The 56,039-nt window shown below is 40.8% G+C and overlaps 5 long non-coding RNA genes across 5 annotated transcripts; all 5 read left to right on the top strand.

Annotated features, from left to right (window-relative positions):
- Nucleotides 1-12,021: 12,021 nt before the first annotated feature.
- LOC306838491 lies at nt 12,022-12,518 on the top strand. The gene is made up of 3 exons (XR_013781092.1): nt 12,022-12,111; nt 12,203-12,231; nt 12,327-12,518. It is a non-coding gene; the product is annotated as an uncharacterized lncRNA (long non-coding RNA).
- Nucleotides 12,519-24,689: 12,171 nt separating this feature from the next.
- Nucleotides 24,690-25,208, top strand: LOC306841922. Its single transcript, XR_013781629.1, has 3 exons — nt 24,690-24,781; nt 24,873-24,901; nt 24,997-25,208. It is a non-coding gene; the product is annotated as an uncharacterized lncRNA (long non-coding RNA).
- Nucleotides 25,209-29,330: 4,122 nt separating this feature from the next.
- Nucleotides 29,331-30,059, top strand: LOC306830003. Its single transcript, XR_013779921.1, has 3 exons — nt 29,331-29,523; nt 29,615-29,643; nt 29,739-30,059. It is a non-coding gene; the product is annotated as an uncharacterized lncRNA (long non-coding RNA).
- Nucleotides 30,060-40,604: 10,545 nt separating this feature from the next.
- LOC306838484 lies at nt 40,605-41,024 on the top strand. The gene is made up of 3 exons (XR_013781091.1): nt 40,605-40,693; nt 40,785-40,813; nt 40,909-41,024. It is a non-coding gene; the product is annotated as an uncharacterized lncRNA (long non-coding RNA).
- Nucleotides 41,025-44,869: 3,845 nt separating this feature from the next.
- On the top strand, nt 44,870-46,260 carry LOC306831719. The gene is made up of 3 exons (XR_013780114.1): nt 44,870-45,024; nt 45,717-45,782; nt 45,991-46,260. It is a non-coding gene; the product is annotated as an uncharacterized lncRNA (long non-coding RNA).
- Nucleotides 46,261-56,039: the final 9,779 nt, after the last annotated feature.

The following is a 56,039-nucleotide window of genomic DNA, read 5'->3' as shown; positions in this document are numbered from 1 at the left end:
GCAAATGTTGAAAAATGTCATTAAAGTCTGATCGCCTTCGGCGTCCAATCAACAAGTGATTTTTGATAAGGGTGTGTGTCTGTCAGTAAAAAGTGTCTTGTATGGATGCTCCCTTGTTTCCTCCACTGAAGCTCCTGAGAGTCGTTTCCTCCATCCTCAATTCTTGGAGCCACAAAAGAGCCTTCAACATGGTGGCACAAAACGACTTCCAGTTCAAGAGGAGGATCAAGGTGGACAGGAAATAAAAAATATATTTAAATAAAAAATAAGAAACATGAGAAGAAGCCTATGAGACTATGAGATATTCATAGAAATGAACACTTAAAGCAGGCTATGAGTCCAAATGTTCAGTGTCTTTATTACATCATATTAAAATGTCATCTGCATATAAAGAACATTTTCTGTCCTTCCTTTATTTTTGGGGTATCCGTCATTCTTGAGTTGTTTCTCCCTCTGGTGGGTTAAAAAGCTCTTTTCTATCCAGAGAACTAGAATGAGTCCAAATACAGAGAAATGCACCAAAGATGAACTGAGTCGAATATGTCAGGAACCTGTCAGAGGTTTAGTGGACACATTTCAAAGAGGAGTGAGAGTGATTGTGCAGGAGAGGCTTAAACACTGCTGTGATTGGACATTAAAGGCAGCTGTCTATATTTAGGTTTGCATAGTAAACTGAAGAGGTGGCAGCCAGAGGAAAGGTGAGAGAGAAACCTGCAGTCATGAGGAGTCGGACACACTGGATGAAACTGTTTCTGAGCTGGATTATGTTTAGGTTAGGAGTGTTGTTGTGAAACAGGCGTCAGTCAGGACGCTCTTTGATGATCAAATGTTTGCTGCAGCTCGTCTCACTCACGGAAAACCAACGACCTCACCAACTAACTTCCCCTTCACTTCTCAGAAAAGAATTAGGTGTCAACACATCTCCCACCACTAAAATGACACCTGAGCTCTGTTTTCACGACGGACATTCAGACGCCCCCTCTTTGTTGTTCTCTTCTTGCTGTTAGACGTAGTGATGAAACTTGACTGTGTTCTCATGAACACTATCTAAAGAGGAACGTTTCTCTTCTCGGACATTTATCTCAACACACAATCTTCACATATTTAACTCAACAGTTGTGAGCATGAGAGCAGGAGGACAGAGACAGAAAGACAAATTATTCTCAAACTGATTGTAAATTCAGTCAACATTTTCTTTACTTTATTCTTTGACATTTTCTTACCAGTAGCTCCAGATAAAAGAGACACATTCAGAGTTTTGGTTGGAGAGGACGCCGTGTCGCCTCGTGAAAATGTGAAAAAAAGGTTGAAAAGCAGTGTGAATATACGAGTTGGATCTTTGATTCAGGAAACACTGTGGTAGAGTTAGAAACCTCAGAGTGGAGTCAGACGTTTTCATTAAACCTGAGTACACCATCTGAATGTTTGTCTGAAACCACACTCCATCACATTAGACTTCCTCTCCTCAGAGCAGCCTCGACCATCAATGTGTGAACGTGTGGGTTTGACCTGCGGTGTGAAAAAGCTTTCATTAGAAATGTACAAGCTCAAGTCCATTTACTTTTAATGTTTCAGACAGACTTTTCTCCCCTTCATTCGACCGCCTCAGAAATAAACACAAGAGACTTTTTTATCCTCTTCAAACCCTGATGACAGTTTAACAGGATTTTACAACTTTGATGCATTCATAGAAATGAACACTTAAAGCAGGCTTTGAGTCCAAATGAGGAAGTGACATCATCCTATGAAAGGGAAGTAGATGCAGCGTCTCTGTAAATAAGCACTACTGAAGAAAGTCAGACAGTTAGGAGCGTGACAACGGGAGGACAGAGACGCAGAATCAGGATGAACCAGCTCAAATGGATTCAAACTTCGTTACTTCTCACAGCGCTGCTTCAGTCTGCTGGTAAGAACATTTATATCACATATTGAACCTTTTTTTTAACATGATGGGTTTAATGAACTCTGAGAAACCACAGAGGAAGAATTAGTCTCAAACTGATTGTCAATATAATCAAGTTTTTCTTGATTGACTTTATTCTTTGTCATTTTGTCAAAAGCAGCAGCTCAATATAAAGGAGTCACATTCAGAGTTGGAGAGGACGCCACGCTGCCTTGTGAAGCTGTGATACAAGATCAACAGAAGTGTGAATATACGACTTGGATCACTTTTGATTCAAGATACACAGCAGTAGAGCTGGTTAAAGACGGTCAGGTTAGAAACTCGCCTGACGTTCGATCAGACAGACTGAGAGTTACAGAGGACTGTTCTCTGGTTATAAAGAAGATCACAAAGAAGGATGATGGACTTTATAAGTGTCAACAATACAAAGGAGAAGGTGGACCAAAGATAGGCGAGGACTCTTTAGTTCGTCTATTTGTTACACAGAGTAAGTATTTCAATCATGATCTTTTCTAATTCAAAGAATAAACTGAAACATTAGAATAATTATAAAGACTCTGATGAAGTTCATTTGTCTCTTGTTGTGTTTCTCTGATAATTTCTCCATCCTCACTTTGGACTGAAAATATTTAAACTTTTTCTGGGTTATGAAGTTTAATTTTTATATTAAAACACAAGTTTTGTGTTGAACAGTTTGTTGAGTTGTGTTTATCTCAACTTCAGGTGAGGTCACAAGACCACCACCAAGACCACCAACAAGACCACCACCAAGACCACCAACAAGACCACCACCAAGACCACCAACAAGACCACCAACAACAACTCCTGCAGGAGGTAGAGTCTCCTGATGTCTTCTCCTCTCTCTGTTTGATTCTGATTCAGGACAGAAGTCTGCAGCCAACATGCTTGTTGGACGCATTGATCCATATCTGATCCCTTCAGTCCCACAGTAACTGAACCACCACAGTGACAGCAGTGTCTCCGTGTAGACTCAGTGATGGAAAAGAACGACACCTCTGTGTCTTTGAATGTCTCGTTTCACTTTAACAAACTCCCAGACGGCTCAGACGACGAGTCAAAAGTAAAATCCACCAAATGACCTCAAACATTTCACATTACTACCGTCCTCTTTAACTCTTCATTTATGTTTTCATCCTTAAGAAATGTGACTAATCCTGATAACCTGAATGTAACAGTTTTACAGCACGCGATGCTAAATATAGTTCAATCAGGAGAGACAAGTGATATTAAGAATGAATTTATTACAGTGAAAAAGTGATTGACAGAAGGAGATTTGACAGAATGTTTTGGCGCTTGGACTCTATGGGGTGGAAGATGCGATTTAGTGATGAAGTCCTACTCGTCATTAGGATGGATCCCCCCCATGGAGTCCAGACCCTGGTGGTGGAGGACTGAGGATTTGATGAGACCGAGTTGGAGAAGAATTGATAGGAGTTGACTCTGCTTCTGAAGATGGCGGTGATGGGGAGGTGGAGGGGCGCACGAAGCCAGCTTGAAAGAACTAGGGAAGAAAAAGGATCATATTTAAAAGGAAAGCTGAACGATGATAGGCCGAAAACAAAGGAGGAACGCTGCACCATTGGTTAGATGAGGTCCGGTGACAGAACAGCTGATTAACCCACAGACGGCCCAAACTGACAGCTCGAGAATGACAGGGGAAATGAGATAGCGTGAAAAGGGTGACTGAGAAACCTGATTGTGGATCACTTAAAGTCTTCCTTACTGAACTTTCGCTAAGCTTCATTTGTGTCATGTTAAATTCTATGAATTCATCATGGCCTCTCAAGAACTCGAATTTATTGTCAGTGGAAGATTTGTATGTTTTTTGAAAACTCCATTGTTACCAAAGTGACATATGTGATAAACCTCTGGTTCCTGTTCTTCAGGTTGTGCAGGTTCTTCTGGTCTGGACTTGGTCATGTTGGCTCTGCGTGTGGCTGAACTCCTCCTGATCACTGTGATCACTGTTCTTCTCTTCAGAGCTCGAGGTGAGAAACACTCACACCAACTTTTATTCACAGCGATCACCACCAACCTTAAAGTCAGAGCTGAAATGTTTCTGTGTGCTTTATTTTTCAGGGAACCAGAGACCACCTGATGACAACACTGTGAGCTGGAAATAAAGCCTCATATGAACCGTCTTCATGTCGAAAACAAACATTTCTGACCTCCATTTTAACTCTATGTTTTCACAGGTGTATGAAGTTGTAGGTGAAGGCTCAGTGTACTATGAAAACGATGGAGAACCTTCTGCTTCTGTCAGACTCCGCTGATCAACAACTTCCACACAAACATCCACTCAGCACAGACATTAATCCACCACTTTCACACATTGCTATATCGAACTCTTGAGCTTAAAAACATGGATCCACATTTCATTTGAGGTCCTGAGTGAGGATTTGATTTAATGTGCTGAAATATGAAGTTGATATTTGTTACTGCTTCATTAAGCTAAATAATTAAACCGAGGCTTTTCATTGTGCAGTCTGTAATAATCATGTCTTTATTAAATCATATTAAAATGTCATCTGCATATAAAGAAACTTTAATCGTGTCATTCTACTTTGTGCTTTTTGTGACTCCTTTATTAAATCACAGATTCTTAATGAAAGTGAACATTTTCTCTCCTTCCTTTATTATAAACGACCGGCTCGGCCCCAAAAAGTGTGCTATTACTTTGTGGAAACCTCGGGCACACGGTTTGAACACAAATCGAGTTTAAGTGACAAAAATTTGGCCAAAATTTGCCCATTCAAAGTGGATGGCAAAATTCAAATCCTAGAGTGTAACTGCCAAAAATGTCGGCATTTGTTTGACAGTCACGCACCACATACACACACATTGGGCTCTCACTCTAACTCAGGGTTTCTTAACCTTTTTGACCTTGGGGCCCAACATTTTCAGGGCAAGGTAGTCTGAGGCCCAATCGAGTAAATGGTTCTGATTTAACTTTTGCGGTCATTTTTATTTAATAGCTATTTGTGTCACTATGTAGTAATAATGAAGACTGTTCTTAATTTGTATGTTTTTTAATCAATATATAACATATACATGGGCTAATTATGCATAAAACCTTGCACAAGTTAACAAGATCATGTAATTAATTTTGCTCATATAAAACCATGTTTAAGTGCTCGTTTGTCAAAAAAGTAACACAATATAAACTTAGCAATAAAAGCAATAAAGGTGCTCAATGAAGTTAGGTAGATTTGTTGAAATTAAAAAGAGCATTCTGTTTTGTGTAGCGCTGCCCCCGTTGCTGTCATTATTTTTTCGTTTTAAGAACCTCTCCATTACGTTTCCATTCAGATTCAGACCCGGGGGGTGAAAACGCAAGCTTTTGAATTCGACCTCCACAGGGTGGAGTGAAACTGATACGGGGCGCGTATCGCAGCCATGTGAACGAAACGGAGCAAACTCTCTGGCTGCGATGACCTCATCACACCTCCCCCCATACATTTGGACATGCGCAGTAGTCGAGAACAAACATAAACAATGGCGGCGGCTATGTGCTTCAGCAGCTATTCGCGTTGTATAGTCTCTTAAAACAGAACCTTGATATGATACATTGTGTATGTCGCCGCCGAAAGAGCATCAAATACTAACAAACAGTTCAACCTTTACCCAAGCACAGGGCGACCATACGCAGCATTTGGGTAAGACTTGGGAGAACTAGCTGCCAGAGAGGATGTTGTGGAGAAAGTAGTTGTACTGGTGAGTGTCGCGTTGTAAAGTTCCACTGCCCACTACTGGCCGGGCGTGAGAACTACATCGTTTTCACTCAGGCAAGACTGCCGTGTAGACGGTCTGTACTTCCAATCTGGAGTGCGGTCGTTTCGATGCGTTTCTGTCACAGCGTCTCCGTGTAAACGGGGCCTCAGGGTCGTCACCTAGCAGAGTTGAGACTTCTCCGTAGACGTTAAACTAAATATTCTTCTCCTTCTCGCCATGTAGGCCTACTTCTAACTGGCGCATTACTGCCTCTGGTGGTCGGAGAGTATATTGCAGGCCAACGATCACGGCCCTTACGGCCCACAGATGCAAACATATTATCCCCTCACGGCCCTGCAGGTGGCGCTCGCGGCCCTTCAAAGGTTAAGAAACCCTGCTCAAACTGACCTCTTATTCCCAGTTTCCACTCATGTTTTACAATCGCCACTGTGGTCCCAGTCTGAATGTTAGATAAAAATAAAATACATCGAAACGTGCGTCTATTTGTTTTGTAGCTCACAGTCCAAACGGAACGGTGATACCATTTTTAGTTTTTAAGATATTTGAGGTTTTGCGAGCAGTGGGAAGCCCATTCTGATACATTGATGGAATGTTCTGGCAGTTTGGCAGATCAAAGCTGAATGTCAACCAATCAGTGAGCAGCAGGTGTTCACAGTTAGAGTGATGACATTGTTTTAGCTGTTAGCTGACTACAGTTAAACACGCTTACTGCAGTCTCACACTCAAGCACATACACAGACAAACGGCAACCACCCTCACAATTTCTGCAGGAATTCTCTAGCTATAATTATAATCTGATGAAGTTCATTTGTCTCTTGTTGTGTTTCTCTGGTAATATCTCCATCCTCACTTTGGACTCTACTTTTCTTATATCCAAACACTTCAAAGTATCTTTGGAGTAAAACACCATGTCCATTATCACAGATATTTGACCTGCTTTACTTTCTTTGACATTCAGATGTTTTCAAGTGGAAAACGTTGTTTTTATTTTGCAATAACTCAATAAATATTCATTCTTTTTTTTTTTTTTTTAATCTGTGTTTTTTACCTTCAGTTTTTTTAATTTAATTATCATCTTATGAAATGTTTGAAATGTTTTTAGTGTCTGTGTGAAGCACCTTGACTTCTCTGAAGTCTGAAATATGTTTTATAAATAAACTCGTCTAAAATATGAAAATGTTCATTTTAGTTTTCAATTGAATATGAAAAGAGAAGTTCACTTTCAAAAATAAGGAAATTTCTCAGTGACCCCAAACTTTTGAACGGTAGTGTATTTGATCTTTTTACCTGAAAAATGGTCAAATGAATGAAAGGACTCCAGACACGATGCTCCCTCTGTCAGCTTCATGCAGAATGAGGCTGAGAGCTCCCCCTTCAGGCCTCAACAGGTATAACCAGTCTATCACATACATTATCTTTTGATAGACATTACATGTAGATGACAGATTCATAAATCTTGGCAGACATATCTGCACATTTTAAAGGTTTTTGACAAAACATTTTTTTTTAAAGTGGTTTAAATCCTCCAAACTGAATCTGTTTTCAATCATTCACTGTCTTTATTTATTTCTGCATGAATTTATTACACGTAAACTACACTTAGGGAAAACTTTTATTTGGGCTTTTATGTGGAGGATTTTTAAGGATCCACACGTTTATGGAAAATTTGCAAAGAGGAAAAAAAAAAGCACTGCTGATGTGTGTCTTAGGACCAGAGGAAAGAAAGAAGCGAGTGGTGAGTGGTGTAACACCGTCTGTGAAGGCCGAGTCATTTCTGACCATTGAAGGAGTGAATGACACGATTTCATGGAGGGGAAAGGGAGCACACATTATCGGTGTCCTTCTGATTTAAGGGAGATTTTCCTGATTATGTTTGCTGCAGAGTGAGAGCTCGTCTCAGGTGTTTCTATTGTCAGGAGTTCGACATGCAGAGGAGTTTGAAGACGTGGGAGATGAGGAGGAAAAGTTTGTTTTTAGCCCTACTGCTGATGTAGATACTAAAATTCTCACTAAACGACTTCCCCTTCACTTCTCAGAAAAGACTCAGGTATCAACACATCTCAGAGCACTAAAATAATCCGATCTCTGTCGTCTCAAACACGATGAACATTCAGAGCTGTATTCAGGAGAACGAGGAGATGACCAGTAGGAGTTTTTCTGTAATTTCTCCGGTTGCGAGATGAATAAAGGATTGATTGATTGATTGATTGATTTATTGATTGATTTGACCCTCCAAGTTTTGCTCGAGGACATACTAAACCTGACTATTATTGTTAATGAGTGTTGTTATGTTTTGCATCTCTCCGGGTGCAAACAACTTTTCCTGAGGGGGAAAATAAAGATACCTTTGACTTCTTTTTTTCCTATTTTTATATTAGAAATACCATCTAGGAGTGTTGCACTTGCACTTGACATGTACAGTGCCTTTCAAAAGTATTAATCCCCTTTGGCATTTTTTGTGTTTTGTTGCCTCACAACCTGGAATTAAAATGGATTGTTTGAGAGTTTGCATCATTTCATTTACAGAACATGCTTACAACTTTGAAGATGTGATTTTTAAAAAAAAAAATGTTTTTATTGAAAAGCAAACAACACGTCAAAATAACTGAAAACTTCAATGTGCATAATGATTCACCCCCCTGAAGTCAGTTCTTTGTGGAGCCACCTTTTGCAGCAATAACAGCTGCCAGTCGCTTTGGATAAGTCTCTTTAAGCTTGCCACATCGAGTCGCACAGATTGTTGTCCAGTCCTCAAGGCATGAACTGCTCCAGCTCCTTTAAATTGGACGATTCCGGTGACGATCTTCAAGTCTGACCACAGATTCTCAATCGGATGAAGGTCTGGCCTTTTACCAGGCCATTCCAACGCCTTCAAATGTTCCCCTTTAAACCACTCCAGTGTGGCTTTAGCAGTATGCTCAGGGTCACTGTCCTGCTGGAAGGTAAACCTCCATCCTATAGTCTCAAATCACTGGCAGACTGAAACAGGTTTTGCTCCAGAATGTCCCTGTATTTAGCAGCATCCATCTTTCCCTCTATTCTGACCAGTCTCCCAGTCCCTGCTGCTGAAAAACACCCCCCACAGCATGATGCTGCCACCACCATGTTTCACTGTGAGGACGGTGTTCTTGGGGTGATAAGCTTTGCAGACGTAGCGTTTTCCTTGGTGGCCAAAAAGTTGAATTTTAGCCTCATCAGACTCAAAGCACCTTGCTCCATACATTTGGGGAGTCTCCCATGTGCCTTTTGACAAACTCAAAAACGTTCTTCTTTTCATCTTTTTTTTCTGGCCACTCTTCCATAAAGCCCAGCTCTGTGGAGTGTACGTCTTATTGTGATGTTATGGACAGACACTCCAGTCTCTGCTGTGGAACTCTGCAGCTCCTTTAGGGTTACCTTTGATCTCTGTGTTGCCTCTCTGATTAATGCCCTCCATGCTCGGTCTGTGAGCGTTGGTAGGTTTATTGGCAGGTTTGTTTTGGTCCCATGTTCTTTCCATTCGATAATGATGGATTGATTTGATGGGGTTCCGGGGATCATCAAAGACTTGAATATTTTTTTGTAACCCCATCCTGACTTGTACTTTTCAACAAAGTTGTCCCTGACTTGTTTGGAGAGCTCCTTGGTCTTCATGTTGTTGTTTGTTTGTTTTAGTTGTGCCTCTTGCTTAGTGGTGTTGTAGTCTCTGGGTCCTCTCAGAAAAGGTGTTCATATACTGTACTGACAGATCATGTGACACTGAGATTGCACACAGGTGGACTCAATTCCACTAATTATGTGACTCCTGATGGTAATTGGTTGCACCAGAACCTTTGGGGTGATTACTTATGCACTCAGTAATTTGCACTTTTTCATTGAAGAAAATAAAGAAAAAAACATATTTTTCTCATTTTACTTCACCAACTTATACTATTTGGTGCAGATCAATCAAATAAAATTCAGGCTAAAAATATTAAATATACAGGTTGTAATTTAACAAAATATGTAAAAAGCAAAGGGGGATGAACACTTGTGCAATGCACTGTATCTGAACTCACAATCTTCACACATTTGACTTCCTCCGTCCTCTTCATTTATTGTTTCGTAACACGTCTCTGTAAAGACCGCACCACAGATCTGAACTTTAAAGTCCTCACACTCTGATGCGACCTCTGACATCTTTACTGATCGATGCAGCTCGTCTTCACGATCATCACTTTATGATAATTTATACATGGTACATCATGTTTTAATAATTATGAAAAATTTATAAAAATGAACATATAAGACCAGCTTTGAGTCCAAATGAGGAAGTGACATCATCCTATGAAAGGGAAGTAGATGCAGCGTCTCTGTAAAAAAGCACTACTGAAGAAAGTCAGACAGTTCGGAGCGTGACAACGGGAGGACAGAGACGCAGAATCAGGATGAACCAGCTCAAATGGATTCAAACTTCTTTACTTCTCACAGCGCTGCTTCAGTCTGCTGGTAAGAACATTTATATCACATATTGAACCTTTTTTTAACATGATGGATTTAATGAACTCTGAGAAACCACAGATGAAGAATTACTCTCAAACTGATTGTAAATATAATCGACTTTTTCTTGATTGACTTTATTCTTTGTCTTTTTCTCAAATGTAGCAGCTGTAGTTTCGAGCGCCTCATTTAAAGTTGGAGAGGACGTCAAGTTGGGATGTGGTGGCGTGAGACCAGGTCAACAGAAGTGTGAAAATACGACTTGGGTCATCTATAGTTCGGGAGGCGAATTCGAGCTGGTGAAACGTGGTCAGGTTAGACTTAGAGCAGACAGACTGAGTCTCACAGAGGACTGTTCTCTGCTTATAAAGAAGATCACAGAGGAGGATGCTGGTGATTATAGATGTCGACAGGAACCACCCAGACTGAGTCGTTATCCTCCTTCTTCTATTCATGTCAATGTGATTAGAGGTGAGTTTTTACACCACAATGTTCTTCGTTCAGATGTTCTTGTTAAAAAATACACACACAAATATTAATCATTGTACTTAAATCTAAAAAACAAAAATAAGGTTCACAAACACATTTCTGATTTTCGAAGGATTATTTATTGTTTTATATATGTGTGATAAAAATCCACAAACAGATGATTGTTTTTATTTTCCATCAAAAACACATTTGGATCTTGTTACATTGATATAAACTGTTTTGTTTTGTGTGAACCTCGCTGCATATGTTTGCAGGATTTAAGACTCTCCAGCTGTGGATTGCTTCACATGTTTGTCAGCAGGAAGTTGTCTGTAGCCTATCAGAAGTCTCCATTCTATTCAGCCAATCACAGTAGTGCAGATTGAAGGGTGTGATTGGATGTAACCGGAGCAGACAGCTTCTGATTCACATCATCTTTATGCTTTTTTGACGAGTACTGTGATTGGACTACAGATAGATTAATTGTTTATCCTGGTAGGTATGTATCAATAGACATTCACCAACATCCTGATGACAGACTAGTGACCACTGTCACAAGTCAACATGGCCACGTGTCCATCCATGGTGCTTTCAGGCTTTCATTTCTCACAGTGTTTAGACTGTGTGTGTCCATTTTGGACTTTGAACAAATATCCCCAAATCCATCCAATCGATGGCGACAGCAACACTGGACGAACACATTAGACAGGAAGATAGACTAAAGGAGTCACCACCGTTTGCATTCATCAGTTTGAACTTTGTGATTCTGCAAACTCTTACCTAGTGTTATACGAGGAGTGAATGTCTGTTTGTGACAAACTGAACATGTGTGAAGCACTTTGAAATGCCTGGAGTCTAAAAGATGTGATGTTCATCAACTTATCTTGATAAAATTATGAAAGTATTTCTTTTTGATTTGAAGTTTGAATTTGATGTCATTTCACATTTTGTGCTGAACTGTTTGTTATGTTGTGTTTATGTCTTCTTCAGATACAGCTGGAAACGGACCAGGAGGACCGCTGACGCCACCAAGACCACAAAGACCACCCCCAACATGGCCACCACCACCACCACCAACAGCAACATCCAACATCCTAAAAGAAGGAACCTCCGTGACGCTGTCGATGATCCCTGATGCAACAGTTCAACATGGCGGTGAGTCAGCGTTTTTAAATGTCTGAATTTCTAAAATTGGCACAAAGACAAAACATGGAGGCAGTGTACCAATAAGAAACTCTTTGACCACACCTCCCATCATACTGCCTATCAGCCTATTGTTAAAATCTATATAAATGAGTGTTCCCCCCTCCGTTGTTCAAAAATGATCACCAGAAGAAGAGCTCAGAGAGAAATGTTGTGATTTCAATGGAATAAAATCAAAATCTGTGATCTAATTTAAATATGAACTTCGCCCACCTCTGGTTCCTGTTCTTCAGGTTGTTCTGGTCTGGACTTGGTCATGTTGGCTCTGCGTGTGGCTGAACTCCTCCTGATCACTGTGATCACTGTTCTTCTCTTCAGAGCTCGAGGTGAGAAACACTCAGACCAACTTTTATTCACAGCGATCACCACCAACCTTAAAGTCACAGCTGAAATGTTTCTGTGTGCTTTATTTTTCAGGGAACCAGAGACCACCTGATGACAACACTGTGAGCTGGAAATAAAGCCTCATATGAACCGTCTTCATGTCGAAAACAAACATTTCTGACCTCCATTTTAACTCTATGTTTTCATGTTTTCACAGGAGTATGATGATGTAGGTGAAGCCTCAGTGTACTATGAAAATGATGGAGAACCTTCTGCTTCTGTCAGACTCCGCTGATCAACAACTTCCACACAAACATCCACTCAGCACACACATTAATCCACCGCTTTCACGCTTTCAAGTAATCAAAGAATTCAGGTGTGCAGCAGGTGAAGGAGGAGGGACAATCAAAGAGAGAGAGAGAGAGAGAGAGAGAGAGAGAGAGAGAGAGAGAGAGAGAGAGAGAGGAGAGAGAGAGAGAGAGAGAGAGCATCGCCTTTGTAAATCTTCAGTTTTTGTCAAATAGACAGAAACAATGTTTTGTAGATAGCTTCATTTTTATAAAGTTTTCATATTTTTCAGTGCCTTTAAATGTTATTATGACCAAAATATAATCTGTCTGTCAAATTAACTTTCATGTCTTATTGTTGCTTCAATATATTTGATTGGATGTGTATGTTTTACTTAAAGGAGATCTATTATCCTGACTTTCACCATTAATCATGTCAGTCTGGGACACCTGTTGAGCAGCACTGTGAGAGGTGGAGCTCAAAAAACCTCCTTTATGTCAGTAAAAATCCCTCATATCAGCCTCTGTGTGAAACGGTTCATTTCAGCTGCTGTCTCTTTAAGAACTCCCCTCCCCACATGTGCCCCCTTTTCTCTGATTGGTCAGCTTTTTGGAAGCTTTCTGAGGGCAGAACCAATGAGCTGTTTAAAGTGGGCGTGTCCTGAAAAGAGCTGGCAGGATGGGCATGTCCTTCAGCTTTGCTCCTTGTTTGACTTTAAAACATCGACTGAAGTCTCACAACGTCTCGTTCAGAGCAGCAGGAAACCACGTCTGGGGATTACACCAACATCTGAGTATCTTGTGTTTAAAAACACTTTGACCAGGTTTAGTATGGACATCCAACATGGTAACATGATATGTATATATTTAAATATGGATCAGCATTATAGATCTCTTTTAATGTTTTTCAGTCTGTATTAATCACGTCTTTATGAAATCATATTAAAATGTCATCTGCATATAAAGAACATTTTCTCTCCTGCCTTTATTTTTGGGGTATCCATCATTCTTGAGTTGTTTCTCCCTCTGTGGGTTTAAAAGCTCTTTTCTAACCAGAGAACTAGAATGAGTCCAAATACAGAGAAATGCACCAAAGATGAACTGAGTCGAATATGTCAGGAACCTGTCAGAGGTTTAGTGGACACATTTCAAAGAGGAGTGAGAGTGATTGTGCAGGAGAGGCTTAAACACTGCTGTGTTTGGACATTAAAGGCAGCTGTCTATATTTAGGTTTGCATAGTAAACTGAAGAGGTGGCAGCCAGAGGAAAGGTGAGAGAGAAACCTGCAGTCATGAGGAGTCGGACACACTGGATGAAACTGTTTCTGAGCTGGATAATGTTTAGGTTAGGAGTGTTGTCGTGAAAAAGGCGCCAGTCAGGACGCTCTTTAATGTTCAAATGTTTGCTGCAGCTCGTCTCACTCACGGAAAACAAATGACCTCACCAACTAACTTCCCCTTCACTTCTCAGAAAAGATTTAGGTGTCAACACATCTCCCACCACTAAAATGACACCTGAGCTCTGTTGTCACGACGGACATTCAGACGCTCTCTTTGTTGTTCTCTTCTTGCTGTTCCACCATCTGAAGGTTTACCTGAAACCACACTCCATCACATTTGACTTCCTCTCCTCAGAGCAGCCTCGACCATCAATGTGTGAACGTGTGGGTTTGACCTCCGGTGTGAAAAAGCTTTCATTAGAAACGTACAAGCTCAAGTCCATTTACTTTTAATGTTTCAGACAGACTTTTCTACCCTTCATTCGACCACCTCAGAAATAAACACAAGAGACTTTTTTATCCTCTTCAAACCCTGATGACAGTTTAACAGGATTTTACAACTTTGATGCATTCATAGAAATGAACACTTAAAGCAGGCTTTGAGTCCAAATGAGGAAGTGACATCACACTATGAAAGGGAAGTAGATGCAGCGTCTCTGTAAAAAAGCACTACTGAAGAAAGTCAGACAGTTCGGAGCGTGACAACGGGAGGACAGAGACGCAGAATCAGGATGAACCAGCTCAAATGGATTCAAACTTCTTTACTTCTCACAGCGCTGCTTCAGTTTGCTGGTAAGAACATTTATATCACATATTGAACCTTTTTTTAACATGATGGATTTAATGAACTCTGAGAAACCACAGATGAAGAATTACTCTCAAACTGATTTCTTGATTGACTTTATTCTTTTTCATTTTCTCAACAGCAGCAGCTCGATACAAAGGAGTCACATTCAGAGTTGGAGAGGACGCCACGCTGCCTTGTGAAACTGTGATACAAGATCAAGAGAAGTGTGAAAATACGACTTGGAACTTTGTTGATTCAAGAAACACAGCAGTAGAGCTGGTATGGTTTGGTCAGGTTAGAAACTCGCCTGACGTTCGATCAGTCAGACTGAGAGTTACAGAGGACTGTTCTCTGGTTATAAAGAAGATCACAAAGAAGGATGATGGACTTTATAAGTGTCAACAATACAAAGGAGAAGGTGGACCAAAGATAGGCGAGGACTCTGTAGTTCGTCTATTTGTTACACAGAGTAAGTATTTCAATCATGATCTTTTCTAATTCAAACAATAAACTGAAACATTAGAATAATTATAAAGACTCTGATGAAGTTCATTTGTCTCTTGTTGTGTTTCTCTGATAATTTCTCCATCCTCACTTTGGACTGAAAATATTTAAACTTTTTATGGGTTATGAAGTTGAATTTTTATATTAAAACACAAGTTTTGTGTTGAACAGTTTGTTGAGTTGTGTTTATCTCAACTTCAGGTGAGGTCACAAGACCACCAACAAGACCACCACCAAGACCACCAACAAGACCACCACCAACAAGACCACCAACAACAACTCCTGCAGGAGGTAGAGTCTCCTGATGTCTTCTCCTCTCTCTGTTTGATTCTGATTCAGGACAGAAGTCTGCAGCCAACATGCTTGTTGGACGCATTGATCCATATCTGATCCCTTCAGTCCCACAGTAACTGAACCACCACAGTGACAGCAGTGTCTCCGTGTAGACTCAGTGATGGAAAAGAACGACACCTCTGTGTCTTTGAATGTCTCGTTTCACTTTAACAAACTCCCAGACGGCTCAGATGACGAGTCAAAAGTAAAATCCACCAAATGACCTCAAACATTTCACATTACTACCGTCCTCTTTAACTCTTCATTTATGTTTTCATCCTTAAGAAATGTGACTAATCCTGATAACCTGAATGTAACAGTTTTACAGCCCGCGATGCTAAATATAGTTCAATCAGGAGAGACAAGTGATATTAAGAATGAATTTATTACAGTGAAAAAGTGATTGACAGAAGGAGATTTGACAGAATGTTTTGGCGCTTGGACTCTATGGGGTGGAAGATGCGATTTAGTGATGAAGTCCTACTCGTCATTAGGATAGATCCCCCCATGGAGTCCAGACCCTGGTGGTGGAGGACTGAGGATTTGATGAGACCGAGTTGGAGAAGAATTGATAGGAGTTGACTCTGCTTCTGAAGATGGCGGTGATGGGGAGGTGGAGCGGCGCACGAAGCCAGCTTGAAAGAACTAGGGAAGAAAAAGGATCATATTTAAAAGGAAAGCTGAACGATGATAGGCCGAAAACGAAGGAGGAACGCTGCACCATTGGTTAGATGAGGTCCGGTGACAGAACAGCTGATTAACCCACAGATGGCCCAAACTGACAGCTCGAGAATGACAGGGGAAATGAGATAGCGTGAAAAGGGTGACTGAGAAACCTGATTGTGGATCACTTAAAGTCTTCCTTACTGAACTTTCGCTAAGCTTCATTTGTGTCATGTTAAATTCTATGAATTCATCATGGCCTCTCAAGAACTCGAATTTATTGTCAGTGGAAGATTTGTATGTTTTTTGAAAACTCCATTGTTACCAAAGTGACATATGTGATAAACCTCTGGTTCCTGTTCTTCAGGTTGTTCTGGTTCTTCTGGTTTGGACTTGGTCATGTTGGCTCTGCGTGTGGCTGAACTCCTCCTGATCACTGTGATCGCTGTTCTTCTCTTCAGAGCTGGAGGTGAGAAACACTCACACCAACTTTTATTCACAGCGATCACCACCAACCTTAAAGTCAGAGCTGAAATGTTTCTGTGTGCTTTATTTTTCAGGGAACCAGAGACCACCTGATGACAACACTGTGAGCTGGAAATAAAGCCTCATATGAACCGTCTTCATGTCGAAAACAAACATTTCTGACCTCCATTTTAACTCTATGTTTTCGTGTTTTCACAGGTGTATGAAGATGTAGGTGAAGGCTCAGTGTACTATGAAAACGATGGAGAACCTTCTGCTTCTGTCAGACAATCAACAACTTCCACACAAACATTCACTCAGCACAGACATTAATCCACCACTTTCACACATTGCTATATCGAACTCTTGAGCTTAAAAACATGGATCCACATTTCATTTGAGGTCCTGAGTGAGGATTTGATTTAATGTGCTGAAATATGAAGTTGATATTTGTTACTGCTTCATTAAGCTAAATAATTAAACCGAGGCTTTTCATTGTTCAGTCTGTAATAATCATGTCTTTATTAAATCATATTAAAATGTCATCTGCATATAAAGAAACTTTAATCGTGTCATTCTACTTTGTGCTTTTTGTGACTCCTTTATTAAATCACAGATTCTTAATGAAAGTGAACATTTTCTCTCCTTCCTTTATTATAAACGACCGGCTCGGCCCCAAAAAGTGTGCTATTACTTTGTGGAAACCTCGGGCACACGGTTTGAACACAAATCGAGTTTAAGTGACAAAAATTTGGCCAAAATTTGCCCATTCAAAGTGGATGGCAAAATTCAAATCCTAGAGTGTAACTGCCAAAAATTTCAGTTTTGCAAACATATTTGTAAATCGCCCTCCAAAAGTCATTGTTCCTCGCATATACAATCAAAATACATAAGAAGAAAGCTCTGAGTGTCCTCTCACTCATAAAGCCAAAAAATAAAAAAATAAAATGTTTCAGTCTCCCAGGGGAGGCATTTGTTTGACAGTCACGCACCACATACACACACATTGGGCTCTCACTCTAACTCAGGGTTTCTAAACCTTTTTGACCTTGGGGCCCAACATTTTCAGGGCAAGGTAGTCTGAGGCCCAATCGAGTAAATGGTTCTGATTTAACTTTTGCGGTCATTTTTATTTAATAGCTATTTGTGTCACTATGTAGTAATAATGAAGACTGTTCTTAATTTGTATGTTTTTTAATCAATATATAACATATACATGGGCTAATTATGCATAAAACCTTGCACAAGTTAACAAGATCATGTAATTAATTTTGCTCATATAAAACCATGTTTAAGTGCTCGTTTGTCAAAAAAGTAACACAATATAAACTTAGCAATAAAAGCAATAAAGGTGCTCAATGAAGTTAGGTAGATTTGTTGAAATTAAAAAGAGCATTCTGTTTTGTATAGCGCTGCCCCCGTTGCTGTCATTATTTTTTCGTTTTAAGAACCTCTCCATTACGTTTCCATTCAGATTCAGACCCGGGGGGTGAAAACGCAAGCTTTTGAATTCGACCTCCACAGGGTGGAGTGAAACTGATACGGGGCGCGTATCGCAGCCATGTGAACGAAACGGAGCAAACTCTCTGGCTGCGATGACCTCATCACACCTCCCCCCATACATTTGGACATGCGCAGTAGTCGAGAACAAACATAAACAATGGCGGCGGCTATGTGCTTCAGCAGCTATTCGCGTTGTATAGTCTCTTAAAACAGAACCTTGATATGATACATTGTGTATGTCGCCGCCGAAAGAGCATCAAATACTTGCGGCAAACAGTTCAACCTTTACCCGAGCACAGGGCGACCATACGCAGCATTTGGGTAAGACTTGGGAGAACTAGCTGCCAGAGAGGATGTTGTGGAGAAAGTAGTTGTACTGGTGAGTGTCGCGTTGTAAAGTTCCACTGCCCACTACTGGCCGGGCGTGAGAACTACATCGTTTTCACTCAGGCAAGACTGCCGTGTAGACGGTCTGTACTTCCAATCTGGAGTGCGGTCGTTTCGATGCATTTCTGTCACAGCGTCTCCGTGTAAACGGGGCCTCAGGGTAGTCACCTAGCAGAGTTGAGACTTCTCCGTAGACGTTAAACTAAATATTCTTCTCCTTCTCGCCATGTAGGCCTACTTCTAACTGGCGCATTACTGCCTCTGGTGGTCGGAGAGTATATTGCAGGCCAACGATCACGGCCCTTACGGCCCACAGATGCAAACATATTATCCCCTCACGGCCCTGCAGGTGGCGCTCGCGGCCCTTCAAAGGTTAAGAAACCCTGCTCAAACTGACCTCTTATTCCCAGTTTCCACTCATGTTTTACAATCGCCACTGTGGTCCCAGTCTGAATGTTAGATAAAAATAAAATACATCGAAACGTGCGTCTATTTGTTTTGTAGCTCACAGTCCAAACGGAACGGTGATACCATTTTTAGTTTTTAAGATATTTGAGGTTTTGCGAGCAGTGGGAAGCCCATTCTGATACATTGATGGAATGTTCTGGCAGTTTGGCAGATCAAAGCTGAATGTCAACCAATCAGTGAGCAGCAGGTGTTCACAGTTAGAGTGATGACATTGTTTTAGCTGTTAGCTGACTACAGTTCAACACGCTTACTGCAGTCTCACACTCAAACACATACACAGACAAACGGCAACCACCCTCACAATTTCTGCAGGAATTCTCTAGCTATAATTATAATCTGATGAAGTTCATTTGTCTCTTGTTGTGTTTCTCTGGTAATATCTCCATCCTCACTTTGGACTCTACTTTTCTTATATCCAAACACTTCAAAGTATCTTTGGAGTAAAACACCATGTCCATTATCACAGATATTTGACCTGCTTTACTTTCTTTGACATTCAGATGTTTTCAAGTGGAAAACGTTGTTTTTATTTTGCAATAACTCAATAAATATTCATTCTTTTTTTTTTTTTTTTAATCTGTGTTTTTTACCTTCAGTTTTTTGAATTTAATTATCATCTTATGAAATGTTTGAAATGTTTTTAGTGTCTGTGTGAAGCACCTTGACTTCTCTGAAGTCTGAAATATGTTTTATAAATAAACTCGTCTAAAATATGAAAATGTTCATTTTAGTTTTCAATTGAATATGAAAAGAGAAGTTCACTTTCAAAAATAAGGAAATTTCTCAGTGACCCCAAACTTTTGAACGGTAGTGTATTTGATCTTTTTACCTGAAAAATGGTCAAATGAATGAAAGGACTCCAGACACGATGCTCCCTCTGTCAGCTTCATGCAGAATGAGGCTGAGAGCTCCCCCTTCAGGCCTCAACAGGTATAACCAGTCTATCACATACATTATCTTTTGATAGACATTACATGTAGATGACAGATTCATAAATCTTGGCAGACATATCTGCACATTTTAAAGGTTTTTGACAAAACATTTTTTTTTAAAGTGGTTTAAATCCTCCAAACTGAATCTGTTTTCAATCATTCACTGTCTTTATTTATTTCTGCATGAATTTATTACACGTAAACTACACTTAGGGAAAACTTTTATTTGGGCTTTTATGTGGAGGATTTTTAAGGATCCACACGTTTATGGAAAATTTGCAAAGAGGAAAAAAAAAAGCACTGCTGATGTGTGTCTTAGGACCAGAGGAAAGAAAGAAGCGAGTGGTGAGTGGTGTAACACCGTCTGTGAAGGCCGAGTCATTTCTGACCATTGAAGGAGTGAATGACACGATTTCATGGAGGGGAAAGGGAGCACACATTATCGGTGTCCTTGTGATTTAAGGGAGATTTTCCTGATTATGTTTGCTGCAGAGTGAGAGCTCGTCTCAGGTGTTTCTATTGTCAGGAGTTCGACATGCAGAGGAGTTTGAAGACGTGGGAGATGAGGAGGAAAAGTTTGTTTTTAGCCCTACTGCTGATGTAGATACTAACATTCTCACTAAACGACTTCCCCTTCACTTCTCAGAAAAGACTCAGGTATCAACACATCTCAGAGCACTAAAATAATCCGATCTCTGTCGTCTCAAACACGATGAACATTCAGAGCTGTATTCAGGAGAACGAGGAGATGACCAGTAGGAGTTTTTCTGTAATTTCTCCGGTTGCGAGATGAATAAAGGATTGATTGATTGATTGATTGATTTATTGATTGATTTGACCCTCCAAGTTTTGCTCGAGGACATACTAAACCTGACTATTATTGTTAATGAGTGTTGTTATGTTTTGCATCTCTCCGGGTGCAAACAACTTTTCCTGAGGGGGAAAATAAAGATACCTTTGACTTCTTTTTTTCCTATTTTTATATTAGAAATACCATCTAGGAGTGTTGCACTTGCACTTGACATGTACAGTGCCTTTCAAAAGTATTAATCCCCTTTGGCATTTTTTGTGTTTTGTTGCCTCACAACCTGGAATTAAAATGGATTGTTTGAGAGTTTGCATCATTTCATTTACAGAACATGCTTACAACTTTGAAGATGTGATTTTTAAAAAAAAAAATGTTTTTATTGAAAAGCAAACAACACGTCAAAATAACTGAAAACTTCAATGTGCATAATGATTCACCCCCCTGAAGTCAGTTCTTTGTGGAGCCACCTTTTGCAGCAATAACAGCTGCCAGTCGCTTTGGATAAGTCTCTTTAAGCTCGTCACATCGAGTCGCACAGATTGTTGTCCAGTCCTCAAGGCATGAACTGCTCCAGCTCCTTTAAATTGGACGATTCCGGTGACGATCTTCAAGTCTGACCACAGATTCTCAATCGGATGAAGGTCTGGCCTTTGATCAGGCCATTCCAACGCCTTCAAATGTTCCCCTTTAAACCACTCCAGTGTGGCTTTAGCAGTATGCTCAGGGTCACTGTCCTGCTGGAAGGTAAACCTCCATCCTATAGTCTCAAATCACTGGCAGACTGAAACAGGTTTTGCTCCAGAATGTCCCTGTATTTAGCAGCATCCATCTTTCCCTCTATTCTGACCAGTCTCCCAGTCCCTGCTGCTGAAAAACACCCCCCACAGCATGATGCTGCCACCACCATGTTTCACTGTGAGGACGGTGTTCTTGGGGTGATAAGCTTTGCAGACGTAGCGTTTTCCTTGGTGGCCAAAAAGTTGAATTTTAGCCTCATCAGACTCAAAGCACCTTGCTCCATACATTTGGGGAGTCTCCCATGTGCCTTTTGACAAAGTCAAAAACGTTCTTCTTTTCATCTTTTTTTTCTGGCCACTCTTCCATAAAGCCCAGCTCTGTGTAGTGTACGGCTTATTGTGATGTTATGGACAGACACTCCAGTCTCTGCTGTGGAACTCTGCAGCTCCTTTAGGGTTACCTTTGATCTCTGTGTTGCCTCTCTGATTAATGCCCTCCATGCTCGGTCTGTGAGCGTTGGTAGGTTTATTGGCAGGTTTGTTTTGGTCCCATGTTCTTTCCATTCGATAATGATGGATTGATTTGATGGGGTTCCGGGGATCATCAAAGACTTGAATATTTTTTTGTAACCCCATCCTGACTTGTACTTTTCAACAAAGTTGTCCCTGACTTGTTTGGAGAGCTCCTTGGTCTTCATGTTGTTGTTTGTTTGTTTTAGTTGTGCCTCTTGCTTAGTGGTGTTGTAGTCTCTGGGTCCTCTCAGAAAAGGTGTTCATATACTGTACTGACAGATCATGTGACACTGAGATTGCACACAGGTGGACTCAATTCCACTAATTATGTGACTCCTGATGGTAATTGGTTGCACCAGAACCTTTGGGGTGATTACTTATGCACTCACTAATTTGCACTTTTTCATTGAAGAAAATAAAGAAAAAAACATATTTTTCTCATTTTACTTCACCAACTTATACTATTTGGTGCAGATCAATCAAATAAAATTCAGGCTAAAAATATTAAATATACAGGTTGTAATTTAACAAAATATGTAAAAAGCAAAGGGGGATGAACACTTGTGCAATGCACTGTATCTGAACTCACAATCTTCACACATTTGACTTCCTCCGTCCTCTTCATTTATTGTTTCGTAACACGTCTCTGTAAAGACCGCACCACAGATCTGAACTTTAAAGTCCTCACACTCTGATGCGACCTCTGACATCTTTACTGATCGATGCAGCTCGTCTTCACGATCATCACTTTATGATAATTTATACATGGTACATCATGTTTTAATAATTATGAAAAATTTATAAAAATGAACATATAAGACCAGCTTTGAGTCCAAATGAGGAAGTGACATCATCCTATGAAAGGGAAGTAGATGCAGCGTCTCTGTAAAAAAGCACTACTGAAGAAAGTCAGACAGTTCGGAGCGTGACAACGGGAGGACAGAGACGCAGAATCAGGATGAACCAGCTCAAATGGATTAAAACTTCTTTACTTCTCACAGCGCTGCTTCAGTCTGCTGGTAAGAACATTTATATCACATATTGAACCTTTTTTAACATGATGGATTTAATGAACTCTGAGAAACCACAGATGAAGAATTACTCTCAAACTGATTGTAAATATAATCGACTTTTTCTTGATTGACTTTATTCTTTGTCTTTTTCTCAAATGTAGCAGCTGTAGTTTCGAGCGCCTCATTTAAAGTTGGAGAGGACGTCAAGTTGGGATGTGGTGGCGTGAGACCAGGTCAACAGAAGTGTGAAAATACGACTTGGGTCATCTATAGTTCGGGAGGCGAATTCGAGCTGGTGAAACGTGGTCAGGTTAGACTTAGAGCAGACAGACTGAGTCTCACAGAGGACTGTTCTCTGCTTATAAAGAAGATCACAGAGGAGGATGCTGGTGATTATAGATGTCGACAGGAACCACCCAGACTGAGTCGTTATCCTCCTTCTTCTATTCATGTCAATGTGATTAGAGGTGAGTTTTTACACCACAATGTTCTTCGTTCAGATGTTCTTGTTAAAAAATACACACACAAATATTAATCATTGTACTTAAATCTAAAAAACAAAAATAAGGTTCACAAACACATTTCTGATTTTCGAAGGATTATTTATTGTTTTATATATGTGTGATAAAAATCCACAAACAGATGATTGTTTTTATTTTCCATCAAAAACACATTTGGATCTTGTTACATTGATATAAACAGTTTTGTTTTGTGTGAACCTCGCTGCATATGTTTGCAGGATTTAAGACTCTCCAGCTGTGGATTGGTTCACATGTTTGTCAGCAGGAAGTTGTCTGTAGCCTATCAGAAGTCTCCATTCTATTCAGCCAATCACAGTAGTGCAGATTGAAGGGTGTGATTGGATGTAACCGGAGCAGACAGCTTCTGATTCACATCATCTTTATGCTTTTTTGACGAGTACTGTGATTGGACTACAGATAGATTAATTGTTTATCCTGGTAGGTATGTATCAATAGACATTCACCAACATCCTGATGACAGACTAGTGACCACTGTCACAAGTCAACATGGCCACGTGTCCATCCATGGTGCTTTCAGGCTTTCATTTCTCACAGTGTTTAGACTGTGTGTGTCCATTTTGGACTTTGAACAAATATCCCCAAATCCATCCAATCGATGGCGAGAGCAACACTGGACGAACACATTAGACAGGAAGATAGACTAAAGGAGTCACCACCGTTTGCATTCATCAGTTTGAACTTTGTGATTCTGCAAACTCTTACCTAGTGTTATACGAGGAGTGAATGTCTGTTTGTGACAAACTGAACATGTGTGAAGCACTTTGAAATGCCTGGAGTCTAAAAGATGTGATGTTCATCAACTTATCTTGATAAAATTATGAAAGTATTTCTTTTTGATTTGAAGTTTGAATTTGATGTCATTTCACATTTTGTGCTGAACTGTTTGTTATGTTGTGTTTATGTCTTCTTCAGATACAGCTGGAAACGGACCAGGAGGACCGCTGACGCCACCAAGACCACAAAGACCACCCCCAACATGGCCACCACCACCACCACCAACAGCAACATCCAACATCCTAAAAGAAGGAACCTCCGTGACGCTGTCGATGATCCCTGATGCAACAGTTCAACATGGCGGTGAGTCAGCGTTTTTAAATGTCTGAATTTCTAAAATTGGCACAAAGACAAAACATGGAGGCAGTGTACCAATAAGAAACTCTTTGACCACACCTCCCATCATACTGCCTATCAGCCTATTGTTAAAATCTATATAAATGAGTGTTCCCCCCTCCGTTGTTCAAAAATGATCACCTGAAGAAGAGCTCAGAGAGAAATGTTGTGATTTCAATGGAATAAAATCAAAATCTGTGATCTAATTTAAATATGAACTTCGCCCACCTCTGGTTCCTGTTCTTCAGGTTGTTCTGGCCTGGACTTGGTCATGTTGGCTCTGCGTGTGGCTGAACTCCTCCTGATCACTGTGATCACTGTTCTTCTCTTCAGAGCTCGAGGTGAGAAACACTCAGACCAACTTTTATTCACAGCGATCACCACCAACCTTAAAGTCACAGCTGAAATGTTTCTGTGTGCTTTATTTTTCAGGGAACCAGAGACCACCTGATGACAACACTGTGAGCTGGAAATAAAGCCTCATATGAACCATCTTCATGTAGATAACAAACATTTCTGACCTCCATTTTAACTCTATGTTTTCATGTTTTCACAGGAGTATGATGATGTAGGTGAAGCCTCAGTGTACTATGAAAATGATGGAGAACCTTCTGCTTCTGTCAGACTCCGCTGATCAACAACTTCCACACAAACATCCACTCAGCACACACATTAATCCACCGCTTTCACACATTTCTATATCGTACTCTTGAGCTTAAAAACATGGATCCACGTTTCATTTGAGATCGTGAGTGAGGATTTGATTTAATGTGCTGAAATATGAAGTTGATATTTTTTACTGCTTCATTAAGCTAAATAATTAAACCAAGGCTTTTCACTGTTCATTCTGTCATAATCATGTCTTTATTGAATAATATTAAAATGTCATCTGCATATAAAGAAACTTTAATCGCTTCATTCTACTTTGTGCTTTTTGTGACTCCTTTATTAAATCACAGAGTCTTCATGAAAGTGAACATTTTCTCTCTTTCCTTTATTTTTGGGGTATCCGTCATTCTTGAGTTAATTCTCCCTCTATAGGGTTAAAAAGCTGTTTTCTAACCGGAGAACTAGAATGAGTCCAAATACAGAGAAATGAGTCTAAGGGTGTGGTCACACTGGCAAACCTTACTGTGCCCAAGCACGCTTCAACCCTGAGTTGTGTTTGAGTACGGCACGTTAAAGATGGCTGCTGTGATCATGCTCCAATATGTCATTTAACTGATGAGGTTGTGACGGCTGATAGTCAGAGGCAGGGTGAGAAGAATCTTTGGGAGTAATTACACGCTTTGGCATGATACCAGGTTGGTTGAGCATACGCATGGTGTTGGACACAAAGTAAAAAAATAAAGAAAATGCACATGAAACCTCCTGAGGCAACGAAGGGGGAAGCAGTGCTTCACCAACACTGTTTACAGTGGAGGTGGGGAGCTGCTGACCTCAACTGGGGATGTAGTCGGGGGTGGAAGGAATGCTTCCAGGATCTCCTCAATCACACCGTCACGTCTTCCACTGAGGAGGCAGAGGCCGAGTTCTCAGAGATAGACTCGTCCATCACACAAGCCGAAGTCACCGAGGTGGTTTGCAAGCTCCTTGGTGGCAAGGCACCGGGGGTGGATGAGATCTGCCCGTAAGTCTCTGGATGCGCAGGGGCTGTCATGGTTGACACATCTCTGTAACATCACCTGGAGGTCGGGGACAGTGCCTCTGGACTGGCAGACCGGGGTGGTGGTCTCTCTTTTCAAGAAGGAGGATTGGAGGGTGTATTCCAACTACCGGGGAATCACACTCCTCAGCCTCCCTGGGAAAGTCTATTCCAGGGTACTGGAGAGGAGGATCCGGCTGTTAGTCGAACCTTGGATCCAAGACGAACAATGCGGTTTTTCGTCCTGGCCTTGCAACACTGGACCAGCTCTATACTCTCCAGTGTGTGTTTGAGGGTTCATGGGAGTTAGCCCAACCAGTCAACATGTGCTTTATGGATCTGGAGAAGGCGTTTGACCGTGTTCCTCTTGGCGTCCTGTGGGGCTTGCTCCAAGAGTATGGGTCCGGTTCTTGTACGACCGGAGCAGGAGTCTAGCTCGATTTGTTGGCAGTAAGTCGGACCTATTCCTGGTGCGCGTTGGCCTCCGGCAGGGCTGCCCTTTGTCACCGGTTCTGTTCATTACTTTTATGCACAGAATTTCTAGGTGCAGCCAGGGGCCTGAGGGGGTCCAGTTCGGGTACCACAGGGTGTCGTCTCTGCATTTTGCGGATGATGTGGTCTTGTTGCCTCCATCAAACCCGGACTTTCTGCATGCACTGGGGCGGTTCGCTACCGAGTGTGAGGCGGCTGGGATGAGGATCAGCACCACTAAATCTGAAGCCATGGTTCTCGACCGGAAAAAGGTGGCTTGCCCTCTCCGGGTCGGTGGGGAATGTTTGCCCCAGGTGGAGGAGTCTCGGGGTCTTGTTCACGAGTGGGGGCCACCTAGGAGGAGCTCGGAGTAGAGCCGCTACTCCTTCACATCGAGAGGAGTCAGTTGAGGTAGTTCGGGCATCTATTCCTGATGCCCCCTGGACGTCTCCGTAAGGAAGTGTTCCGGGCATGTCCCTCCGGGAGGAGGCCTCGGGGTCGACCCAGGACACTTTTTCATGACGTTACTGTGGACAGAGGAAGAAAGGCTGGGATGACATTTACTGTCAGACAGAGACTCTGTTTTCTGCTTTGGCTATGTCCCAAAGTAGACTGTGTTCAACATATCTTTTTTAAGCTCTTTAAAGTTCAAATGTTTGCTCCAACTCGCCTCACCAACCAAAAACCATTGACTGTAAATATCCAAAACACCTTCACGTGGTTAGGATGTTTTTTACCGGGGCTAACGGCTGATCATGATACACAGATTCTCACAAAATAAATGAAGTGTTAAGACATCTCTGACCACTAAAATAATGTGATCTCTGTTGACTCAAACTCGACGGACATTCAGGACCTTATTTACTAAGATACAGAGTAAAGAGTGTTAAATTACATATTCACTCGAAAATGTCCTTGTTTGGTCGGTGGGTGATTTGCAGGTGATCAAATAAGAATGTGACGGATAGCAGTTGGAAACCTTGTGGAGGAGGTGGTTTTCAACTCTTACTTGTTTTTGTCAGAATGACGACAAGAGCAGAATTTTGTCAACTTTTAGCTGTCAGACGTTATTAATAAACCTGACTCTTTTTCATCAGAAAAACCATCTAAAGAGGAGTGTTGCACTTTTTTTAGACATTTATCTCAAAATCTTCACACCTTTGACTTCCTCCGTCCTCTTCATTTAGTTATGTCGTAACACGTCTCTGTAAAGACCGCACCAAAGATCTGAACTTTAAAGTCCTCATACTCTGCTGCGACCTCTGACATCTTTACTGATCGATGCAGCTCGTCTTCACGATCATCACTTTATGATCATTTATACATGGTACATCATGTTTTAATAACTATGAAAAATGTATAGAAATGAACATATAAGGCCAGCTTTGAGTCCAAATGAGGAAGTGACATCATCCTATGAAAGGGAAGTAGATGCAGCGTCTCTGTAAAAAAGCACTACTGAAGAAAGTCAGACAGTTCGGAGCGTGACAACGGGAGGACAGAGACGCAGAATCAGGATGAACCAGCTCAAATGGATTCAAACTTCTTTACTTCTCACAGCGCTGCTTCAGTCTGCTGGTAAGAACATTTATATCACATATTGAACCTTTTTTTAACATGATGGATTTAATGAACTCTGAGAAACCACAGATGAAGAATTACTCTCAAACTGATTGTCAATATAATCAACTTTTTCTTGATTGACTTTATTCTTTGTCATTTTGTCAACAGCAACAGCTCAATTTAAAGTAGCCATATTCAGAGTTGGAGAGGACGCCACGCTGCCTTGTGAAGCTGTGATACCAGATCAACAGAAGTGTGAATATACGACTTGGTTCTTTACTTCAAAAATCACAGTCGAGCTGGTTACAAGTGGTCGGGTTAGAAACTCTGACATTCGATCAGACAGACTGAGAGTTACAGAGGACTGTTCTCTGGTTATAAAGAAGATCACAGAGAAGGATGCTGGACTTTATGACTGTCGACAGTACAAAGGAAAAACTGTAGTAAAGACAAACGAGGACTCCAGAGTTCGTCTATTTGTTACAGAGAGTAAGTATTTCAATCATGATCTTTTCTAATTCAAACAATAAACTGAAACATTAGAATAATTATAAAGACTCTGATGAAGTTCATTTGTCTCTTGTTGTGTTTCTCTGATAATTTCTCCATCCTCACTTTGGACTGAAAATATTTAAACTTTTTCTGGGTTATGAAGTTTCATTTTTATATTAAAACACAAGTTTTGTGCTGAACAGTTTGTTGAGTTGTGTTTATCTCAACTTCAGGTGAGGTCACAAGACCACCAACAAGACCACCAACAAGACCTGTAAACAAAGTGACTTTAGGAACCATCAGTTCAACGACTGCAGACAAAGTTGCTCTGAATGAACGAGGTAGAGTCTCCTGATGTCTTCTCCTCTCTCTGTTTGATGCTGATTCAGGACAGAAGTCTGCAGCCAACATGCTTGTTGGACGCATTGATCCATATCTGATCCCTTCAGTCCCACAGTAACTGAACCACCACAGTGACAGCAGTGTCTCCGTGTAGACTCAGTGATGGAAAACAACGACACCTCTGTGTCTTTGAATGTCTCGTTTCACTTTAACAAACTCCCAGACGGCTCAGATGACGAGTCTAAAGTAAAATCCACCGGTTTGAAATGTGACTAATCCTGATAACCTGAATGTAACAGTTTTACAGCACTCGATGCTAAATACAGTCGTGTAATGTTAAGTTTTATGAATTCATCATGGCCTCTCAAGAACTCGAATTTATTGTCAGTGGAAATTTTGTATGTTTTTTGGAAAATCCATTTTCACCAATGTTAAGTATGTGATGAACCTCTGGTTCCTGTTCTTCAGGTTGTTCTGGTTGTTCTGGTCTGGACTTGGTCATGTTGGCTCTGCGTGTGGCTGAACTCCTCCTGATCACTGTGATCACTGTTCTTCTCTTCAGAGCTCGAGGTGAGAAACACTCACACCAACTTTTATTCACAGCGATCACCACCAACCTTAAAGTCAGAGCTGAAATGTTTCTGTGTGCTTTATTTTTCAGGGAACCAGAGACCACCTGATGACAACACTGTGAGCTGGAAATAAAGCCTCATATGAACCGTCTTCATGTAGAAAACAAATATTTCTGACCTCCATTTTAACTCTATGTTTTCATGTTTTCACAGGAGTATGATGATGTAGGTGAAGCCTCAGTGTACTATGAAAATGATGGAGAACCTTCTGCTTCTGTCAGACTCCGCTGATCAACAACTTCCACACAAACATCCACTCAGCACACACATTAATCCACCGCTTTCACGCTTTCAAGTAATCAAAGAATTCAGGTGTGCAGCAGGTGAAGGAGGAGGGACAATCAAAGAGAGAGAGAGAGAGAGAGAGAGAGAGAGAGAGAGAGAGAGAGAGAGAGAGAGAGAGAGAGAGAGAGAGAGAGAGAGGAGAGAGAGAGAGAGAGAGAGAGAGAGAGAGGGAGAGAGAGAGAGAGAGAGAGAGAGCATCGCCTTTGTAAATCTTCAGTTTTTGTCAAATAGACAGAAACAATGTTTTGTAGATAGCTTCATTTTTATAAAGTTTTCATATTTTTCAGTGCCTTTAAATGTTATTATGACCAAAATATAATCTGTCTGTCAAATTAACTTTCATGTCTTATTGTTGCTTCAATATATTTGATTGGATGTGTATGTTTTACTTAAAGGAGATCTATTATCCTGACTTTCACCATTAATCATGTCAGTCTGGGACACCTGTTGAGCAGCACTGTGAGAGGTGGAGCTCAAAAAACCTCCTTTATGTCAGTAAAAATCCCTCATATCAGCCTCTGTGTGAAACGGTTTCAGCTGCTGTCTCTTTAAGAACTCCCCTCCCCACATGTGCCCCCTTTTCTCTGATTGGTCAGCTTTTTGGAAGCTTTCTGAGGGCAGAACCAATGAGCTTCAAAGTGGGCGTGTCCTGAACAGAGCTGGCAGGATGGGCATGTCCTTCAGCTTTGCTCCTTGTTTGACTTTAAAACATCGACTGAAGTCTCACAACGTCTCGTTCAGAGCAGCAGGAAACCACGTCTGGGGATTACACCAACATCTGAGTATCTTGTGTTTAAAAACACTTTGACCAGGTTTAGTATGGACATCCAACATGGTAACATGATATGTATGAATTTAAATATGGATCAGCATTATAGATCTCTTTTAATGTGTTTCAGTCTGTAATAATCATGTCTTTATTAAATCATATTAAAATGTCATCTGCATATAAAGAACATTTTCTCTCCTCCCTTTATTTTTTGGGGTATCTGTCATTCTGAAGTTTTAATATATAATATAATTGATATTTTCAAAATAATCCATATAGTCACTGTGTTTCTTTATTTTAACATTTCTTTTCACAGGCAAATATTAACCATAACAGGTAAGTACAATAAAATAAACTGTGTCGAAAATCCAAACAAATATATCCTGACTCCCACTTCGCTTCACATTTCTTTCTTTAATTTATCGTTCTTCTGTTGAACAATTTGTTCGTAACATAAAAAGTATTTGCTCACTGACACGATTAAACTCAACCATGACTATTCTTGTAAAACACTTTTCAAATTCTTCATCTTAATATGCACACACATCCAGACATGTACACGCGCTCACGCCAACATGACATACAAGAGCTGACCTGGAAGTTTCAAACTTTCTTTAGGTTTCTAAAAATAAACAAAAAAAATTCTCTAGAAACATATTTTGTAGAGAAGCAGATATATATTTTATCCTTTTACCTGAAAAATGGTCAAATGAATGAAAGGACTCCAGACACGATGCTCCCTCCGTCAGCTTCATGCAGAATGAGGCTGAGAGCTCCCCCTTCAGGTCTCAACAGGTATAACCAGTCAATCACATACATTATCTTTTGATAGACATTACATGTAGATGACAGATTCATAAATATTGGCAGACATATCTGCACATTTTAAAGGTTTTTGACAAAAATGTATTTTTAAAATGTTTTAAATCCTCCAGACTGAATCTGTTTTCAATCACTCGATGTCTTTATATATTTCTGCATGAATTTATTTCCTTACACTTATAGATAGATGGATAGATAGATAGATACTTTATTGATCCCGAGGGAAATTCAGGGAGCAGCTGAAACTCCCCGTTCGAAGGATGAGAGCTGCAGCTGTACAGAACACAGATCCATCAGGTTGGATTGAAACTCTCCTATGAGTTTGCTCGCCCACTTGATCAATTTCATCGAGAGTGTTTTTGTTTTTGAGAGTCATGTTTCCAAAAACCCTGAAACACGAGAAAAAGACAGGACTGATTGAATAACTGCTGTGTAAAAACTAAATCATCAGGGGTTTGTCGACATGAAATCTGTAAAGTTTCCTCAGACAAAACAAACATTGATTCCTCTTCTTGCAGACAGTTTTTCTCAAAGGTCAGTTTTGAATCAATCAACTTACTCATGCAAGCATCTTAATAAACGATCTATATTCCTTTCTTATTAAACTGCCTGAGTGGCCTTAACAACATCCACTTACTTACATTACCAAGTGAAAATGAATAGAATAGAATGCCTTTGTTGTCATTATACAGATTGAACACAGATTACTTGGCTTCACCTGAAAGTGCGCACAGTTAAAAACAGAATATAAAAAGTGACTCTAGTTAAGGTAAGCTGGGATATACGTGGTACTGTAGGACTCATAATACATTACAATGGATGAAAACTTCTATCTGTGAGCGGACTTCTATCTGTGCTTGTCCTGTTAGATCTTAGTGCTGCTTTTGACACAATTGACCATCAGATTCTGTTACAGAGACTAGAACAATTGCTTGGAGCTACAGGGACTGCTTTGAGTTGGTTTAGATCCTATTTATCAGACAGATCTCAGTTTGTGCATGTTCATGATGAGTCCTCTATGTACACCAAAGTTAGCCATGGAGTGCCTCAAGGATCAGTGCTTGGTCCGATTCTATGTACATTATATATGCTTCCTCTAGGTAGTATTACGAGAAAACACTCCATAAACTTTCATTGCTATGCAGACGATACTCAGCTCTACATATCAATGAAGCCAGAAGACACCAACCAGCTTCGTAAACTAGAAGCCTGCCTCAAGGACATCAAGACCTGGATGACCAGAAACTTCTTACTGCTCAACTCAGACAAGACTGAAGTTATAGTGATTGGACCTAAGAACCTTAGAGAGACTTTCTCTGCCGATATGACGGCCCTTAGTAGTATTAGCGTAGTCTCTAGTACCACTGTTAGGAACCTAGGAGTTCTGTTTGATCAGGATATGTCCTTTGATTCATACATTAAACAAATTTCAAGGACAGCTTATTTTCACCTTCGTAATATCTCTAAGATCAGGCAGATCCTGTCACAAAATGATACTGAAAAATTAGTTCATGCATTTGTTACCTCCAGGTTGGATTACTGTAATTCTATTTTAGCAGGGTGCTATGGTAAATCTCTAAAGACCCTTCAACTCGTCCAAAACGCTGCAGCTCGTGTTCTGACTAGAACGAGGAAAAGGGACCACATGACTCCTGTATTGGCTTCTCTCCATTGGCTCCCTATAAAATCTAGAATAGAATTTAAAATCCTTCTGCTCACTTACAAAGCTGTTAACGGTCAGGCACCATCCTATCTTAAAGAGTTAATTGTACCGTACTATCTGACAAGAACATTACGTTCCCAGAATGCAGGCCTGCTTGTGGTGCCTATAGTCTCTAAAAGTACTATGGGAGGTAGAGCCTTTAGTTATCAGGCACCGCTCCTTTGGAATCGTCTACCAGTCGGGGTCCGTGAGGCAGACACACAAGGTACTTTTAAGAATAGACTTAAAACTTTTCTTTTTGATAAATCTTATAGTTAGGGCTGGCTTAGGACCAGCTCATAGTTATGCTGCTATAGGCCTAGACTACCGGGGGAACTGGCACCAGGATCTCTTATCTCTCTCTCTCTCTTTCTCTCCCAGCTTTCATATCTTATTACTGCTTGTCACCATCTTTATATTCTAACCTCTCCCTTTTCTGGGAGCTCCTGAGTTCTCTTAGGTTCCTTGGGACTGTTGGTGAGGATGGCCTGCCCAAACATTGACGCTATATAAATAAACATTGATTGATTGATTGATTGATTGAGAAGAGGAGTGGGTTTCAGCCGGGGCCTGGACTCTGCCGAGCTGGAAGGAGGTGACTGGGGTGGAGGAGGGTTGCGGCGTATGCCTGCAGCTACAGGATGACTGGAAGAGAGAGAGTTTTTAAACTATTGACAGCAAGCCATTGATTGGTAGAGAAAGTTCGTGGCAGTGTCTGGTTGGTTAATTCCAGGATGATACATGCCCATGATCAGCTGCTTACCAGCGAGAGATACAGGTAGTAGTAGGGGGTATGGTTTAAGAATAAATGAAGAGGTGAATGAATGAAAGAAAAACACCAGTCTTCCTGTCTGAACTTACGCTGAGCTCCATTTCTGAGCTGGATAATGTTTAGGTTAGGAGTGTTGTCGTGAAACAGGCGTCAGTCAGGACGCTCTTTAATGATCAAATGTTTGCTGCAGCTCGTCTCACTCACGGAAAACAAATGACCTCACCAACTAACTTCCCCTTCACTTCTCAGAAAAGAATTAGGTGTCAACACATCTCCCACCACTAAAATGACACCTGCGCTCTGTTATCATGACAGACATTCAGACGCCCTCTCTTTGTTGTTCTCTTCTTGCTGTTACACCATCTGAATGTTTATCTGAAACCATCACATTTGACTTCCTCTCCTAAGAGCAGCCTCGACCATCAATGTGGGAACGTGTGGGTTTTACCTGCGGTGTGAAAAAGCTTTCAGTAGAAATGTACAAGCTCAAGTCCATTTACTTTTAATGTTTAAGACAGACTTTTCTCCCCTTCATTCGACCGCCTCAGAAATAAACACAAGAGACTTTTTTATCCTCTTCAAACCCTGATGACAGTTTAACAGGATTTTACAACTTTGATGCATTCATAGAAATGAACGCTTGAAGCAGGATTTGAGTCCAAATGAGGAAGTGACATCATCCTATGAAAGGGAAGTAGATGCAGCGTCTGTCTAAAAAAGCACTACTGAAGAAAGTCAGACAGTTCGGAGCGTGACAACGGGAGGACAGAGACGCAGAATCAGGATGAACCAGCTCAAATGGATTCAAACTTCTTTACTTCTCACAGCGCTGCTTCAGTTTGCTGGTAAGAACATTTATATCACATATTGAACCTTTTTTTAACATGATGGATTTAATGAACTCTGAGAAACCACAGATGAAGAATTACTTTCAAACTGATTGTCAATATAATCGACTTTTTCTTGATTGACTTTCTTCTTTGTCATTTTGTCAAAAGCAGCAGCTCAATTTAAAGACGTCACATTCAGAGTTGGAGAGGACGCCACGCTGCCTTGTGAAGCTGTGATACAAGATCAACAGAAGTGTGAATATACGACTTGGATCTTTGAACTAAGAAACCCAGCAGTAGAGCTGGTTGCATTTGGTCAGGTTAGAAACTCGTCTGACGTTCGATCAGACAGACTGAGAGTTACAGAGGACTGTTCTCTGGTTATAAAGAAGATCACAAAGAAGGATGATGGACGTTATGCCTGTCAACAGTACAAAGGAGAAGATGGACCAAAGATAGGCGAGGACTCCAGAGTTCATCTATCTGTTAGAGAGAGTAAGTATTTCAATCATGATCTTTTCTAATTCAAACAATAAACTGAAACATTTGAATAATTATAAAGACTCTGATGAAGTTCATTTGTCTCTTGTTGTGTTTCTCTGATAATTTCTCCATCCTCACTTTGGACTGAATATATTTAAACTTTTTCTGGGTTATGAAGTTTAATTTTTATATTAAAACACAAGTTTTGTGTTGAACAGTTTGTTGAGTTGTGTTTATCTCAACTTCAGGTGAGGACACAAGACCACCACCAAGACCACCACCAAGACCACCAACAAGACCACAAACAACAAGACCACCACCAAGACCACCAACAACAAGACCACCAACAACAAGACCACCACCAAGACCACCAACAAGACCGCCAACAAGACCACCACCAAGACCACCACCAAGACCACCAACAAGACCAACAACAAGATCACCAACAAGACCACCACCAAGACCACCACCAAGACCACCAACAAGACCACCAACAAGACCACCAACAACAAGACCACCAACAACAACTCCTGCAGGAGGTAGAGTCTCCTGATGTCTGAGTGGCCTTAACAACATCCACTTACTTACATTACCAAGTGAAAATGAATAGAATAGAATGCCTTTGTTGTCATTATACAGATTGAACACAGATTACTTGGCTTCACCTGAAAGTGCGCACAGTTAAAAACAGAATATAAAAAGTGACTCTAGTTAAGGTAAGCTGGGATATACGTGGTACTGTAGGACTCATAATACATTACAATGGATGAAAACTTCTATCTGTGAGCGGACTTCTATCTGTGCTTGTCCTGTTAGATCTTAGTGCTGCTTTTGACACAATTGACCATCAGATTCTGTTACAGAGACTAGAACAATTGCTTGGAGCTACAGGGACTGCTTTGAGTTGGTTTAGATCCTATTTATCAGACAGATCTCAGTTTGTGCATGTTCATGATGAGTCCTCTATGTACACCAAAGTTAGCCATGGAGTGCCTCAAGGATCAGTGCTTGGTCCGATTCTATTTACATTATATATGCTTCCTCTAGGTAGTATTACGAGAAAACACTCCATAAACTTTCATTGCTATGCAGACGATACTCAGCTCTACATATCAATGAAGCCAGAAGACACCAACCAGCTTCGTATACTAGAAGCCTGCCTCAAGGACATCAAGACCTGGATGACCAGAAACTTCTTACTGCTCAACTCAGACAAGACTGAAGTTATAGTGATTGGACCTAAGAACCTTAGAGAGACTTTCTCTGCCGATATGACGGCCCTTAGTAGTATTAGCGTAGTCTCTAGTACCACTGTTAGGAACCTAGGAGTTCTGTTTGATCAGGATATGTCCTTTGATTCATACATTAAACAAATTTCAAGGACAGCTTATTTTCACCTTCGTAATATCTCTAAGATCAGGCAGATCCTGTCACAAAATGATACTGAAAAATTAGTTCATGCATTTGTTACCTCCAGGTTGGATTACTGTAATTCTATTTTAGCAGGGTGCTATGGTAAATCTCTAAAGACCCTTCAACTCGTCCAAAACGCTGCAGCTCGTGTTCTGACTAGAACGAGGAAAAGGGACCACATGACTCCTGTATTGGCTTCTCTCCATTGGCTCCCTATAAAATCTAGAATAGAATTTAAAATCCTTCTGCTCACTTACAAAGCTGTTAACGGTCAGGCACCATCCTATCTTAAAGAGTTAATTGTACCGTACTATCTGACAAGAACATTACGTTCCCAGAATGCAGGCCTGCTTGTGGTGCCTATAGTCTCTAAAAGTACTATGGGAGGTAGAGCCTTTAGTTATCAGGCACCGCTCCTTTGGAATTGTCTACCAGTCGGGGTCCGTGAGGCAGACACACAAGGTACTTTTAAGAATAGACTTAAAACTTTTCTTTTTGATAAATCTTATAGTTAGGGCTGGCTTAGGACCAGCTCATAGTTATGCTGCTATAGGCCTAGACTACCGGGGGAACTGGCACCAGGATCTCTTATCTCTCTCTCCCTCTTTCTCTCCCAGCTTTCATATCTTATTACTGCTTGTCACCATCTTTATATTCTAACCTCTCCCTTTTCTGGGAGCTCCTGAGTTCTCTTAGGTTCCTTGGGACTGTTGGTGAGGATGGCCTGCCCAAACATTGACGCTATATAAATAAACATTGATTGATTGATTGATTGATTGAGAAGAGGAGTGGGTTTCAGCCGGGGCCTGGACTCTGCCGAGCTGGAAGGAGGTGACTGGGGTGGAGGAGGGTTGCGGCGTATGCCTGCAGCTACAGGATGACTGGAAGAGAGAGAGTTTTTAAACTATTGACAGCAAGCCATTGATTGGTAGAGAAAGTTCGTGGCAGTGTCTGGTTGGTTAATTCCAGGATGATACATGCCCATGATCAGCTGCTTACCAGCGAGAGATACAGGTAGTAGTAGGGGGTATGGTTTAAGAATAAATGAAGAGGTGAATGAATGAAAGAAAAACACCAGTCTTCCTGTCTGAACTTACGCTGAGCTCCATTTCTGAGCTGGATAATGTTTAGGTTAGGAGTGTTGTCGTGAAACAGGCGTCAGTCAGGACGCTCTTTAATGATCAAATGTTTGCTGCAGCTCGTCTCACTCACGGAAAACAAATGACCTCACCAACTAACTTCCCCTTCACTTCTCAGAAAAGAATTAGGTGTCAACACATCTCCCACCACTAAAATGACACCTGCGCTCTGTTATCATGACAGACATTCAGACGCCCTCTCTTTGTTGTTCTCTTCTTGCTGTTACACCATCTGAATGTTTATCTGAAACCATCACATTTGACTTCCTCTCCTAAGAGCAGCCTCGACCATCAATGTGGGAACGTGTGGGTTTTACCTGCGGTGTGAAAAAGCTTTCAGTAGAAATGTACAAGCTCAAGTCCATTTACTTTTAATGTTTAAGACAGACTTTTCTCCCCTTCATTCGACCGCCTCAGAAATAAACACAAGAGACTTTTTTATCCTCTTCAAACCCTGATGACAGTTTAACAGGATTTTACAACTTTGATGCATTCATAGAAATGAACGCTTGAAGCAGGATTTGAGTCCAAATGAGGAAGTGACATCATCCTATGAAAGGGAAGTAGATGCAGCGTCTGTCTAAAAAAGCACTACTGAAGAAAGTCAGACAGTTCGGAGCGTGACAACGGGAGGACAGAGACGCAGAATCAGGATGAACCAGCTCAAATGGATTCAAACTTCTTTACTTCTCACAGCGCTGCTTCAGTTTGCTGGTAAGAACATTTATATCACATATTGAACCTTTTTTTAACATGATGGATTTAATGAACTCTGAGAAACCACAGATGAAGAATTACTTTCAAACTGATTGTCAATATAATCGACTTTTTCTTGATTGACTTTCTTCTTTGTCATTTTGTCAAAAGCAGCAGCTCAATTTAAAGACGTCACATTCAGAGTTGGAGAGGACGCCACGCTGCCTTGTGAAGCTGTGATACAAGATCAACAGAAGTGTGAATATACGACTTGGATCTTTGAACTAAGAAACCCAGCAGTAGAGCTGGTTGCATTTGGTCAGGTTAGAAACTCGTCTGACGTTCGATCAGACAGACTGAGAGTTACAGAGGACTGTTCTCTGGTTATAAAGAAGATCACAAAGAAGGATGATGGACGTTATGCCTGTCAACAGTACAAAGGAGAAGATGGACCAAAGATAGGCGAGGACTCCAGAGTTCATCTATCTGTTAGAGAGAGTAAGTATTTCAATCATGATCTTTTCTAATTCAAACAATAAACTGAAACATTTGAATAATTATAAAGACTCTGATGAAGTTCATTTGTCTCTTGTTGTGTTTCTCTGATAATTTCTCCATCCTCACTTTGGACTGAATATATTTAAACTTTTTCTGGGTTATGAAGTTTAATTTTTATATTAAAACACAAGTTTTGTGTTGAACAGTTTGTTGAGTTGTGTTTATCTCAACTTCAGGTGAGGACACAAGACCACCACCAAGACCACCACCAAGACCACCAACAAGACCACAAACAACAAGACCACCACCAAGACCACCAACAACAAGACCACCAACAACAAGACCACCACCAAGACCACCAACAAGACCGCCAACAAGACCACCACCAAGACCACCACCAAGACCACCAACAAGACCAACAACAAGATCACCAACAAGACCACCACCAAGACCACCACCAAGACCACCAACAAGACCACCAACAAGACCACCAACAACAAGACCACCAACAACAACTCCTGCAGGAGGTAGAGTCTCCTGATGTCTTCTCCTCTCTCTGTTTGATTCTGATTCAGGACAGAAGTCTGCAGCCAACATGCTTGTTGGACGCATTGATCCATATCTGATCCCTTCAGTCCCACAGTAACTGAACCACCACAGTGACAGCAGTGTCTCCGTGTAGACTCAGTGATGAAAAAGAACGACACCTCTGTGTCTTTGAATGTCTCGTTTCACTTTAACAAACTCCCAGACGGCTCAGACGACGAGTCAAAAGTAAAATCCACCAAATGACCTCAAACATTTCACATTACTACCGTCCTCTTTAACTCTTCATTTATGTTTTCATCCTTAACCAGTTTGAAATGTGACTAATCCTGATAACCTGAATGTAACAGTTTTACAGCACGCGATGCTAAATATAGTTCAATCAGGAGAGACAAGTGATATTAACAATGAATTTATTACAGTGAAAAAGGGATTGACAGAAGGAGATTTGACAGAATGTTTTGGCGCTTGGACTCTATGGGGTGGAAGATGCGATTTAGTGATGAAGTCCTACTCGTCATTAGGATAGATCCCCCCATGGAGTCCAGACCCTGGTGGTGGAGGACTGAGGATTTGATGAGACCGAGTTGGAGAAGAATTGATGGGAGTTGACTCTGCTTCTGAAGATGGCAGTGATGGGGAGGTGGAGGGGCGCACGAAGCCAGCTTGAAAGAACTAGGGAAGAAAAAGGATCATATTTAAAAGGAAAGCTGAACGATGATAGGCCGAAAACAAAGGAGGAACACTGCACCATTGGTTAGATGAGGTCCGGTGACAGAACAGCTGATTAACCCACGGACGGCCCAAACTGACAGCTCGAGAATGACAGCAGAAATGAGATAGCGTGAAAAGGGTGACTGAGAAACCTGATTGTGGATCACTTAAAGTCTTCCTTACTGAACTTTCGCTAAGCTTCATTTGTGTCATGTTAAATTCTATGAATTCATCATGGCCTCTCAAGAACTCGAATTTATTATCAGTGGAAGATTTTTATGTTTTTTGAAAACTCCATTGTTACCAAAGTGACATATGTGATAAACCTCTGGTTCCTGTTCTTCAGGTTGTTCTGGTCTGGACTTGGTCATGTTGGCTCTGCGTGTGGCTGAACTCCTCCTGATCACTGTGATCACTGTTCTTCTCTTCAGAGCTCGAGGTGAGAAACACTCACACCAACTTTTATTCACAGCGATCACCACCAACCTTAAAGTCAGAGCTGAAATGTTTCTGTGTGCTTTATTTTTCAGGGAACCAGAGACCACCTGATGACAACACTGTGAGCTGGAAATAAAGCCTCATATGAACCGTCTTCATGTTGAAAACAAACATTTCTGATCTCCATTTTAACTCTATGTTTTCATGTTTTCACAGGAGTATGATGATGTAGGTGAAGGCTCAGTGTACTATGAAAATGATGGAGAACCTTCTGCTTCTGTCAGACTCCGCTGATCAACAACTTCCACACAAACATCCACTCAGCACACACATTAATCCCCCGCTTTCACGCTTTCAAGTAATCAAAGAACTCAGGTGAGCAGCAGGTGAAGGAGGAGGGACAATCAAGGAGAGAGACAGAGAGAGAGAGAGAGAGAGAGAGAGAGAGAGAGAGAGAGAGAGCATCGCTTTGGTGAATCTTCAGTTTTTGTCAAAATGACAGAAACAATGTTTTGTAGATAGCTTCATTTTTATAAAGTTTTGCATATTTTTGAGTGCCTTTAAATGTTATTATGACCAAAATATAATCTGTCTGTCAAATTAACTTTCATGTCTGATTGTTGCTTCAATATATTTGATTGGATGTGTATGTTTTACTTAAAGGAGATCTATTATCCTGACTTTCACCATTAATCATGTCAGTCTGGGACACCTGTTGAGCAGCACTGTGAGAGGTGGAGCTCAAAAAACCTCCTTTATGTCAGTAAAAATCCCTCATATCAGCCTCTGTGTGAAACGGTTCATTTCAGCTGCTGTCTCTTTAAGAACTCCCCTCCCCACATGTGCCCCCTTTTCTCTGATTGGTCAGCTTTTTGGAAGCTTTCTGAGGGCAGAACCAATGAGCTTCAAAGTGGGCGTGTCCTGAAAAGAGCTGGCAGGATGGGCATGTCCTTCAGCTTTGCTCCTTGTTTGACTTTAAAACATCGACTGAAGTCTCACAACGTCTCGTTCAGAGCAGCAGGAAACCACGTCTGGGGATTACACCAACATCTGAGTATCTTGTGTTTAAAAACACTTTGACCAGGTTTAGTATGGACATCCAACATGGTAACATGATATGTATATATTTAAATATGGATCAGCATTATAGATCTCTTTTCATGTTTTTCAGTCTGTAATAATCATGTCTTTATTAAATCATATTAAAATGTCATCTGCATATAAAGAACATTTTCTCTCCTTCCTTTATTTTTGGGGTATCCGTCATTCTTGAGTTGTTTCTCCCTCTGGTGGGTTTAAAAGCTCTTTGTTGACCATAGAACTAGAATGAGTCCAAATACAGAGAAAAGCACCAAAGATCAACTGAGTCGAATATTTCAGGTGTTGTACCATTAAATAGGAATCATCATAAAGAGGAATGATATGTCAGGAACCTGTCAGAGGTTTAGTGGACACATTTCAAAGAGGAGTGGGAGTGATTGTGCAGGAGAGGCTTAAACACTGCTGTGATTGGACATTAAAGGCAGCTGTCTATATTTAGGTTTGCATAGTAAACTGAAGAGGTGGGCGATGCTGGTCACAACTTTTTCCTCAAATTAATTTGTTTTTAATCATGGAATATTTTTTTTGTTTCTGTTGCAAGTAAACTTTTATTTTCGAGCACGTTCAGACTTTTTCATGACGTTAATGTGAGCAGAGGGAAAAAAAACTGGGTTATGTCCCAAAGTAGACTATCTGAATTATTTTTAATCAACACTTGAAACTTCTAGAAACAGACTTCAGTCTGAGACTCTTTAATGTTAAAATATTTGCTGCAGCTCGTCTCTCTGACCAAAAATCATCAACTATAAATATATCAAAGACCTTTGCGTGGTTAGGTGTTTTTTTTTGTTGTTTTTTTTAACCAGGGTGCTTCTACTGATGACGATGCCCACATTCTCAGTAAACGACTTCCCCTTCAGTTCTCAGAAAAGACTCAGATATAAGTGTTAACACATCTCAGACCACAAAAATAATCTGATCTCTGTCGCCTCAAACACGACGGACATTCACAGTTGTATTCAGGAGGACGACGAGTTTGACCCTCCGAGTTTAAAAAAAAAAAATCATTTTATTTAGAAATAACATCTAAAGAGGAGCGTTGCACTTTCAGACATTTATCTGAACTCACAATCTTCACACCTTTGACTTCCTCCGTCCTCTTCATCTATTTTTGTCCTTTACTGATCAATGCAGCTTGTCTTCATGATCATCACTTTATGATAACTTAAACATATTTCATCATGTTTTAATAACTATGACACATTCATAGAAATTAACACTTAAAGCAGGCGTTGAGTCCAAATGAGGAAGTGACATCATCCTATGAAAGGGAAGTAGATGCAGCGTCTCTCTAAAAAAGCACTACTGAAGAAAGTCAGACAGTTCGGAGCGTGACAACGGGAGGACAGAGACGCAGAATCAGGATGAACCAGCTCAAATGGATTCAAACTTCTTTACTTCTCACAGCGCTGCTTCAGTTTGCTGGTAAGAACATTTATATCACATATTGAACCTTTTTTTAACATGATGGATTTAATGAACTCTGAGAAAACACAGATGAATAATTACTCTCAAACTGATTGTCAATAAAATCAACTTTTTCTTGATTGACTTTATTCTTTGTCATTTTCTCAACAGCAGCAGCTCAATTTAAAGACGTCACATTCAGAGTTGGAGAGGACGCCACGCTGCATTGTGAAGTTGTGATACCAGATCAACAGAAGTGTGAATATACGACTTGGTTCTTTACTTCAGGAAACCCAGTAGAGCTGGTTGCACTTGGTCAGGTTAGAAACTCGCCTGACATTCGATCAGACAGACTGAGAGTTACAGAGGACTGTTCTCTGGTTATAAAGAAGATCACAGAGGAGGATGCTGGACTTTATGTCTGTCAACATTTCAAAGGAGAAGGTGGACCAAAGATAGGCAAGGACTCTTTAGTTCGTCTATCTGTTAGAGAGAGTAAGTATTTCAATCATGATCTTTTCTAATTCAAACAATAAACTGAAACATTTGAATAATTATGAAGACTCTGATGAAGTTCATTTGTCTCTTGTTGTGTTTCTCTGATAATTTCTCCATCCTCACTTTGGACTGAAAATATTTAAACTTTTTATGGGTTATGAAGTTTAATTTTTATATTAAAACACAAGTTTTGTGCTGAACAGTTTGTAGAGTTGTGTTTATCTCAACTTCAGGTGAGGACACAGGACCACCACCAAGACCACCAACAACAAGACCAGCAACAACAAGACCACCAACAGGACCACCAACAACAAGACCACCAACAACAAGACCACCAACAGGACCACCAACAACTCCATCACCACCAACAAGACCACCAACAACAAGACTACCGCCAACAACAACTCCTGCAGGAGGTAGAGTCTCCTGATGTCTTCTCCTCTCTGTGTTTGATTCTGATTAATGACAGAAGTCTGCAGCCGACATGCTTCACATATTTTCATTTCTCTCTCAGACCTGAAATGGTTGTTCGTCCTCGTGCCTGTCGTGGTTTTCACAGCGCTGTTAGTGGTCATCATGAAAGTTATCAGATGGAAAGGTGAGAGCGACGATGACATTTTCATGCAGAACATTAAAACATGTAGAAGTTTGGATGATCAATGTTTCTTGTTTGGAAGTTAAAGTCCAGCTGTTTGTGTGTCTCTGCAGGAAGCAGAACGCAGACGAGTGACGATGTTGTAAGTCCTAAAACGTTTGATGATGATGTTTCTTCTCACTGGCTGCTGAACAAAAAATGCAAAAAAAACCAAAAACATTTGTTAAGAAGCAATAACGGTCCTGGAGGATGTTTTTATCTCTTTAATTTTCTTCTTATGGTACTTGTAGCACTTTAAGATTATTATTGCTTATTCTCCCATCAAACTCTCGTAACTCCAAAAGCATAAAAACACAACAGAAGTTACAACGGTTAATATGTCATTTGAATTTGTTCATTTAAGAGGGACATGTGATGAATTGCTTCAAATGTAAAATACAAAGTATAGACGACGTGCATGCAGGTTTGTAGCCAGATAAATATTCAGACGTGTGTTGGAGAGCTTTCATGCCACCCTGCATAAGTCAGGTCCACAGCTGGGCCCCCCAGGTCAGGTAGTCTGGACACGCCCCTGCAGACAGACTCTGGATTCTAAGATGTTTTGAAGCATGCATTAATTGTATTTTTCTCCCTAAGAAATGCTTGCACTGAATCCATGATGTGATGTGTTTTGTCTCCAGGAGGTGACCTCTGACCTTGCAGGGTCTGCAGTAGGGACCAATCAGGACACGGTGAGCTCACACCTTTTACCCTCTTTGCTCCTGTGTTTGCTCGCTACACGTCACCATATTAGAGTCTTTTTTTTTACATTCTTCAACGATCCGACCTTAAAGGTTCTTTTAAGATTCAAGTGTAAAAAAACACAACAGGATTTGTCTTTATTTTTACATTATAGTGTCTTTAGACGGACTTGGATGTAAATGAAGATAAACACAGAGAGGAGTGAAGAATTAAGATCATACGAGCCTTATAGATATTTCACCGTGCACATTCAGAGTTTAAAAAAACATTTTCTGGTTTCATTCGTTCCATTACACTGATCTCATTGATTTTATCTGTCCACTCGTGGGAGGTTCAGGAAGTCAGCAGCACAGAGGCGACGGGTTTTTCTTAAGAGCAGAAACCAAAATGCCAAAAATAAATAAATATTCATCAAAGCCTTATCATCTCCTTAGATCAGTCTGATAAAACTCCCTTCAGTCTTCAGAGCTTGACAACGATAAAGGTGATGGTGACGCAACATCAGAGCACCAGCAACATGCCGTCTCTGAGTCTCCTTCACTGTTATGTGGGATGCCACAGGGTTCTGCGGGGGCTGCATAAATAAATGTTACTTACGTATAAACCCAGAAGAGTGAGATCAAACAACCTCAGGAAGCTGCTTCACAACATTTTCAGCTGATTGGTTGTCTTCTCTGTGTAGGCGGATCCTGAAGGCGGGGTTTTCTACGCCTCCATCAGATACAAGAAGGGAAGAAGTGAAGCTCAGGTAAGCTGTCTGATTGGTTAAAATCAGGATGGATGTGAGTTTAAAGATATGTCTTTATTAAAGTCACAAAAATGTGCTAACAGTGTGTTTACATTTACACTTCATTCTTCAAATTTCTGCGTTACTTTATTCGTAACTTTTCACAACGTGCACTTTGTATTTCATGACATTATTTTGTGGTATTTAATGCTCTGTGATTTATCTCCAGGTTTGTGGTGACGACGATGGTTCAGTGACCTATGCCTCCGTGAAACCTTCATCTTCGTCTTCTTCTGCTGCTGCTGCAGGAGCCTCCGCTGATCCCAGCAGCCTCTACGCCACCATCAACAAAGCTTTTTACACTGAAAACTACGGTGCCCCACAAGGCTCAGGTTGGACAAAATAAAAAGCCCTTTTTTAAAACTCTTTTCTCAGTTTACAAATCTGCGTGCACTGTTTATAAACTGTGTCTATGGATTTGCAATCTGCAGGGACACTTCCAGTTTATTTTACTGTGCACATCGTTTTAAAATCTGAGTGCACGATTTAAGAATTCGTGCTCATGGATTGTATCAGGGAGCAACGATTTGTTTGAATGACGGACAGCTTTTTATTTTTTGTCTTATCTAAGCCTTGCAGGGTAAAGATAGATGTGTTTTAAGACTTTCTGCTTACTTTCAAGAGTTATTTCTGTAAGATGTTTTTTTTTTCTTTTAAAAGAGGACGTTGTAGGTTTCCTACCTATAGTAGCACAAAGACTGAGCATTAGACCTCTGCATGAAATGTAAATCTATGGAGACCCTGACGACCCAAAAATAAAAATAAAAATCTTGGGCACTCCAGTTAATATCTTGTGGGCACATTATATTATAATTATATGGAGGACTGGTCATCAGAATAACCTTGGACTACATGCTGGAGTCTGAGCGTTGACGATTTCTTCCCCTAACCTTTTTCAGACAGGATATTAATTTGTGTACAAAGGCACTTTGACGTGCAGAGGTTCAGTAGTAGTTAAAAATGTGTACACTTTTTTTTGTTTTTATTTCTGTATCTGTTGTTTTTTGACCTGCATTCATATAAACATCGATATCACTGCTCATCATTCTGCATGTTCTGAACTTCATGACAGATAAAGGAAGGAGGAAGCAGAAGGCAGGTGTGGTCTGCCCACATAACAGCAGCAAGTGTTATTTGTGTGTAAAGGAAAAAAAAAAGATTCAATATATACTTTACTAATATAAGATGGAGATGAGATTTATTTTCCTGAAGTTTTATTTTATAGATCTTTATGTTTCTCAGGTTGAGATGTTAAACATTATTTTATTTCATGTTCATGTTTTTTATATCATTTCAAGAGTGACTTTTTAATGTGAGGCACTTTGCCTTTAAGGTTGCCATGGTTACGTTGGAGCTTTTGCAACGGACCATAGACTGTAAAAATAACGGACATTAAAAAAGTGTTAGAAGTTGAAAGTGTCCCTGTGCTGTTCTTCACCCACACCCAAAGATACATGTACTTATGCTTATGTGTTATTCTAGTTAACAGCAAGAGAACCAAATATCACCGAAGAGGGCCGTTACACTAATCAGAGGAATTTGAGGAATAATTTGTTAACAAATAAGAGTAAATAACGCCTTGGTGCGTGATTCTCTGTCAATAGTTCCTCTTCAAGAAACACCTACTGTAGCATCTCTGCATATGCTGACAAGTTTGAGAACCACTCTTCCAGGTTATATACTGTAGGTTTGGTATCATTGAAGCATAGAGGCAACACTACAGAAGTACCAGCAGATGGCAGCATTGATGCAGGTATTAAAACACCTTGATGCACCTGCCAGCGGATGGTGATTTCTATCTGATTATGAAGTCCTGCAATCCGTTTTCTCCACGGTCCCATGACGTCATTTGTTGCTAAATTTTCTCATTCTTTTAAATGTTGTTAAAAAAAAAGAAAAGAAAATTCTCTTGACTCCCTCATGCACTCGATTTGGTTTTGAACTAAAGTGAGCAAAGTGTGGAAAAAGATCTAAGAATGGATGTCTGTTATATCTCAAACAGAAATCAAATGTTTCTGCTGAGACTTGTGTGAGACGAATGAATGGGATATAAATGTTTGTCTTGTGCAGTGTAAACTAAAAAAGAAGTTAAGAAACATTTTTAGTCTTTAATTTCAACGAGGAAAAGGAATTAAAGACAAGACAAAATGGCAACAGACAGAACCTCTGCAGAGCTTCCCCTAGGCCCCGCCCCCGATGCATTTGTGCCTCCGCTGGGGGTCGGGGGAGCGCAGGGTCAGTAAAGTGTTGATCAGGTGGAATAAAAGGGGCTGTAACCCCCATAGTGATCAAAGACAGTGGTCCACAAGCCCCGCCCCTCAACCCCTCTCTGCCTGTAACAGGAGGGCAAACTCAGTGACCCTGTAAGCACAGCAGACAGGACGAGGATGAGGGTGGGGTGCGTGTGTGTGTGTGTGTGTGTGTGTGTGTGTGTGTGTGTGTGTGTGTGTGTGTGTGTGTGTGTGTGGATGGCGAGGAGGATGCATGGAGGAAAGAACAGAGAGATTAAGATTTACAGGCAGATTAACCTCCTGGATTTCCGTCTTTGCACTATGACAGGTCTGTGCAGGACAGAGAAGGACTAAAAGGACAGCAGACGGGTTAACAGGTGTTTATTCTGTCTCTTAATAAAGGAAAATAAAGTTCTGTGCATGTAAGAATGTAGGATGCCAATTTAAAGCGTGTTGGTTGTTTGACTTTTTGAGAATTATTTTTGGACCTTTTGTGCCTTTATTGGAGAGACAGAGTCAGTGGGCAGTGATGGAAATCAGGGAGAGAAAGAGAGAGTGGGAAATGGCACTGCAGGAAAAAAGCCACCAGCACCCCATGTTTGTTGGTTGTTTGAAGGTGTTGGTGGCTTCTATGTTTTTTAATATTTGCCGGATATAGTATGACTTGAAATTGAGATGTAGTCCGTAAAGGCCACATGAAGTGAAACTTTGTCTGAAGCTGTTTCCACGAGTGCACATCTGAAAACGTGCAAACATTTTTTTGAGACAGGCCGGCCCTGAAACCTTCCTGAGATTCTTCCTCACATTTACTCTGCACATTGAGAGGTTTTCACCGTCCAAGTAATACGCAGTGGAAATCCAAGATGGCAGACAGAGGGCACAGTTTTCTGCCTTTATATCAACGCTTCGTGTTTAGTGAAAAAGATTACACTGGTCGCTCATTGACGTGTCATCATCAGGGTCTGGAAGGAGGAAGTCCGCCATGTTTGTTGCAAGGCGTAAAAAAGGTTGTTGTGCCAGAAGTCGTTTCATCCACTGTCTTGGATCAGGTCTTGTCTCCTGAGGCGCCTTGCATGTGCGTGAGCTACTGTAACATGCAGACGCACACCTCTTCCAGGTGTGCTGTTCTTAAGCATGGATCGGAGCGCTCACACTAATCGAGGGGGAAGCGTTTTTTGGGCGCGGTACAGATTGTTTAGTGTGAACGCGCTCCGAAAGAGAGAACTTATTTTTTCTGGTGCTGTCGATGTTTTTTTTTTTTTTTGGGTGTGTCCGTTCAGACATTTTTTTTAAGGTTTCATTTCACCATCCTTGTTTTTGTAACGCAGTTTTACACACGCAAAAAGACATTCCACGACATAATGAGCGCTTTCTTTTCTTCTTTTTTTCAGAGGATGCCATCTTTTGTGCCCATTCATAAATTCATGACGGCCACAATAATCGCAGCTTTGTGTTCCTCGGACAATAGATCTACTCCAGTGGGAAAAGTATCCAAGTCCCGTTTCTGGGTGAAGTTCTAATTGGAAGAGGAGACTCAACCGTGCAGCCAGGATGTCAATGGCTGGCTTCTTTCCAACTCACTCACTCATACACACACACACACACACACACACACACACACACACACACACACACACACACACACACACACACACACACACACACACACACACACAAATACAGACACAAAAACAGCACATACCTTCTTAGACAGCAGCTCTATCTATATTTAAATATTTAACATTTTTATGTTCAGATCTCTTATTAATCTTAAGAGTTTGTAAGATTGTGTTTCTTTATCTACTGTTAAATACATAAAACTTTCATATATCTTTGGTTGGGAGAAGTTGGAGTCAAAGCTAAATTAACGTTGATAAATTACTTTTTTATTATTCCTTATTTTATGAACCTGTTTGCTGAAGTTATGGTCAGAACCTAACGTTTTTTTTAAAAGCTGTAAAACTTGACTTTTTTCAAACAACAGATTGGCACTTTGCTTCGTCTTTGTCCTGCTCTTTCAAAATGTGCCTTTTTTTTTTTTTGTTGGGTGGATTCGGTCCAGCTTGGCACGGCCCCCATCAGAGAGTGAGGTAATGAGATCTCTGGACTCTGATTGGCTGTTGGGAGAACTGCATACGGTGGGCCCATACGAGGGAGCAAGGAGGCTTGAGAGCTAAATTGGACCCCCCCCCCCCCCCCACTAGTGTCCACACACACATATACACGATGCGCGCACACACACACACACACACACACACACACACAGCTTGTTGCTGTCTCCACTCCCTGATGAAGGAGTCCATTCATGCTGCTGACAAATCACTACTGAAGCATGAGACTGAAAGGACCCCCCACCCCTCCGCCTGTGTCTCTGCCTCCTTTATAGACTGTGTGTGAGACTTGGGTGTGAGACAATATCACACGGGAGAGCTCGATTATGAAAGAGCTTTTATGTGGGCTGCAGAGAAACAATGAAAATAAAGGGGGGGGGGGGGGGATAATAAGTATGACTAAGTAAAATTACGATCTGTTGTAGGTGGGATTTATTTTATTCCTGAGGGGAAATTGCAAAAGTGAAATACATAATAAATAAAACTCTAAATTTAATCATACAAAGTAAAAAACAGTTGGACAGAGTGAGAGAGTGAGAATAGAGCAGCGGGGTGCAGACTGGAGCACCTGGAGTCCGTGCTGTAGCAGGTGTAGTGAAAAGGTGACTTCAGATGTGGTTACTGTCGGAGCCTCAATGTTTATTATGTATTCTTAAGTTCCCAAATACAGTAAGGGCCCGATATCTATCCGTTCATCCATCCATCTATTCAACCATCCATCCAACTATAGATTCAACCATCCATCCATCTATTCAACCATCCATCCAACTATAGATTCAACCATCCATCCATCATCCATCCATCTATTCAACCATCCATCCATCTATTCAACCATCCATCCAACTATAGATTCAACCATCCATCCATCATCCATCCATCTATTCAACCATCTATCCATCCATCCATCCATCTATTCATCCATCATCCATCCATCTATCCATCCATCCATCTATTCATCCATCCATCCATCTATTCATCCATCCATCCATCTATTCATCTATCCATCCATCCATCTATTCATCATCCATCCATCTATTCATCCATCCATCCATCTATTCATCCATCCATCCATCCATCCATCCATCTATTCATCCATCCATCCATCCATCCATCCATCCATCCATCTATTCATCCATCCATCTATTCATCCATCCATCCACTGATATAGTTGTTATCATAATCAATAAACCATAACACAGATGTTAGTGTCGGCTAAATTTAAACTTTAGCTTTACCAAAAACAAAAGTTGAAAGTAGATCGAGATTATCGTCTGATAGATTCTGTCCTCCTGTGATCTTTTCTGACTACTTCTACAACATAGAAAGGAGACAGATTTAAGCTTTTCTTTACCCAGAGAGATCTCTTAATGAGATCAGATTAGCGAGCAATGTCCACATATGAGTGTGTGTGAGGAGTGTGTGGGGTGTAAGGAGGGTACTTTGTTTTTTTTAATGCAAGAAGGAAACTGTTTAATGAAGTATTCAGTAAAGAAAATGGGAATGGTGTATAGCCTTCACCTGCACAGACATTCAAAGTGAGGTCGCTGTTAATGTTGGCAGGTAGGAATAAAACGCAGATTCTTTAATGATCGAGCTCTAATCACTTCCAAAGTTAAGTGTCGGTTTTACCCAAAAAGGATTAGCTGAGGTCCAGAAGGATGAGGTCACCTGAGGTCACAGCCCACTGCTGACCCTGCTGGTGAGGCAACATGACCACTATCAACGCAAAAAACCTTCAGGGCTCCTTTGACAACAATACAGCAGCCAGTATGTCCTCCTTCTAACTTTAGATTCTGCTCCTGAGTGCTCTGGATTTGTTTGGACCAGAGAAGGTAGGCGGGGCTTTGAAGGCCGTTTTGGACGCCCCTCAGTTTGCCAGATATGAGAGCAGTTATCAGGTATTGTTAAATCGCTAAAATAAGAATCCTGCTGTACGGAGGCTCTTTTAAAACAGATTTGAAATGCTTCTCTTCACTACGAACACGTCACTATATGTGAATGAAGGAAAGGTTGTGGTGTAAACAGTCACAGTTAGACATGAGGGTTTAATCTGTAGGTTAACACAGGGTGAGGTTAATACACAGCTTTTAAGGTTACGGTTTGATCTTCTTATCTGAAAAAGTAACAAGACGACCCAATGTGTGCTGAAAAAACACACAACACCAGAGTTAGCTCGAAGCTAACTTTGGTTCAATCAATACTGGCACATAATGTACACAGTCCCAAAACAAATAAAACTAAAACAAAAAAAAAACAAGATTCATCCCAAAAAAAAAAAAAAAAAACCTGCAAAAGAGTCATGAGTTAAATATCTGTGAGCTCAGGTTTCTAATCACGTTGGCCTCGACATGACCAATCACATCCATGAAAATAATCGTTTTTTTTCTGGCTCTCCTGAACAATTTAATTTCGTGTGAGCTGCTTGGTAGCCGCATGGTTTCGCTCCTTTTTCGGTTCAATATTCAGTTCAGGAAGCTAGTTTTGGATTTATACCATTTCTTGTTGTTTTTTTCTCACTTCCCAATATATTAATTGGGATTTTGTGGTTATCCTTCTGGGTGAACTTTACGATACTCCTCGGTCCTGTGACCTGTGTACGTCTCCCACTTCCTTTCCTTTTACACTGAACATCTGAGGCACGATATTAACGCACTTGTGACGTCTCAGCTCGTTGCAATATGAAGACGAAGTGAGGGCACCTCTGTTCTGCTATCAGAAGGGGAAGAACAGTGTTGTGTGTGTGTGTGTGTGTGTGTGTGTGTTTGTGTGTGTGTGCATGTCTTTGTGTGTATGTGGAGCTCCTGATGTAATGCAACATGAAATCAAAGACTGGGGATCCAATATTACACCAGTGCAGGATCTAAATGAATGAACAAAGATATGACATACAGCATAGGGTCAAGGGTCAGAGTCAGGGGGAAAAAACATCATGGCGTCTCGCACGTGACGTTTCTGTTGTTTCAAACAGTTTTCTTGTGTGAGTGATTTCATGCTAACTAGCATCGCAGGCTAGAAAGTCACGATGTGTCTCCATCTTATTAGCAAAGGCTCACGGGAGACCCGAATGAACTAACATGGTCAAATTTACCAGGCGCAAAAAGGACTCCAAGAGCTTTTAACTTCAAGTCATGACCAAGAAACTCTTGGTGTTTCACAGTGAATAGATTAATGGGACCAACAGGGGCTTCACTTAATGCTAAACTCACCTGGTAAATATGAAAGAATAACTCTGAAACTGAAGCAATGACTCTCATTACAACGGAGATGAGACAATTAAAGAGAGGGACGGTGTCTACGACTCAAAGAAGTTTAAATGGGATTAAGTGAGCTGCATGCTTGAGGGGTACACACACACACACACACACACACAGATTCCAGCTCCCCAGGAGAGGGCCGTTGGATGGCTGTACTGTCCTGACAGTAATCCTCAGATTAACTGGTTGTGGGGCTCCAGCAGTCAGCCAACAGTCAGCCAGACAGCCGGCCAAGTGGAACAAAAGCAGAGAAATGTATGCAGACCTGAACATGAGGGTCAGCCACACAAACACAGAGACGGACATTTAGAGAGACGGGGCAACAGAGCAACCAGCGCACAGCTTATCGTGGTGTGTCTGAAGGTTTTCAGTCTCTTCTTCTGTTTTTTAATTTTACTCCTTCAGTGACCACATCCTTTCTCAGTTGCTGTAAAACCTTAAAAACCAAACTGCCTGAACAAAGATGTGAAGTGGCGTTGCGTGGAGTTTGGGCCTTTTATATTAATGCTACCTGTCGGTGTGACACGTTCAGGCAATATCAAGAAGAGAGTGGGAAAGAACAGAAAACATAAGAAGCAGTTTTATTGCATTCACAGAGATCGTACCCGTCACGTGGAGATCTTTCGAGTCAGTCAGTGTAGGGTCAGTCTGGCGTCACGGGCCCCTCCCGCTCACTCAGGGTGAGTTAGGATGGATGCATGTCAGCTTACAGGCAGTAACAACCTCTTCTTCTTTTTTTTTTTTTAAAGATTGACACAAAGATCAATGTAGATTTTATTTTCGGGGTCTTTTTATGCTTTTATTTGAGACACAGGAGAGTGAACAGAGAAACCAGGGACTGAGAGAGTAAAGAATCGATCCCAGGACGAACAGCCTCCACACACGCTGCACGCTAACTGACCGCTAACTGACCGCTAGGCCACTGACGCAAACATTTTCTTGATTAATGTAAAAAACATTAAGAAAAACAAACATGATTTCCTTCTTTATTTGGAGAAGAAGTTCAAAGTTTAGGTTCAAGGTTCAAGGTTTACTTTATCAATTCCAAATTATATCAGACATACAGTGAAATCGACATTACGTTTCTCCCCTCCCCTCGGTGCAACGTAGGTAAAATAAGATAAATAATATTTACACTTATAAAATCTAAATGTGCAATAAGTACATAATAAACCCAGGTCCCCCTTATTTGTTTCTGTATCATGATTATCAAACTGAGCATGCAAAGTCTGTAGTGTGATGAGTGTATCCGACGCTATTTCATGCTTAGATGAAATAATATTTAGCTGTCGTGAGGTGTGAGAGAAAAACACAAGAGTCCGTTTATCAAACTGAAAGTGACGTTTTTGAGTTATTTAACTTTTCACCACCTTTCTGTTGCACTATTGTCGCACAGACAACACACTTTATAATTAGTCAAAACTTTAGTCTGAATATAAGGACACAAATCTGCACGATCAGTCACGCCGTAGCATTTATAAAAGAGTTTCCATTTTGAATGAGGTTTGGTTGAAAAGCTTTCACTGTGGATGTTAGACAAGTTGAAATATAATCAAATCTGAAACCCTTGTGCACTCACACACACACACACACACACACACACACTAAACAAGAGCAGCTAACGGTGACCTCAGAGGTGGAGTCGGAGGTTTTTGGAGCTCTACTGCCGTTACTGTGGCGATGGAGTCCTCTCCATCACCATGCACGCCGCCGACTCCGTCTCCACGGTTACGTTCTGTCAGGCACCGATTGGACGGAGGCTTAGAGGGAACAACAACAGCAAAGGGGGCAAATGAGGGGAAAAGATTCTTACAGACACACAGAGAGAGAGAAAGCAGAGATTCAGTGCTCAAAGAAACTTTTCTAAACTTTCTGTTTTCATGTTTTATGATATAAGTCAGTTATTGTTACACTTTGAATGTTTAAATGCAAAAACTTCGACTCCTTCTTCTTCTTCTCTGGAGAAGCTTCCCACCATTACTAGCCTCCAATCCTGACAGATACATACAGCACAAATTATGTTCAAGTTATCCTTTTTTATGATTTAAAAAAAGTGTTAAACTTGGATATTTTCTTTTGTGAAAATATTTTTCTTCCTGCTTCTTTTTCAGCTTGTAAGTTTTCTCAGGGACTCTAAAATGAACCCAATAACCCCTCGGATGACTCCTCACTCCTTAGCCACAAATCTCTGAAAGCTCTCTATCACATAGCAGTTTATACTCAGGTGTCAGAGTTACATATTATTCCTTTAACTAATAATTTCATGTACAACAAATACAGCAAAGACAATTTTGTCTTGTCAGCAAGTTTAGGGACCCACAAATTCCTCTTTGAAGCACTCAGATGGAGCCCTTACCTCAGGTTGGGAACCGCTGTGTCAGTCAACATTCTGCTTATAGCGTGTTTTGGTTTTTTCTCATTTACGATAAATTCAGCAAAACATGACCAGTTTCTGTAGTGACTTTTTTGTTTAAAGGCCTTTTCTGTTTGGGGAGTGATTGGAGGGGACAAAAGAGATAGAAGGGAGGAGGAGGAGGAGAGCGAGGGAATGCTTGAGGTGGTGGCCGAGAAACGAGAGGAGTTTGTAGAAAGTTTGAACAGGAGAAGAATACGATCATGGGG

The sequence above is a fragment of the Symphodus melops genome (genome assembly GCF_947650265.1).
Source record: "Symphodus melops genome assembly, chromosome: 1".
Classification (NCBI taxonomy): Eukaryota; Metazoa; Chordata; class Actinopteri; order Labriformes; family Labridae; genus Symphodus; species Symphodus melops.
This window is presented reverse-complemented; position numbering and strand designations above follow the sequence as displayed.